Genomic DNA, 72,089 nt, shown 5'->3' on the forward strand with positions numbered 1-72,089 from the left:
TGTAAAATTAAGAAATTAAAACATTTTCTATTTGATATTAAAAAAAATATGTTATATTGTGAATTGTATAAAAAATAAAAAATTTTAAAACGCTAATAACCCATGTATCTTCGATACTTATATAATACTATACTGTGTACACACATTACAATAACACATTTTTGTTTATTCTCAATTTGGAAGTTTCAAACTTTCAAAGATACTTTTCTCAACTTGTCATATTTAATTTACACAAAAGTGTAAAAAACTTTTGCTTCTATTCTAACAGTACCTATTGTATATTCTATGACTTATGTATTTTTAAAACTATGAGTAAGTTCTATATCTAGGTAATTAACTATGACTAAAGGACGAGGTGGTTATATTTTGAGTACAGTGTCATCCCCACTCTTTCTATTTTTAGATATTTATTATTTACTATAGTTAATTAAAAATAGTTGTTTAGTTTGTTATAGGTTCGTTAATGTTACAATAATGTTCAGTAATCTTCGATAAGAACAGAACTGATTCGAATTCACAGGCAATATTATGTTAATAAAAGATATTAGGCATGACGTCACTGTCGCTGACATTTAGTGAAGCGGACTAAGAAACGTCTTACTAAAACGTAGTAGGTATTAATAATTATAGTTTATTGCCAATATGTGTTATGTCTATAAATCATTGCTTAATTGGTTTTATTTTCGTTTTTCCTCTCGAGTCTCGGTACTCGGCAGTTACACCGTTATCGCAACGGCTGCGCAAGTGCCATATTGCCATGATGCCATGTGCAATGTATGACGGCGACTACGACGACAACGAACGACCGGTTTCTGCCGTCTGTCCGTCGGTGAGAAGGAAACGAGGAAAAAATAGAAACCATCGCCTGTGACCGTAATGTGATATAATGCCTCCTGGGCGGCAGTGGCGGTGGTTATTGCCCGATTAAAAGCGTAACAACTAACAATAATATTGTAACCGACGACCGTATTATACTGTTTTACATTTAAAACCAACGCACTATGTGATATTGTACGAGTTACGACAATTTCGGGTCTTCACTCGTCTCCAGTGTATAGTCAATACCGCCGCCGCCGAATGAATGCACAACGCTCTTACTAGTTTACAACACAGTATTAATATTATTTTAATTTACATGATAATATTTTATATTATTATTGAACTCGCGCCCGTCAGTGCGAAAAACCGCGAATGAAATAATATTATTTTTAAACCGCCGCCGTCGGTCTTTATTATTTTTTTTCTTATTTTCTTCGTCGTCTCGTCCGCCCGATGTCTGTCGTTTACCGTGCAATCTGCACGAAGATTGTTGAACATTTAAAAACATAATATAATATTATAATAATACGTCTACGCGTACACACCGTCTTATTACATTCGGTTCCGTTTCGTTTTTGATTTTCGATTCTCGGTCACGGTTATACACACGCACTACTATTTGTTTTACGCGTCAACTTTCAACTTTACTGCCAACTACGTGACGGCGCTCGTCTGTAATATTTTTGTCACTGAACCACAATCCGTAACATCATTTGACATACACGCTTGCGGCTCTGCTGCGAAATCGGTAAGGTTTTTGCCAGTGGTCGGCATTGTTTTTTATTTTTATTTTTTCAACTCCCGACAATACAATAATATAATTACACTCTGTAACATTATAAAACTCATTTTACATTACCGGATAATCGACACGTGTATATATTATATAATAATATTTAAAGATTATATATAGGTCAATGACGTAATTAGGGTCCCGAGTTTGAAATTTTGGAGTGAATGGACTATGGAAACCTTCACTTGAGGTTAAATTTAGTACATATTCACTATTCACATCAAGTGATATTATAAGGATGCTTTTATTCGGTATCTATTAATAAAAATTGTAAAAATACTAATAATATTATTTGTGTACAAAAAAAATAAAAATAATATATGTTACGAGGATCCACCCCTACCCATAGGGAAAATTTCTGGTCGAACTCGTCCTATCGATACGTATAGTCCGTAGTATACAATATGTTATTCTAAATTATAATCTACATCATCAGTTATCAAATTTATATAAAATATTCTTATAATACGTAGGTACAAGTATATTATACCTAAACACACACAGAATAAGTATAAATATAGGTGACACGCGTTCATATTTATGCGCATCTGTTGCTTTATGTCTTATCTAATCTCGTGTTAATGTATTCCGATTAAAAGGTTTGGTAAGTTAGTAGGTAAAATAGCCGTATAGATATTACTGTAAAAGTGTAAAAGCAGTATCAGCTCGTGTATCGACATTCATAAGTATAGTGTTTTCAGTGGTCGAGCACGCGCTTTCAATATTCGTTTAGATATATAAGTTTTTTTTCTCTCAACAAAAATGCGTTCAATTAAGAACACTTTTATATCTTAAAACTATAATTTGGTACCCAACAGTTGTATGAATTTGTATTTCACTTTTTTTCAAGAATATTTACAAACTTATATTTGTATATCTCAGCATTTTTTTTAGAAAATTGGTAAGTGTTTTTTCTCTAAAACAAAATATAATTCCTATTTAGTAATATAATGTATTATATTACTCATTGTCTATATTATTAAACCTTTAATAGATAATATACCATATGTATACTGATATGCATAATGCATTAATGTATTATTGATTTTGTGAATCAAAATTAAAATTAAAACAAATAGCAACCTGGTAAAGCAAAATTAAAAAAAAAAAAAAAATGTTTTTTGTTAATAATTGACATACTGTATGGTACTAATCAGTAGTGACTATTAACTATTAGTAATTATTATGTCTTCTGTGATTGTTTATAATATTAATAACACGTAAGCTGCCATGAATAGTATTGGTGATCCTTTAACTCATGAGCCAATTAATTTTAATGATATTATTTAAATTCTATCTTTCACGAAGTTGTTTACATGTTATTTTTAGATTGAATGAATAGAATTAATTTTTTTCTTGGTTTTCCAGCTATACAAAGCTATTTTGATATAATTTCCATTCAATATTAAATTTTAAACACAAAAAAGCTATGCAAGTGGGTACAGCACTGTTGTACATTAGGTATCGAGTGGGTCACTATTAAGGGAGTATTTAACTCGAATTCAATGATATAAGTAAACTATATTAAAAAGAATTCTAGCATTTATTGATATAAAATTTTTATTACCTAATATCTTTCACGAAAAACAATTTTCTCGAATTTACATGAAATAATATGCGCTAATAACCAAAAAAAAATTAACAATAGGCCAAATATGCCCCAACACCCAAAATATATAAAAACATGCTCTATCAAACTTTATATTCTTATTACAATTGTTATGAAACGGATTTGTTATTCACTTGGCATGTTTTTTAATGTAGCAGAAAACATTTGTGAATGCATGAACTTACGGCCTTGTATATCATTACATATATACGAAAAACAATTTTGAGCTGAAATAGTAAATATCAGTCTATATTTTTATAAGTACAATTCGTGATATTTTTTTTGTTATTATTAAATTAAAGTAATTTATTTTACTTTTAATACTTTAGTAGGCTGATATAATTTTTTCCGAAAATATTGCATTTATTATATCATTAGTAGAGGTCGGAATAATAATCTTTTAAAACAGTCAAAATATGATGCTAATATTCCCTTAAAAAATTGATAATATTCTTCTAAAATTCTTTAAAAACTGTAGTTAAATATGCAAACATATGCTTTTACAGTAATATATTCTTCTAAATTCAAAATATTATATTTTTATATTAAAAAAAAAAAAATACAATCTAAATGATACATAAAGGTCATTAATTATGATACAATTCTATATGTTTACTGAAATATTTATTTAAATAAACAATTATAGGTCGATACCTTATAATTTACCTTTAAAAAAATGTTAACTTAATATTTTATTAACTCATTCCATATTGTTATTCCATTTATAGTTATCTCAATAATAACGGACTAAAAACATTTAATATTATTAATAATTTTTGTCCTTATAACATAAAATATCCAAATTCTATAAAATTAATCGATATATTTTCTAATACTCTTTTTTATATGAAATATTCTCTTATTTAAAAAATATTCTCAAATATGCAAAACAAACTTTTGCCATTGAATTATATGATTCATAATTTTTATCGATTTCAAACCGACATTTGACTGCATAGATTCAAAAAAAATAAAAATATATGCAAAAGGATATTATTCAGACCTACAAGTATTTAATTATTATAAGAATTTATATTTATACCATATTAATTCAACTAATATAATTTATTTTAAATGAAATCAGTCATAACATATCTTTGTAAATGCTGTAAAACAGTGAAAAAAAAATTGATAGCATAAATAAAACAAAAATATCATTGCGTATAGTAAAATTCATTACAATATAATGTACGTAAAAGTTTTGAGTTTCCACGAATATTGTTTTTAAATTTTAACAAAATTATTATCTTATTTATCGTTTATATAAGTTATTTCGTCTAAATTTGATTTTACTATGTCTATAAAAAATAATTGCTATTATATATTTATTATGTTATGATTTTAGTATGAATTTGGTTTACCAGTTGAATATTTTTATGTATAAGTTTAAGAACTTAGAAGTAACCTTGTGTTAAATTTTTTAACTTTAGATATAAAAACAAATATTTGTATCAATTTCCAATTACAAAATAATTTGTTAGTTTTTGAGGTTTTTATAAATATTGTTAAATTTTTAAATTTAAATGCTTATAAAAAAATATTGTGATTATTTTTGATATTTTTTTGTTAAGAAATTAAAAACTTATGACAAACATAATACATTTTCAAGTATTTCTACTAGCAAATAATTTTTAAACAACATTTATAAAAAAATTGAAAAATTCTCATACCTATAAATAGCTTAAAAATAGTCGAAAAATTTATCGTAAATATTAAACAATTATGATAAAATATACATTTTATGAACATTTTAAGTATCTATATACGGTTATTCAATTTTGAGCTACACTATAAAAACAAAATTATTTTTTTGAAAATAAGATTTGTGTAAAAATTTCCGATTTTTCTTAATTTTTTTTTCGTTTTTTCCAATTTTAATTAATCCCCTGAAGTACTATATAGATCAATTTGCTACCAGGAACCACCTTCATATTTAAAAATCAAAGCATTTTTAGTTTCCCATAAGGTGATGATCGACAGAAAAAAAAACATTTTGTGAAAACATACATTCATTGATAATCTTAAAATCTAAAATTATTAATATTAATTGATTTATCATGAAGTACATTTATCAGTGATATAGGTTAACAAAACGTCTCCGATCAGAATAGTTTTTGTATACAATGATATAGGTATCATTGAATTTCAATCTAACACATCTATTAGTCTATAACAGTGACCCACTTGATACCTATTTTATACAGCGGAACGTTATACCCACTATATGCCTACTTTCTCCAAAATATCAATTATTGTGAATCAATGAATATTGATTAAAATATTTTAGTTAGTTCAAATGGATTGACAATTTAATATTAACTTCCTTATACATTTTTTGTATCGTTGTTTAAAAATATTAAATATACATAAATTCGATTTTTATTTATAAACATTTGAAGTAAAAATGTTTACACAATTCTCCGAAATCACGAAAATTTTCAAATAATTTTATTGTTAAAAATTTGTAAAATGTTGAATTTTTATAACTAAGGATTGAAAATGTAATACAAAGTTTCTCTTAAAAAAATTATACTCTAAGCAAAAATTTTTTAAAAATATATTTACTCAATTATTTTTTATAGACGATGAATATCAAATACTCGTAAATATAATAGGGAGTTCATTGAAGTGTTTTAATAAAATTATATTCCCAAAAACGTTTATTACATGAAAATAAAAATACACATACATCACAAATGTAATCATAATATACGTTAATCCAATTTGTATGGTGTATATTATAAGAAATCAGAATACTTAATTACGTGTTCAATATAAACAGGACATAGGTTTAATTAAAAAATAATTTATACTTAAATTTTTATTGGTAATAAATAATTATCGTTTAATGTTTTATGTTAACTATAGAAAAGCTATTTTTGTTAAAATAATTGTCTTCTTAAATTCAGCTATCATTTTTTTCTGATGCATCTCAGGGATATTATTAGCATATTTTTAACCTATATTTCACAATATTAATTAGGTATAGCAATAAACTAATTATATCTTATACGAGTAGGTTAAGGTCTATCTATATATTATATTTATGAATTTAAAGATAAATTTATATTATAAAACACATTATTATAATGTAAATTATATATTTTATGAATGTTAATTCTAAATAATTACATAGACGGATATCTTATTCCTGTATTATATAGTTAAATTAAAAAAGTGAGATAAAAAATAAACTTATATATTTTTTTTTTTTGGATGTTACACGCCGACATTCGCATAGGTTGTCTCCGTCTTACAAATTAATGAATGTATGTACAAAGTACAATGTAATTAATTTAGGTTCCACAGAAGCAATATTTTGATTAAACTTAAGATAAAAATCTATGTTTGTACGTCGAATTTTTATTTTTTTCGTCATTCCTATTTAAAAAGGGATATGCGTATTGCAAATATTACAATTTAAAAATACATTAAAATGTTGCGGTCAAATAAATAATAATAAACCAGACATCTATTTTTAAAAATTATTAATATAACATATAAGTTAAAATAACCGTATTAAACTCTAACAAATAACTTTTTAATTGATTTAAAGTACCTATGATTATTTATCTATTTGATATTATTATTATTTTATGAATCTTTTTTTTTATGTAAATCAAATGTAAAAAAAAAAATTAATGTGTTTATCGGTTTATATTTTTATCGTTTGAACTTTAGTCTAGTTTACTTAGTTATTACCTACGTCATAATTTTGTGGTTTTGCACCTTACACACCTAACATTAAATCACGTTTATTCAGTTCGAATATTTGTGTATTTAAATAATTCGTAGTTTTTAACTAAAAATCGTATTTTTATTTTAATTAAATATATTATAGGTATTCACATTTTCAGCTTATATATTGGTAAATACAAATGAATTTAGTTCACGAGTGTTTATAAACATACTATTATTATATTACTTAGTATTATTAATTTGTTGTAAACTTGTAACCATTCTATTAGAATTTCTAAATTAAAATTATAATTGATATAAAATTAAATAAGTTTTTAAAGTCAACAGTACACGTATATTATTGCTTAAATAAGTAAATCTTGCGAATTTAATAAATATTTATAGCTCTTTTTTGGATAAATTTGTCAAATTATTTTTAATATAATTATTAATTTTACATTTGACATAAAATATTAGCACATGAGATAGGTAAAAACTATAAATTGTTTTAATACTTAATTAATGAATAAAATGTTAATACTTAATATATACTTACCCAGAAATGTTTAAATACTTACATATAATAATAATTTCAATGCATTTTTTAAAAAATTTTCTTTATAGAAAAATAATATTTACACATCAGTGTTTGCATATATTCCAAAATTCAAATATTTCTGTTAAATAACTTATTAAAATCAGGTAACAAATTAATTAATACATTATTTTAGGTACTATTGATATTTGTTTATTATGTACATAATATACCTACATTTATATACCATAACTTATCCATGAGTAGAGATCTTAGAGGTTAGAAATAATCCTGGTTTCCTATTAACCAATCGTTATTCTTAATTCTTGAACAGTGGTATAAACGGGTGGTAGTCGTTTGAGCAAGTATAATAATTTATAATTTTGACAAAAAATTGATAGTGTATTTGAGTGACTATCATATTTTATACCTGCATGTTTGATACATTATTTAGACATTAATTTAAACGACATTATTATTTTACAAAATCACCATATCAATATATTTTTAAAGTTATAGTTCATTATCATGTATATTGTACCTATGTGATACTTATTTTATTATTTATATTTTTTCAACTAACAAGTACAACAGCGATTCTCAACCCGGGGTACTACGTGTTTCTTATGTCTAAGCGCCAATGGTTTTATCAACAATAGTGGACGTATGGCCTCTACAAATATATGTAGTAATATCGACAAAATAATTTTAGTAAATTATTACAAATGTTTTTTAAATTGTGTATTGCTAAACCCTATGTTTTACTTAAAATTTCCACGAAACATGAGCGCTTTTCTTATGAACATTCAAGAAAATTTCTTCTAAAATGAAGCTAAAAATCAGTGGTGGCTAGTAAAAAAAAGTGGTGTTAGTTGTAGGTACACATTTATAAAATTATTTTAATTTAAATAGTACAGAGTTTTTTCATTGTGCATCTTGATCAAAATTAAATATGGAAATAAACTAATATCTAAAAATAACTCCGGATTTAAGATTATAACTTACATCATTTAAATCTAATAAAAAATTAACACGGACTTCGCTTAATAAGTAAAATTATTTATTTATTTTTTTATTTTTTTTTTTTGTACAAAGTTATTATTATTTTTTATTATTACACTATTGTTATTTTGTTTGATGTATACTGTATGTTTAAAATTTTAAAGCAGTTATGTGAAAAAAGTTTAAAAGTTATATGAGGGTAAATCTAGACAATATTTATCTCAGAGGTATGAAAGTAAAAAAAAGCTTGGGAACCGCTATTTACATTATACAATATATAAATTAATTTACCTGTTTATTGTACATTAAATATGTTCATAGTTATTCTTTTATACAATATAATATTTTGATGGAATAAATTCTTGCACAGTCTATGCCAATGTAAACACAAGTGGGAGAAGTTTTAAACGATCTTCTTTCCTGGTTATTTTTGAGATGAAAACTGAAAAATGTTTGTATAAAACATATACTCGTATATTTTAATTATAAATTTGTAAAATAAATAATTCAAGTAGGTATCATATAGCAATTTATACTGAAAATTGTATTTAATACAAATCTACTAAATGGCAATATAGAACATTATATAGATCCATTTAAGTATATCTGTGTGACGTGTACGTGTTTAACTATACAAAGTTCAAAACAATATCTTTATTTAAAATTTTCTTTCATAAATATACATATATAGTACTTACAAATGTAATATTTACGCTGTTAAACGTTAATAGCGTCTATAATAATAATAGTTCACGTTTTTAGTGGTCAATTGGTTATTACATTTTATCAGCATATTGTATAGGCCTGGTTTGTTTCTGGTTCTCAGCTGTAGATCGCATTTTACTTATTTTATGTTCGTAATTATTGATTACTAATCAGTATACAGCATTCGTGTTTCCTTGTGCAGTTGTAGATTACCACAGTTTCGTCTTGTCGTATTTTTCTTTAACACGAACGTAAAAAAATATCTTGAAAATCGTTGTATCTAATACATTTTTAATTATTTTTTGATGAAAACACATTAGTAAGTACCTATACAATATACTTTTATTATCAACAATAAAATACATAGCTGAGGATATTACAAATTAATGTATATAGTTGTTGAAACATAAATTTGAATTTTTGATCAATAAAATCATTGTCAAGATCCACAGTGCGGTTAGTGCATATTTAAGTACAATTAGAATTAACGGTAGATATCTATAGGTACTTATACAATTATTTTTTGCTGATTTAATTATTGGTCATAACGTCAGAAGGATTAGCGCGATTTTTCTAATACATTAGTTTAGAATTTAATTCGATTTATTTTTACTACAATTTTGAACTTAAAAGAAACGCCCATATTTGTTGTATTTGTCTTACAAGTGCGTAACACAGAAAATATTTATGTTCAGCAGTTTACGTTTAACTTGATTTGATTTAATATGAATATGAATTGACCTATTATTAAATGTAAAGTTAAAAATAATATATTTGTTTGTAAATAAATTCTTACAATATTTTAAAACTTTATTAAAAATTGAAATAATTGATGGTAAATAATAAATATTACCATATAATGAGTCAATTAATCTTATTATTAAAACTGAACGTGAATAACTTAAAGTGAATTTTCCCTTAAGTAAAGTATGTACCTACTAAGAAGCTTATGTAATGAGTTAATTTATATTTTAATATAATATTAAACAATTGTTTTTCAACATGACAATTTTTGAAAAAATGATTACATCATATTATAGAAATATTATTTTTTATTTTTTTTTTTTTTATAGAAATTGAAAAAATTTTCTCGTGTCTATGATAAATTGTTGAAGACACATTTATTGTTATAGTGATCTATAATTATTATTTATTAATGTATTTACGCTCATTATTTCAAAAAGTTGTAGCTTTTTTGAAAATATTACTTAATTATTTCATAATTTTATGTCATGTCAAAACAATTATATTTTATACAAATAAAAATTTGTATAAAAATATGAATTATTTTTACAAACTTTTTTACAACATTTTTAATTTGATTTTCGTAAGCAAACTATTTTCTGTGTACTATACTACTTAATAAACTCACATAAACATTTAGCACTTTTAACTCATTATTATCTTGTTCAATACGATGTACTTATAATTTTGCGTAGATATTGAAATAATCTGAAAAATCTGAACATAAAATTAATAATCAATGGTATCATTCAAAAAAGTTAAAACTTACAATTAAAAATTGTAAAAATAAATCCAAAAAATAATATTAATTTAAAAAAAGTTATAGTTGTTAAAAATATGAGTATCGCACTTCTACATAAATAGATTACCTTGTGTAAAAAAAAAAAAAATTAAATATGTTAATATTCATGTAATTATGTAATTGGTCTAGTTTTAATTCAATTTTGATGACTTAAAACAATTATTCATTTTTATCTTATAACCACTACAGTGAATTAAATGGTTCTTCATCATTTTATAATTGTAAACTTATTACTATTGAGATTGATTTAATGTGAGTTATATTATAAATATTTTATGTATAGAATTTAAAAAATGTTTTTATGTTTCTATAGCATATTATTTTTTATACATTCTAGGAATTATTGTATATCCTTATTATGTACAATAAACTATTATGGTCACTTTTGTATAATATTATGTATTGTTTCAAATAAGTTTTTTTTTTTTAATATTAATTAATTTTATAGAATTTTTTCAAATCGTACAATTTATGTTATTTGCAATGTGATTTTATTCAAACATTAAAGATATTGTCGTAATATAATCAAATAAATAAAATAATAAAAATTAAAATCATTTTTATTGAAAAAATAGATACTTGTTATTGATCTATTATGAATTGATTAAATAGTAAAATTAAATAATGCATCATGCAGTATGCACTTTTTATGATATTTATTTAATGATTGTTTGATAAAAATGTTAAAATTTACTATAGTTGAAATATTATTTTTCAATTATTTGATTGCATTGAATAATTTTTCACTTAATACAACAATTAATAAAACAATGTTTGTTGCCCGTTGAATTATAAAACAGTTAGGAAATTAGTTTTTTTACCTGGCTTGTTTATTTTTATTGCGCTGTTCACGACAATTGCCTTTTGACGTCATGTTTCATCGTTTCATCATGAAAATTTAAAATTAGTATTTTCTGACCCATGTGCAACATAACACATTTATTTAATCTTGAGTTACTTGTTAACTTTAATATTAGATTGCATTGATTTATTATCAAACTTAAAAGTAAAAACATTATCTAGTGCACCACGGAGACTTATTTATATTTTAATTTTAAATTTAGGTACCTATATGAGAATTTTAAAATTGTACTATTTTACATTGTATTTAAACTTAGACTCACTTTAAAACAAAAATACGAGACCGCGAGGTTTAATAAATAGGCTAAATTTTATTATTACCTTTAAGTTTAATAATTGGTCAATTTGCTCTTATATTAAATCTAACAACACGAGATTAATTTTCTTGAACACATGATGTCTAGTCGTTCGTGGCTTGTAGATCATATAAGGAGAAAAATAATACCTATGCTTGACATTATTTTAAAATAGGTCGCCATGTCGGCAAGTTTTACCTGTGTTTTAAACGTATGACATTTCGAACTTGAGTTTAGCAATAAATTTCATGTTCTCAACTTAAAATATAGAATACATTTTTCTATTTTTAATTTGGAAGCAATACAATTTTCCGTTTTTGTATATCGGGTTTTAACGTTTTTTAATTTCTGAGTGAGATTACTTATGATGCATTATTCTATATCATCATGTCGAATAATATTATGTATTCAGATTTTAGGTAGGTAGATATATAATTTTAATACAATTGTTAAAAGGCTTTCAAATATATATTCTATTTATTATAGTTCAATTTATTGGTTTACATTAATTTTTTATTAGTTGTTTTAATAAAATTTAAATAATTTTAAATGTTTTATGGTTCACTATGTCATTTAATTATGAAATTTAAATTATACATACTCGCTGTGTAATTAAAAAAAATTAATTTTAATAGTATTCGAAATTTCTTGTCCCCGGACTTTAGACTTTTTTAACCTGATTTTTAACCTGTGGATTGATATGAGTATATTTATATACCAATGAATATTCTTAATTATTATACATTTTGTTATTTATAATAATATTACATGGTATTATTTAATAGTTATCAATCGTGTATCTGAATATTGAGATTAAATGTATAGGTTGTTAATTTTGTAACAATAACTTCTTATCAAATATTAAATCAATTGGGTATGCATTAAATTAAATCATTTTTATTTACTTGTAAAATTCAATAGATATTTATTATTACTCTCCAAACACATTTTATTTTGTTTTAAAATTTTACAAATAATATATTATTTACTTGTGTAAGATATTATATTAAATACATATTTTCATGTTTGTTGTTTTTAAGAAAAAAATAATGATATTAAATTGCATGTTATACTTAGTGTTAAGGGCGTTAAGGCTAGGCAAATGATGCACTAAAAACCTACTGTAATTGCATTAAAAAGGTATTACAAATAATGCTACAAAAAAAAAATGAATTTTAACCATGAAAAAGTTACCAAAAAATTACTTGAGAATGTAAAAGTTAAGCTGAAAAGAATTTATAATATCGAAAAATATTTTACACGTTTTTATATGTTCAAATAAATAATCCTTAGAAGATCTAAATACAGTTTATTGTTTAATATCTATGTAAAGCATTAAATTAAAAATGGTCTTTTTAAATGTTAGGCACCTGTTTATTATATAAATTAATATAAATACTCAATAACATATTTATATATATATAATTTGCTTTATGTTATATTATTTTACTTGTCGGAAATATTTACTGATAAAATGATACCTAACAATTCACTAGGTACAAAAACACGAAATGTATACATAAATGTTCCAAACATTTTAAATATGGATATAACTATTGATTTTAGAATATTCTAAAATATCATAAGTATCATAAGAAAATGCAAAACAATAAAATTGTGTATTTGAACTTTGTGATTTTGTTTTTAATAATCCTTGTCCTGGAGTATTATAAAAAAATGCAAATGCTTTAAATTTCTAACCTTACTTATTATCACATTATATTATTTCATTAGTTTGGATAATTTTAATTTGGTTTTTTTTTTTACTTAAAATTGGAAATTTTTAATTTTTGGAAGTCCTGGTTTACTGGCAACATAAATGTTTATGTATGGTTGTTTGCCAAAATCAGTATGTTGCCAAACGCTTGACCTCGAACTAGGTTTTACTGATAGTACTTACTCATAATAGTCATAATAAACGATATTGAAAATCATTTTCATCATTACAAACATTTAAATTTATTTCTTGCGTTCAACATAATTTTTTCCCAGGATCCATGACTAAAGACCAAGCAAGTAAACGTTTTTATCGCGTGGACAGTAATTATGATTTTACTGCATTTATGGATCGCGGCCAAACAGCTGCTAACGAAAACCGATGGGTTTTTGAAACAGCTTGGGAAGTCTGCAATAAAGGTTTGTAAAATATATCAGTAACATATTACAACTATGTATATATTTTTTAAATAATTATATATACCTAAATAATTTATAATAACCTAACCTATTTCATTTACTTGTAATAATTTAAAACTTATAATATATAATAATAATAATATTAATTAAAATAATGTATTATTTGTATTACCTATTGTATTCAAATATTTATATCGTTTTACTATTAATCATATTATTTTTTTAATTTTATGATTATTTACAAAATAATTAGTAGGACTACAAGAGGGTAATAATCGTAACATAAAGTAACAAAAACATAATTTATACATAATCAATAACATTATTTATTAAATTATGTCAATTAACTTCTAATAGCTTGGGCCACATTGATTACAATATCTAATAAATATAACTAAAATAAAGTTTTAGCTGTCATATTATAGTTTATCGTTTATCAGTGACTTGACAATTATTTTAAATAAATTTCCTAAAATATACTTAAAATATGCTTCATACCAGTTACATTTTTATTTATAGTATTGATAGGTAATTCGATTTTTACGCAGTGTTTCATAATATAATAAAGGTATTTCATAGATATATTTATTTTAAACTTAGCTTAACTGATTATTAATTATAAAGATTGGCATTTTATTAAACTATTTCGACACTATTTGTTTTTAATTTACCTATGTAGTTATAAAAAATAAATAATAATATTTTTGTATTTCATAATATACATTGTTTACCACCTACCTATACATTAAAAAAAAAATTTTACTTATACGCAATTAATTGTTTGAATTTTGAATATTTGAATTTTTCCCTTTGATATTATATTACGTTTCTTAAAACACTTAAAGAAATGGGTACCAGCCGGTAGCCACCAGGTATAATATAATTAGAGATATGCTTACTTAAGAATTAAACAGATAATAAACAATAGTTTACTTGTAATAACTATGAAAGCGGATTTTTATAAATAAAATTAAAATTATTGTAGAGCTTTTGATTAAATAGGCAATTTTTATACGACTTAATAAAACTCTTTTCATTAAGCTCTTAATTAATTAAAAATAATTTCAACCAATAATGTTTTAAATCATACGTATTATATTGTATTATGATACAATGTACTCAGTGTCTCAGTATTAATTTAGGTATTGTTAATGTCCTCTCGTTAAAAAAAAGTACTTAATATTATTAGTATTATTAATTTAATAATCATGTTTATTGCTGTTCCAGTCGGTGGTATTTATACAGTTATTAGATCCAAAGCATTTGTCTCAACTGAAGAAATGGGAGAACAGTATTGTTTATTAGGTCCTTATAAAGAAAACTATGCTCGGACAGCTGTTGAAGAATTAGAATATGAAGCAGGATCTCCTTATCACACAGCAGTAACAAAAATGAGAGATCAAGGATTTAAGGTAAAATTTACCTGAAGTGATAAATGATTTTAATTTTTACTTTTTATTTGATATTTTTATTCCATCGATATCATTCTTTATAGATTTTGAGCTGAGTGAATAATGTATTGATTTAACATGTGTGTAATGACACTGTTTGAAGCAGAATTTTCAGTATTGAGAATTGAGAGCTGTTTTTGGTTGTAATTTAATTTATTTTGTATTTTAAGAGGTCAAAAGTAAAAAAAATTCTTTATTCTTTACAACAAATGTGGAATATAAATGAAAAACGGTAATATCAACGCAACACCAGTTTTTGACAAAATCGATTTTTTTTTTTTTTGTCGTAATTCAAAATTGTAATAATAAAGATACTGGAAATTTCCATAAAATATATATGTTTGCATTTTCTAATCAAGACATTATTTTTAAAATATTTTGGATATTCTCGAATTATTTAATATTTATAAACATTTTGAATTTCCCACTTAGTTTTTAATTTATACTGATAATATTTTTGTTTTTAAGTTAACATAATTAAAATTTTAATACAAAGGGGAGAGGTTCCTCGTAGTTTTTTATTATTGAAATCAAAAATAAAATTTTAAGTTAAAGCTGCATTATTTTTTTAAAGCATTGAAATGTAGGTAATTTGATATTTATAGAAAAATAACGATTTTTTATGAGTTATTCTAGTTATTTTGTTATAATTAATATTTATTAATTGAATTTTATTCTCTTGTGTATATAATTATTTTCTATACAGTATGCACTATTTAGACTAATTTTTATCTATTAATTAAACGTTAATAAATTTAAATTTTAATAATTAGTAATAAAATATATGCAATGAGTTTTTAAAAATTGATTTAAGTTACCTATCGTATTACTAATAGACAACTTAATAAATTATAAAATATCTTTAGAAATAGAATCAGACACAGTCTTCGCTCAGCATGGTTTAATCATTAAATTTTAATTTTTACCTCCTCAGTAAATGTCGATGTTGCTATACAAGTATACTCGAAGCGAAGCATTGGATGACGTAAACAAATATATATAATATATATATATATATATTAAGTATTCTAAATTATAATTTAATAAAAAGTTATAAATAATACCATTAGGAATTAATTACGATTTTTAACTATTTTAAGGAATATAACATGTAATAACAATTATTTTAGAACTTTTGAATGTAGTTTTTATTTATGGTTTAATTATTATTTATTAATATAAAAATATCAATTTACGAATTAAGCTTCTATGTTCTAAAAATATTATAATGTATAAATTAAGTAAGTTGTCTTATAGACAGTACCTAGCTCCATACACAAAATGAAGAAAAATAAATTGAGATTGGCATGTTAAATATTTTCGAAATAAATGAAGTTGAAAAAATGGGGAGAGGAGACTGAACTGAAGAAGAAATGAATAGATAGAATGATAAAAAATTAGCTGGTGTGAGTAAAGGATAGGCAGATGACAGATACCTGTAGAGGTGAGCTGTGTAGGATTAAGATGGTTGACCCCATAAAGTTGGAAGGAAGAGCAAAGCAGAAAAATATGCGTAGCCTTACAATACGATTGGTATATAGGATATTTATTTTTAATTTTTTAGTTAAAATTAAATTATTTTCTTGCAGATTAAAATTATTCAATTTTATTAAATTAGTTCAATTAGCTAGTGAGTGTAGGAATTGATTACAATTACTTAGTTTCTTTTGAAAAGCTGAATTAAATATTGTTATCTTAATAAAACAAATAAAAACAGTTGTTGACAGGTCGATGGTTAGTCGATGGTAGTCCACAAGTTATATTGTTTGATATTGGTTCAGCTGCTTGGAAATTAGATGAATACAAGCAAACTTTATGGGATGCATGTAACATAGGAATTCCGCATTTAGATATAGAAGCTAATGATGCAGTAATTTTGGGATATTTAATAAGTGAATTTCTTTCAGAAGTAAGTATATATTAAACTAATTTGTATATTGAGTATATAGAAGCCTCTAGTTATTAGTATTTATCTATAAATGTAGATTTATGTGTTTTTAAAATTTTAAAATTACTTAGAGTTCCCTCAAATATATAATAGATCAATACTAGTATAAAAAAAAATTATCCATTTACAATTTGGTACTTATTATATTTAATTTATATTTCTAAGTATTCAGTCACTACACAGCCTCCCTTCTCATACCATTTTATCATGTTAACTATTCTCTATCATATCATACTTGCTTATTAAACACATTATGCTACAAATTGCAAATTTTCTATTTAAAAATAAAAATAAAAAAATATGTTTTATTTTGTTTGAATATATTTTAACAATTTATTATTAATTATTGTTAATGAATTTAATTATTTTTTTAATACACAATTTATTGATGATAGACTACTTTATGAACATAAGTAAATTTCTTACAAAAATGAAATAGTTACACAATATAATAATAATATATTAGTTAGGTAATGAATATGATCAAAATAGTATAGTATATAGGCTTTTAATGTGAAATATATGTAAACCATCTTATACAAAAATGTTAGAGATAGTATACCTGTATTGGATAAAAAAGATTGCAAATTTGAGAGTGTAGCTCAAAAAAATAATTTTAGAACTGTTATAGTGACCTATTTGTCTTTTATCTATACAAACATATTTACCTCTATGCATTTATTTTCTAAACCTAAAAAAGGGAGACATTTTCAAAGCTATTTTAAGTGTACATATAACTTAGGGTTTGAAAATATTTGAATAAATAATTGTATTTTCAGTTTCGAATGGCAGCAGCAGCATACATTGATTCAACACCACTGGTGGTTGCTCATTTCCACGAATGGCAAGCTGGCATAGGATTGATTGCATTACGTACAAAAAAAGAACCAATTGCTACAGTGTTTACAACTCATGCCACATTATTAGGCCGATATCTCTGTGCAGGAAATACTGATTTCTATAATAATTTAGACAAAGTATGATATTTCATTTGCTTGTATTATGTTTAAGGCTTAGAATTTGCTCTGAAAAAATACTATGCATTTATAAGTGCAATTTAGTACTTATAATTAATATGCTCTTATTTTTTTTTTCATCCAAATCTCTTTTAAGTAAAACTCAAAGTTAATATTCTTTATTTAGTTTAATATGATATGCCATTTACTCGTTAAAATTACAAAAATAATACAATTTATACCTATATATTATATGTATTAGTAAATTTAAATTTTTAAAACATAATTTTTAAAATAACTAATATAAATAAATAGCTTTAAAAATTTTTGTTAAATTAATTTTTTTTGTCAACTAAGTATTAATAAACACTATTTATTATAATGTTTTATTTTTAGTTCAATCTCGATGAAGAAGCTGGTAAAAGACAAATTTATCACCGTTATTGTATGGAACGAGCAGCAGCACATATTGCACACGTTTTTACAACCGTATCTGATATCACTGGAAAAGAATCTGAGTATTTGCTCTCTCGAAAGCCTGATATTATTACTCCCAACGGATTGAACGTTGTCAAATTTTCGGCTTTACATGAATTTCAAAATCTTCATTCACTATCCAAAGAGAAGATTCATGATTTTGTCCGCGGTCATTTTTATGGGTAACTATTATGAATAATATATTTACCATTAATAAAAACTATAAATAGTAGTGTATATCTATTGTTTATGTTCAACTTTGGATGTTCAAAAGAAAATAATAATTAATTATTTTACATAAATACTAATACATAAACAGCTGGTCTTTAATGGGGGAGGGTTGTTTTATATATCTCTGTGGCTTTATTTAATTTTAAAATAACAACATTAATGTTTATATCCTTTTCAAAAAAATACTTGAAAAATCAAAAAATACTTCAATAAAATTATAAATTATATTCGTTTATATAAACTATAAATATTAAATGAAATATGACTACTTGAAACTTTTGGAGCACTTCACCGATCCATAATGATTTATGATGTTTATTTACAGATAAATATGTTTTTTCCTAAACAATATCAATAAATTCCTATTAATTTTTTACCACTCCTTTCATTTTTTTAATGTAATTTACACATTGTTACAACTTTAAAGTATCTATTTACAATTTATTAAAAATATTTTTAAGTAAGTACAGTATACTTGACATTTGTAGTAAAATGTCAAATGATTAACTTGTTACTTATATACTTTGTATTAATAATTAAAATAGTGAGTAATAACTAATAACTATGTCTATGACTATAATGCAATAAAAAGCCTTAAAAACTGCACTAAAAATCTAATAAATTAATTTAAATCTAAAAAAATATATCAATACCTACTAAAAAGTATAAAAATCTATACATGTAGTGTAAAATATTTTAAATTAAAGATATTATTAAGTATCGTATACGTATAAAATGTAAAAAATATTTATGAGACTAAAAGTTAAAAAATAATTCATAAAATGTGTATAAAAAGTTTTAACTAATGTCATTATTCAAAATATTGAAGAAAGTATTAAAAATAAAAAATGATTTAAAAAGGCAAAAAAAACCTATAACTGGAAAATAAAAGTTTCAAAATTGAATTAATTATTGTATTTAATTTAAACTTTATGTGGAATTAAAACAATATATTTTTCTATAAATTCATTGCTCTACTAATAACTACTAATGAATAATATATTTAGATTATTTAGGGCTTATAAATTTGCGTATAACCATTACTGATCAGTGATCATTTATTTTATAAAAATATTTATCTATCTATATATTATCTGCATTCGTATTTATTTCATGAACTAATTACATCGACTTATCTTAATAACAGACATTATAATTTCGAACTGGAGAAGACATTGTATTTTTTTACGGCTGGAAGGTATGAATTTTCTAACAAAGGAGCAGACATATTTATTGAAGCATTATCTCGTTTAAACCATTATTTGAAAGTAAGTTTATACTCCATATTATGTAGTAAGTCCATACTCCATATGTATATCACTGAATAGTGATCTTATTTAAACAATGAGGAACAAAATATGATTTTCAATTGTAGAATGCCAATTCAGATATGACTGTCGTAGCCTTCCTAATATTTCCTGCGCGGACAGACAACTTCAACGTAGAAAGTCTTCGTGGCCATGCCGTTACCAAAAGCTTACGAGACACTATACTAGAATTACAAACAAAAATCGGCCGGAGGATTTACGAAATATGTTTAAGGTTTTTTAACAAAATAATTTATGCGCAAAATACGGTATTGACGTATACAATTTTGTTTTATAGGGGTCGAATGCCTGTCGAAGAAGAATTGTTAAACAAAGAAGACACCGTGAGATTGAAACGGTGTCTGTACGCTTTACAGAGAGACGACCTGCCGCCTGTGACCACGCATAACGTAGTAAATGATTGGTGCGATCCTGTATTGAATACGATACGAAGATGTAAACTGTTCAACACCACGTCCGATAAAGTTAAAGTAAGATAATATTTTACTGTGATCTGAAGTGTGCACATATATACATGTATTTATATCTAGTCGCATAACCCACTTCTATTCTGCACGTACTGTACACCAAAATAAACCAAAAGCTCACGTTATATTCGTCTCGCACGGGTTTTTTTTTATAGATTGTGTTCCACCCAGAATTCTTGTCCTCGACTAACCCGCTGTTCGGATTGGACTATGAGGAATTTGTGCGGGGTTGTCACTTGGGAGTATTTCCAAGTTACTACGAACCATGGGGATACACCCCCGCCGAATGCACAGTCATGGGAATCCCGTCAATAACTACAAACTTATCGGGTAATTATACTAAATTATTATAATTATTATTAATTATACGACATTAAATTATTGTGAATTTTACCGATTCTAATATTTTTGATAAAAATTAATTTTTATACTATATATTTAAGTTAAATAATATATCTGTAACCTAAAAATGTAATACATGGTAGGTAATCGGTGGTATTTACTTGCGCCTTCATTATAATATTATACTGTATCGTTTGTGTGAACTTACACTTCCTACGCAGAAAATCAGATGCAGTTTTGTAATTTTGTGGTTCCATATTTTTAGGTTTCGGTTGTTTCATGGCCCAGCACATCGCCGATCCATTGAGTTATGGAATTTACATCGTAGACCGTCAAAACATCAGCGTTGAAGAATCTGTCAGACAACTGGCGCAATATATGTACGATTTTGCGAGAATGAGTCGTAGACAACGGGTGATCCAGCGAAACCGTACCGAACGGCTAAGCGATTTGCTCGATTGGCGTAATTTGGGAATTGTAAGTGAACATTTCAAAACATTTACAATTATTTGGTAATAGAAAATTAAATATCAATTAAGGTTTAGCCTATGATGGCATTTGATGTTTATAATTATATTGGTTTTCAGTACTATCGTCAAGCTAGGTTGAAAGCATTGTGTCAAGTGTTCCCGGATATGTTTGATGAAGAAACAGAAATGTTATGCATTACTGAAGCATCAAGACGTCGATATAACTATCCTCGTCCTTATTCTGAACCACCTTCACCATCGAGTAGCCGACCAACCACACCAGGCGCTTCACTACACGGATCAGACGACGAAGATATTGATGATGAGCGTGAGGTAACGAACAATTTTTATCAAGATGAATGGTGTTTCCTTTTTTTATGAAACCTTTATTTAATGGAAAACCCAAAAACGTGATTAAAAACGTTTTAAACGTTCTGAAATCAAATTACATGATGTATTATATTTATGGTGGAAATCATAAATAATCCATTATTATAAATAGGGCTAAGATCTATATGCAACAGAATGTGTTTTTTGCAATTTCTGATTATTGCTTTTGTTAATAATACCCAAGAACCACCTCATGGCTCACGATGAGATAAACTGTGGTGTTTTTATTTTGCATATTTTGGAAAAAATGTATATTATTGCATATTTTGACTATAAAAAATTCGAAAAATGCATGTTTTTATGATATATTTTACTATAAGAACGCTATTTAAAAATACCTATATAAGAACATATTAAGATCTAACAAAAGATCGTTCTGATTGGAAAATGTTAAACTCTAAGTAGTTGTTTAGTATAATACATTTGAATAGCGTAAATAGTTAAGAATATTATTTTATTAATTTTCAAACCACGATTTTTTTGATTTTTCAGTGTATATAATTCATATTTTTGACATATATGATATTAATATCATGATATTTTATTGCATTTAAATCCTAGCCCTTATGATTAATTATAAGGTGGTGATTATTGGTGGACGATTTAAACTGTATTTTAATCTATACATTTAATTTTTTTTTTCAGCTTGCGGAGCTTTCAAATCATACAAGTTATTAACTATACATATATAGTTTGTTGCTGTAATAAATATTAAATAATATATATTTAACACATAATATAATACTTCTGAAAAATGTAAAATAAATATGTTGTTTTTACTAAAAATACATTTATTTTAATGAGAATTTATGTCACAATAATTTTTTTTTTTTTTTTATGAAAAAACATATAAAAAATATAGTTGATTCAACAGACAATATATATAAATATATATATAAAAAAAGTAGTAAAATAGTGTTCGATAGAACTAATGTATAAGTACATAAATACCATAAGTCTTCAATAATCTATCTTAAATAACTATTATTAGTTGTTATGGCAATGCTCAGGTCACAAAATATAAATACACATGTACAAATAAACTTAATTATTTAAAAACGCTTATAATAATATTTTAAAAACTTAACCTAAGTAGGATATCAATTTTATTTATCATACCATGTATGATAAATAGAACAAAAATATTGTATTCTAAAAATTGTTACAAACAATGAATAAAACAACGATATACACAATCATAATAAAATTCAATTATTAAACATAAATATTCAACAAAGCCTTTTACAGCTATTAGGTGATGGCGGTGGTGCGTTTGGGCTAAAATAAGTGCTTGATGATGGCGAATGTGAGCGAGGAGTAGGGGGTGGGGGACAAGGTTCAAGGGGCATTGCAAAATCAGAATCATCATAAATATCAGTGGGCAAATCAGTTTGTGAACACAATGTGGGGCAAGGAGGTTCATAACGATCATCATATCGCAGATATTGATTTGTTCTGATGTAATCATTTGTTTGCATTGTTAGCGTAGTTGTAGGACTCGGTGGTGGATTCAGGGGGCTACAATTTGATGGCGAGATCAAATCAATATGTGTTCCATTTTGCATTGCTGTATAAGCAGATGTTGAAGAATATTGTCTGGGAATTGGTATAGCAGTGTACGTAACTATATTATTGCTAGTCAGACTTGGACTATGGTCTAGATCACTGAAAACAAAAAAAAGAAATGGGAAATTTATAAATCAATATTTTTACACAGTAAAGAAATATTATTTAACATACCTTTTAGCACAGCGATATATAATGACCAACAACAAACTGAATACTGTTACAAAGAAAATTATTGTGAAGAACAAAGTGTCCTTGAATGATTTATCACTTGTGGGGCTTGTGGTGTGTCCCGCATTTCTAATCAACGAGCAAGCCAAATAAGTTTCATCAGATCCATCGATGCAATGTTTCCAACCATCACAAACTTCTTTAACCGGTATACATGCACCATTAGAAATACATTGGAACCTATCATTTGAAAGCAATCCAGCTTCACAACACCGAGATTCATCTGAACCATCGGAACATTGTTTAGTACCATCACACACCCAGTTTTTGTCTGAAACAATTAAAAATATTAAAATGTTTACACAAATTTTTGCTTTGCGGTGAATTGATATTTTTGAATATGTACACACCTATACAATGGCCGTCTAAACATTTGAAATGATGTTTATTGCATTCTAAACAATTGACTTCGTCTGAACCATCATGGCAGTCTGTTTGGCCATCACAGCGCCATATCAGAGGCATACATTCAGGATTCACGGAATTGCATATGAATTGCTCGGGGCCACAAACCGGTACATTAACACATTGGCGGTCATTCATTATCAGGCCTAGAGGACAAGAGCATTGATGGTTGTTGGATGTACTCTCATTGTTCCCAGTAACAATGCACAAGTGTGAACACATACCATGCTTGTTCATTGCACTACATGGATGCGATGCTAAAATCTAAAAATATAAATAGACATAATTTAACAAAATGAGTAAGAGGACAGATAAATAGATCAGAAGAATAAACATATTGATTAAAATTACTTTCATAAAATTAATAATTTAATAGACAGTTTTTAAAGGAAATTTATGAGCATATGGAGTAATAACTTAAGATTATAAAATGTAGAGTTTAAATGTTAGTTCAGCATAAACTTTACTTTATTTTTTAGTGAAATACGGATGAATACTTATATTATAGAAAAGATAAAAATAAAAATATTACCTCAGGAGTAGGGATGTATATCGAAATTATATCTACTAAATGTGGATTTTGATTCATGACAGTGCTTCCTTCACTAACAACACCAGTGGATTTATTAACTCTTTCAATAGCTTGTTTTTCTTTATCAATCCAATACAAATATGGTCCAAGAACAGCTATATTAGTGATTAGAGCACCATCAAATGAAATCAACGTTTTTCTAAAATAATAAATTAAAATTGAACATTATTTTGATCACTTAAATGCTCTATAATAATGTATACACAAGTTAGGAAAAATAAATAGAATATATTTAAAATTAATCAAAAAAATAATTGTAAATTAATAACAAATAATTATGTATTAAGTATTAACAATGTTGTATTAAAACAAAATTAACTTTATAATTAAAAAAAACATGTACTGAGATTATATAAACATAAATAAACTAAAATTTAGGAATTCCTTGTTTGAACAAAACATTAAATTTGTAAAATCAATTTAATTATTATGTAGACAAAAGTTAAGTAGAAATAATATAAGACTAGACAAGATATTACTATTTCTTTAGTGTCAGCTTTAAGATTTTTGAGGCCCTGATCAAAATATGCTACACCCTTTCCTTCACCGCATTGCACTCTTCTAACTTGTTATAACACTAGTTACAAGTTATTGTTTATTGAAATATATATTACAAAATAAATTGTATATTTAATAATGTTCAAGAAAATAACAAACCTACATTTCATATTTATTTATTTCAAAAACTTAAAATTTATAATTTTGTGTAAAATGCATATTATGCATACTTAAATTTTTATAACCTAATCAAATAAATTTATATATCATAATACATAAACAAATATTTATTGTTTGTTTACCTTTGATAACCATGAAGATCACAAACATCTACTTTACTCGAATAGGAAAAATAAACCATATTTTGTACCCTGTCAACAGTAAGTGCTTCAAGAGATAACAAATCAGAAGCGATGATGACTCTATTATGGCCATCAATACGAGATCTTATTACTCGGTGTTGACTTCCCAAATCAGTCCAATAAATATAACTAGAATTTTAAAACAATTTATCCAATTAGAAAACCAATAACCTAGAAAATATAAATAATTACCCTTTTTCGGGATGTATTGCCAAATTTCTTGGTTTTTCTCCATCAAAGCTTTTAAATATAGATCCTTGGAAACTGCTATTTGTTAAACGAGTAACGTTTATAGTATCTGTTACCGTACAAGTCCAAAACAACAATCTGTTATATGGATCCAAAGCAAGATCATACAAATTGTATTTATAATCATTGTTTCCAATAAACATACTCGGATTTGAACCATTCTCGTGGCAACGTTTGATCATTTGTGTTCTACCATCAATCTAAAAAACATATAATTATTAATATTATAAGTTGAGAAGTTGAGGTTTTTAGGTAATAAATAATAATAAATAATTTTACCCAATAAATCATGTGCGATATTGGATCATATTCAACAGCTTTTACATGTTTCAATCCTATGACGGGGAGTGAAGAATCAGAAGAATCATCTATATCCATCACCACTCTATAGAATGTTGTTTTCTGTGCCACAATCAAGAAACTATTTGGTGCTAAATAATGAATAACAGTAATTAGTTTTTAAATAGTGTTAAGAGTAAGATTTTAGTTGATATTTTAAACTTTATTTGATTACAATATCTGAGCAACATTTTTCTTTTATTTGTAAATTAATAATAGTTTGTTTGAAAAAAATAAACTAAAATTATAAATACAATTTTAGCAGTGAAAAGTAAATATTTATTCAATAAATTATATTTACCGGAGCAAGTGTTATTTTTAAATAATGTGAAATGTGTTTCACATGAACAGTGATATGATAATGGTTCATGATCTTTTGTTGATCCTTTTACGAGACACAACTGTTGGCATCCTCCATTATTTATAGCACATGGATTTGTTCCGGTTTGACTTGCTTTATCAAATGTTATCAAATCCGTAACATGATCTAAATTTATTTTAGTCTGCTTTAAAATTACGCCACTTTGAATATCGACTTGGAAATAAGTTCCATTTAACCAATCCAACCAATATAAAGAACCCTAAATTGTTTTCAATAATTAGTACCATAATTTAGACTAAAATAATTATTATTTTACAGAAGTTATGTAACTATTTATTACCCTGAAATACGTTATGGCAGAAAGATAACCACCAAAAGGAATAGACACAATTTTACTTTGACGTTTTCCATTAAAATCAATACTTTCAATGGATCCACTATTTGGTGTTAATGTTGTCCAATAAATCAAACCACTGTCATAATCTGAAGTAATACTTATGACTCTACCAATCTTATTTATCAAACAATGTTTCCCTTCACCATTCATGGATGCTTTATGAATTGAGCCAGTAATGCCATCTAATTCACTCCAATACATAAATCTAATAAATATAAAAAAACACATGAATTAAATAAAATGTAACAGGTAAATATATTAACTATGTTATAAAACTAACCCTTTTTTAGGATCAAGTAATAAATTTTTTGGATTTTTAATATCATTCCAAAGTAAAACTTTACGCATTGTTCCATCTAATCTAGACACTTCAATTCGCTTAGTGCCAGAATCACACCAATATAAGTTACCACCAATCCAATCAACAGCTAATCCTATAAAACATAAACAATTTTTTTTTTGCATAATCTTTCAATCATAATACTTATATTTAAATTTTTTTTATGTTTAAAAATATTTATAATATTAATAAATATTAAAGTAAACAAAATATTACCTTCTGGGGATTGTAAGCCAAACGTAATAATTCTTTCTGCCATCGAACCATTTAAGTAAACTCTATTAATTGTTTTTAATTTAAGATCAGTCCAATAAACTCGTTTATTCTTAATGTCAACATCAACAGCACTGTAAGTTCAAAAAATAATTTAACAATAAATTTCATTTAATTAATTAACATTTACCAATATCAACATTTATAATTTTAATACTCAATGGTCCAAAAATAAACAAAAATTGTTTTCTAAATTTAAAAACAAAATTTATGTTGCACTTAAAATGTAATGTCATTTTCTAGCTAATTAAATAAATCAATTTTATAATATAATCTGCCTTTTAATATGACTTAAATTAATAAAATATAAAATATTGGCTTATAATAGTATAATAAGCTAGTGAATTTATCCAAAGAGTAAATACTTTTTAAAGAGTTTTCATGAATAGCTAATGCAGAAAATTTATACTTTACATTATTTATTATATTTTAATGAGTCCATTAGTTATGTCTGTGTATGAAGACATTTTATGAATTTATTAACTAACTAAATACTCATACTAATAATTTATACCACATAATGTTTTAGTTTTTGTATAAATATTATTAAAAAAAAATTACCTAGCTTCTTTTATTCCAGCTATAGGAATAATATCTGAATAATGACTATTTTCAGTACTTAATATTCCAATATGTTCAGATCGAGTAAATATTAGAAATGATTCAGACAATATACATGTTTTTCCATCCATAGCTAATTCATAATCTAGTTAACAAAGTAAAATAAATTAATGGTTATTATAAAATAGTAATTATAATTTTTTTCATGAATAATACAATGTAATTCAATAAATATATAATTAGACAGTAATTACCTATTTCACATGCACAAATGTAATAACCTTTAGGTTTATAAAAACAAAATTGACTACAATTTCCATTATTATCACTGCATGGATTTTCATTAAGAGGCTCTTTTAAATTTACAGCTTTTACACCCATTAAATTTGGTAATTGATCTATAATGATTTTACGGTCAGATCCAGTATTTTTATTCACTCTGTCAATTGTACGACGCTGCCAATCTGTCCAATAAAGGTAATCGCCCAATTGAGTTAAACCAAACACATGTGGTAAATTTTCGCTCACAAGCTCTTTACGGTTTTCCCCATTCATACCAACAACCTATAAGATAAAATATAATTTTAATAATTATATCAATAAAATACAAGACGATAAAAGTTAGTTTTAGTATTGGGGTAAATTAATTTTTAAAAGTAACCAAGTTATAAAATAAAAATATTATTAAATTACAACTTAAATTATGTTACATATAGAATTATAATAAATAACAACAATAAACTTTAGTAAATATTATGATAACCAACCATAAATAACACTAAACTTTTAAATTTGTTAACAAAAATTTATTTTAAGTAGTGAAACTATAATGCCACTCATTACTTTGCAGTTACTTACTTTAAAATAATTAACATAAAACACAAAATAAAAATTATGTTGCAGTTATGAGTAAAATATAAGTTAAGACTTTTCAGTAAAAAATGTATTAACTTACTTCTATTCTATCAGTTTTTGCATCACAAAAATAAAGAGTTCTTGCTTTAATATCTAAAGTTATTCCATTTGGCCATCCTAAATCTTCTCTAAGTAAAACAATTCTATCGTTTCCATCTAAATTGGAACGTTCAATTTTGGGTCTTTTGTCATACCAATCAGACCAAAATAGCCAACCCAATTCAGGTGCAACAGCTACACCTCTAGGTTCAACTAAATCATTAGCAACTATAACCTAAAAAAAAAATAAAACATATTTTGCTTTAGGATATGTTGTTTTTTTAGTTAAGTATTAAAAATAATTTACTCTTCTGTGTTTTCCATTTAATCTTGCAACTTCAATTCTATCTGTTCCAGTATCTGTCCAATATATGTTTCTTGCAACCCAGTCAATGGCTACTCCATCTGGATGGTATATTTCATTGGAAATGACAACTCCTTGATTACTTCCATTCATTTTTGCTCGTTGAATCATTTTTATCTATATTAAGAGATAGTTTTTAATTATTTGAATATTAAAACAAGCTTTAAATTTTAAATAATAAGTACTTCGTCATCAGTCCAATAAATATACCCATCAACAGGGTCATAATCTATGGCAATTGCATGAGCCAAACCAGTAAGAGGTATTGACATAATAGTATGATCTGGAGAATCTAACGATATTTGACAGATATCCGTTTTTTGTACAAGAAATAAAACTTCTTGAACACCTACAAAATTTAATGATTAAAAATAATATATAAAGAATTTTTATTCAATTAATATAGTTAAAACAAACCTTCTGCACAATTATGATAATCTATAAGCTTTATTCCTGTGGAACAAGCACATGAATATCCAGGAGAATTCGGAGAAAGAAGACACAAATCTGAACAACCTCCATTATTCTTATCACAGAGGGTAATTTTTTCTGGCTGTCGAGCAGGGTTCCACACACGAATATCCATTGGTACATTATTACTATGTATAATTTCACGGCTATTTCCACCTCCACTACGGTTTACTACATGAATTGACCTATCAAAAAAGAAAAATGATTAGTACAATTATCATACATGAAACCAATTTTATAAAAGTTACAAGCTTTCAACAAAAATAAACCATAAGGTAAAAAAAATAAACAGTAATGTTTAAAATTAATTAATTTTTTTTTCTATATACAATAACGATAAAAAATAAATAATAACATACATGAACAATGTTCTAAAAGGAGTTTAATGATATAATTAAGTATTATGTTGATATGTTTTAAATTTAAATAAACAATTTAGTTATTAAAAAAATATCTTAAACAAACCACGTCTTCCAATCAGTCCAATATAATCTATCTTGATATAGAGCAATACCATATGGATATGGTATTCCTTTTTCAAGAATAGTTCTTCTATTTCTTCCATCATAATCCATAATCTAAATAGAACAATTAAGACAAACAAATGTTGGTATATTAAAGTACTTAAAATAAAATGAAAATACTTACATCAATGAAACCTAGTTTTCCATCAACCCAGTAAATGTGTTTGGTATAAAAATCTATGGTCAAGCCATTTGGCCAAAATATATTATCACTAACTATGACTTTTCGTGTAGATAAATCTCCATTCATTCCTGCACGTTCAATTTTTGGAACTTCACCCCAATCGGTCCAAAACATTATACTGAAATAAAAAGAAATAATAATACAATAAACATAGAAACGTACATGTTAAGATAAAACATACCCATCCATAGGAACTAAAGCTATAGCACGTGGTTGATCAATATCTTCCCAATAAAGTACTTTTCTGTATTTACCATCCAATGATGCAACTTCAATTCTATTGGTATCTCCGTCAGTCCAATATATTTTTTTAGTAAGCCAGTCACAAGCTAAACCATCTGGTGTAATAATACCAGTGTTTAATATTGCCACCTATTTTATAAAAAAATAATTAAATGCAATATTAAAACTATGATATAATAAAGTCAATAAATATCTTTTCAAATAAATTATCATAATATAATATAAATAATAATTTCTTAAATTATAAGAGTGATCTCAAGTAGCAATACTTGGTATAACAAACATACATCAAGGTTAATACACTTGAAGTGTCACTTAATTATTTCAATAACTATCTGGGCAACAATTTTGCTTAGATAACACAATTAAATTAACTTTAGACTGCAGCCAATTTTCAGAAAAGAAAACTGATTTAATGAGAAAAGTGATCTGATCGTATCGCATGAAAATCAATCGTTGTTGCCTAGGATACTTTTATATGATACAGACTACATGTTTTTTTTCGATATATATTAAATGTTATTAATTTTAATGAAATAAAATAAGCAAATAATCCATAATTAATGTTATTTAAAATTATAAATTAATTAAAATAAAAAAAAACGTTTACTTTGTTACTAGCGTGAGTTCCATTGTAAGAAACGCATTGAATAGATTCTTGACCATGATCAGCCCAGCATATCAAAGATCCTTTATAATAGAAATCAAGTGCACTTCCTTCAACGAGATCCTGAATAAATAAGAAAGAATTAACATGATAGCTATACATTTTAATAAAATGGTATTTGATTATTAAGGTTAGACTGGCAAAACTGATAATAATTCAAAATAACTCAATTAAATAAATATTGTAAATATAACAAGGAACTTACTTTAACAATAACATTAATTCTGGTCATTTTTGACATATTAGCCATTCGGATATCTTTAGATGTCGTGTATATCAAATTTGGATAACCTAAAATAAAAATTAATTTTATAAATATTTTTTTTAAATATAATGATTGAACTACAACAGTACAAATCAAGTGTTCTGATATAGTTAATAAGTATGCATACATTATTTTTTAAGTTTTTTTGAGGTAATTATATTTTTGCAAATGTAGAATCAAAATATAAAATTAATAAATTTAATATGAGCAAAATATTTGAATTGATTCATATTAATACTAAATATTATTTTATATAAATTACATCATAGGTATTACATTACATTTCTTAAAAAATTACCATATCTTCATACATGCAAAAAATATTGCATCACGATAAAAATATTAATTGTATTTTATTATTTATGTCTATTCTTATTCTTTGATTAAAAATTGTATAAAGATTTAAATTAACGTAAAACTCGATGTAACAAATTTTGTTACAACAGGTGGGTGTATTTCAGTACATCACATAAGATTCCACAAAACCTAACTTAGGGTCTGTATGTCGCTTAATAATTTTAAAATAACATACATCAAAACAACAAAAATATCAAATAAGTAAAATACAAATTATTAACATTGAAAATCTAACTTAAAATGTTTATTAATTGACAAATTGGTTAAAAGAATGTGATTGCACAAGTATCTCCATCATAACTCATTGAATATAATGTGTAACAATATTGTACAACATCAGGCAAAGTACGATTGAATGTTGCAGAATTACTCAGCTGCTATGAAAACACACGTGAACCACCTGCGGAATCTGTAGTCAACACGGTATTCAAGTGCCTATTTGTGCATATAACGATCGGAGTACTGTTTGATTGAATGCGATGAGTGCACAACGACAGGTATCATCATGTGCACTAGGGATTCGAAAAAAAAAAAGAAGTACCAGAACGAGGGGGACTGAAGAAATAAACGAAATTTGTCGGTGGACGGCGAACGCGTTCGGTAAAGCAATGTGACAAGAATAAAAGGTCGCGACAATGACACGGTAATAATATTAACAACAACGACGACGGTCGTGTGTCATGGCGATGTAAACGACGAGATAATTTCACAAAAAGCCCAGTCCTCCGACACTAGGACTTACCGTTCACGAGCGACATCATCGCGGTACAGCACAGCGTCATAAAAATCCATGACGACGTCATCCTGGCGCATTTCCCGGTGACTGGTGTCCTGGACGTCTCGGGTAAAACAGTGTCGATCGCGGTTCGAGCGTCAGTGCTGGTGTTGTGATCGGCAATGACAACGGCGGCGGTGGCGGCGGCGGCAGAAGCAGCAGCAGCAGCAGCAGCAGCAGCAGCAACAGCACAAGGTTCACGACGGGCGGTCGTCCGACGGGACAATGGTCGTGTTGCGCATCGCCTTCGCTGTGGTGGAGGCGACTGATCAGCAACTCGGCCGACGGATCGCCGTTGCGCGTCCGGCGTCGTCGTCGGCATCGGCGTGTCGGTGCGATATTATTGTCGTTGTCGTCGTCGTCGTCGTCGTCACTACTATCATATTTTCGGCGAACGCAGCGTTAGAAAAGCGGCGGGTAAAAACGCGCGCCTCGTGTGTGCGCTCTTGCGCGTGCGCGCGATCGCGTTCCTGTGCGTGCGAACGGGCGGGCACTACGGGGAGTAAAGAAAATATTTGCACCCAAAGGGACCGGCGGGGGTGGCGGGCCGTCCGGCGGGGGTGGCGAGAATAAAAATATTCGAATCTCCGTCCGGACCAAAACCGAACTGACCGCTCGAAACGACTCGACTGGCACGGCCGATCGCGACGTGCCGGCGTACTATATTATGATATATTATTTTATTATTGTTGGATATTATTCGTTTTGTTACGGATGCACTTGTAATGGATGTTGACTTGTTGCAATAGCATTATCAGGACGTACGCACGCGTTATCACCGCTGTAAACAAACGAGCATGTTGTGGCCCGTGGGTGATGGCCGGCGACGATAACGCGGCGCGCACCGTCACGAGGAACGCGAGAAATTTTTCGCTCACGGCGCGTCGGTTCGCAGCGGGGCGCCTGGCCGATGCGCTGCGTTGCGCGTCGCGTCCGCCGGTCCACCTGTCGATTGTCTCTTCCCCTTCACCCCCTCCCATCACCCGTCATACAATGCACTCGGACAAAGCCGGTGGTGGCGCCGTCGCCACCACTCCCTAGAACGCAGGTGATTTTTATTTTCCTCTGCACTATAATACAATATTATATTACGTTTGTTGTATAAATATTTTACCAGCGAGACCTTTGTTAACGATTCCGCACTGGGTTACCGGCCCTACCGCAGATTTACACGTCGCACCTCTGACCGGGTGTACGACGGCAAACTACGCAACAAGACGTATACCGGGTATAGCCGTTAGTAGGTTCTACTGGTTACCTCCAAACTGACCGATGCCCGTCAAATAAAATACTATTGTTGCAGTACCTACTACTACATTATAATATGTAGTATTATAAAATGGTTAATCGTACTGTGAAAACCACTTGTAAGATACAGAGATCAATTTGTGCCGTGTTACAATTACAGGGAAATCACATAGTCTCTAAAACAAAAATTTGTATACTTGCCTGCGTAAAAACTTTCAAGAGACGTGTGACAGTCTGGAATACTAAAATAATCGTGATTCATTACACTTTTTGATATTCTCGGGAGTAGGTACCGTTTCTATTATTCTAATTTATTATCTGATTAAATTATCAATTTGCTTTTTCTCATAGCATACTTAAGAAATTATAGTCTCAACTTCTCAAGTATTAAACACTTTAATTATTAATAATACAGAATATTTAAGTTTGGATAATTTAAATAGACACAAATGCGAAGAGTATTATTTTTGTCACTTGGCTTCTAAGCTTTAAAGCGTAAGTAATAATAAGATACCTACTGTAAAATTGATATTAATTTATAGTAGGTACATTTGAATGTTCATAAAAATATTCCATTTAAAATTTCATTACCTAAATATATATATATTATATATATTATAAAAGATCAATAATTATTTTTGATACCATATAATTTGAATTTATTGAGGTTGTCAGTTGTCATTATTTAAAGGAAATTTATCATTAATGTTGGTTTATTAACGTCATTGATGGTTATAAAAACTTTTACTTATAGGATAAATCTTTATTAGGTATACAACGTTTTTTATATCCAATGTCGTTAAAAATAGAACTGTAACTTTTTTGTTAAAAAAAAAAAAGCTGTGTAGTTATAATAATACAAATATCATGTATAATAAATTACAATAATAACATATTAGATATTAGTGGGTACTAGGAACACTAATACTTATCTATCAAAAAAAGAACAGTCTATATTAAGAAGATTATTTAGACCTTTGATACACACATATAGTTAGACGCTAGATTCACAACTCATTGATTATCTTTAGGAATATTATTATATTTTTTATTTTTTTTTATGTATATAAGATAACCTCTTGGCTCAATTTGCTGCTTTGACCTTTATTCATATCATAAACAAAAAAATGTTTATCATAATGTATATTTTACAATATATATTAGCTATAGCTTTTAGTACCGTAAATCTGGGAAATAAATCCATTATCATAATATTCATAACTATTATTATAAAATTGTACTTCGTAAAATATAATAAGAATAAATATATTTATAAATAATTTTGTGTAAAGCTGTCTCTATTAAATTGATTTAAAGTATTCTAAGCTAAACTTATTCAAAAAAATGAATAATAATAATAAAATATTGTTTTATTAGTCACTTTTAGGAACTTTAATTTTAATTGAATAGTTATTTAATAGGTACTAGTTACGAAAATGATAATAAAATTAATTCATACGAGTATGATAATATAGAAAATGATTGAAATTTTTTTTCTTAAAAGTTTTCCTCACATTTTTTTAACTATTTAATAATTTAATGAATTTAGAACATTTGTAATATTTTTTGAATAAAGTGTTTTAATTTATATTGGATAAGGAAAATACATAATATGTACAATAGTATAATTTTTTAGACGTTACGTTAACATTTTATACTTATAAAAAACGTGTTATCTCTTGTTATGTATTACGGTGTGATTTAAACAAAATTAATTCAGATAAAAAGGGCTTTATTTTTTTAGCGTTCCAAGTTACATTCAAGATCATAAAAAACATATAAAGAAATAAACTGATCAGAGATCATAAAAAAATAGAAATCTGGTGGCAAACATTATTAGAAAATGATAGCATACAATTATATAATCCATATTATATTATCTATTGACTATCAATAGCGAGAGAGAGAAAAAGTTAAACAACTAGGACATTTTTTAAAGAAAAGATTTAAGATCCACAATAGGGTTCATCTATCAGGTTAAATACTTAAATGTAATTTGTATTTTTAATATCGCAAAACGAATGTACCATGTTCATACCTATTATGCAACATTTTATTTTTATAAGCGTTTGATGTGGAAATTTGCAAATTATTTCGTAGATAGATAATTAAAAATTAATACAACTTTCAATTTTAATAGCTAAGTCTTGAAAATTAATTATAAGGTTTTTCATAAGCTGTTCGTATAAGAACCTCAAGAATGCACATGCAAAGTATTTTTTTTCCAAGGCATTTCAAGTTAAAATTTTGATTGTCATTAGTTATAGATTATATTATTATTATAACTATTAGAAATTTGACGATTATGGTCAATATGGACAAATTTTTAAGTATGCATATAAAATTAAAACAAATCTTACAATTAAATACTTATGAACACAACTAAAGATTGCAATACAATTATTATTTTTAATTTTGGGAATAGTTTTAATTTACGTACATAAATACGAATATCAATTAGGTAATTATGTATTAATCTTAACAAATAACGATATAAGATTTACGTAGATTTAAATATTCGTTAAATTTGTCTTGAGTTTTTTATATTAACATAAAAATATGTCCATAATTTTATTAATAAGCGAAAAATCATAAAAATTAATTATTGTAATGATTGTTTGTATTACTATTATCTAAAAATTTCAACCAATCAAAACAGAAAACGATAAAAAGATAGATTCAATTGTGAATTGAACTCAGTTCAAATTGTCAAATCAGTCTCAATTGAACTGTGAACTCAGTGAAGTCGAGTAATACAGCTAGTTTTGTATAAATATACAATATGTAAATATCTGCTTATCAGCTATTTATTCAGTTATATAGTTTGTACTTGATTTAGGAAGATATAATATATATAAGATTATTTAAGAATACAAATAACTTAGTTTAATAAGCTTTTATTTCTTAAAATTTTATATCATAGTCCATTTGTTAGTAGCTATTAACAGTTTTGTTTATCTAGGTAGGTATTAATTTTTTTCCCACGATTATTAAAAAAAAAAGAAATACCTACATATTTATGAAATATAATATAGCTATTAAAACATTTTGGTGAACACGATAAAAGCTTGTCTCTATTTAAAGTTATTCAGTTAGTTTGCTTTAAATTGTTTATTCTGTATTATTTACAATATATGTATTATGATTGATAAGATTGGAATTTTTATATTTTAATTTTAAAATAAGACATAGGAATTTTTAAATCGTAACATTTTACATAAGTACCGATTAATAACTCGTATAAAAATTCAATTATCGTAAAAAGCCAACAAAAGAACGTAAACAATGTTCTTTACGTATTTACTTTGAGTTTGATAATAGGTCATAATACTAAAATTAAAAACACAAGGTTAGTTCTGTAGAATCCTAATTTTCTACGAGTTAGAGAAACAAAACAAATAAGTAGTGCGTTGATTTCCTTTTAAAGTTGTTTTAATAGATTATAAAATACAGAAGTACATGAAAAAACAGGCCCTTGTTCAAGAGCTAATCGAACCATAACAAAGCGTCAAATTGATATATAATAATGTCACCAAAAAGTCTTTAAAATACCTTTATAATACAAACCTTAGTTGGTAATTTAATTTGTGAAGAATACGCTGATCATAAGTATCAATTGAAGTCTGAAAGGTATCGCTAACGGTAATATAATAATCCTGATAGAGTAAAAAACATCATCAGTTTAAACGAAAATTAAAAATTTTCGAGTAAACAAAAATGTGTATTTAAATCATAAATACCTATTAAAAGTAAAAAAAAAAAAAATCCAGGTTGTAATTCACGGATTGCTCCTAAAAACTGAAATACATGATATTAAAAGAAACTTAGTTAATAAAAGTAATTTTGCATGCAATATTTCGGACATTCAAATTACAAGAAACTGAATCCAAAACATAAATTAACAAATGGATGCTAATAAAATTATCTTCAATACTTTAAACTTTTCATCATTACATAGTTGTAGTATTACTATTTATAGACTATGAATTATTTTCGAAATATTTAGACTAATTTCAAACAATTGACTATTTATAACTTGAATTTATTCACACCGTTCCATAGTACACACTATATAGGTTTAAGGTTATATGCATTATGCATTGAGACTGATAAAAATTAATTTAACTCAACACATTAAGACGACTAAAATAACATTTTGCTGTTTATAGCAATAATAATTTATTGTAAATATGTATAAGAACTTAGAAAATTATAAATGAGAATACGTTTATAATTATTCTCAATAATTTTTGTTTTATTGTCAAATAAAATGATTGAAAAAAAAAAAAAAAACAATATTTTTATAACTCTAAATAATATCGGTTTGTAATTAATTAACAATTTCATATTGATCATATGTTGTCCAACAATAAATCAATACCAACATATTTATTAATTAGCTAGTGATATTTAGATCCTATCGTTTGAATATATTTTTATGAGGTATAATGTTTACCAAAAACTAAATCGTTACCTATTTATTACAATTATTAAAACAACTAAATTTTATACAATAGTAACAGTTAAAAAATGTAAAAAAAAAATAGTTTTTAAAACAAAAATCACAATATCTATTACATTAAATATGAATGTTAAAATTAAAAAATATATATTATACTTAAAAAATAATTAATTTAATTAACATATATATAATTGGTTGAAAAAATAAAAAATAAAATCAGTTGTAAAATATTGAAAACGCAGTTGACAGCATTATCTATAAAACATATTTAAGCAAATTAAACCTTATTAAAATTAATTAGTGGGTTTACATCATTTACAATGAATAAATTGATATTAAAATAAATTGTAGGAAATAAATACTAAATGATCAGAAATTTTATTATAATTTAAAGTGGCCAGTACCTATTTAATTATAAAAAAAATATTATTTATTAACATATTGATGTTATTATAATCAATGGTTACAAATTTATGATAAAACGGTTTGGTTAAAATTTATAAAAAATGATATCATTGTTTATAGTTTTTAAACAATTTAATGCGTTTTTAAAATGTGTTTCTAACACTTAAAGCCTAAAGAATAATAATTAATAATATTACCTATAATCCCTAAATGGAATTTTAGTTGTACCTACGTAATGAAATATACTAAGTATGGCCATATGAGCTATGTCAATATTACAATCATTTTTATGATTATTAATTCTACTAAAAGAAATAATTAGGTACTTATAGTAAAATATGTTAAAATACTGTCTTACATTATTGAGGCAAACTAACTTGATCATTAGTAACGTAAATTACGGACAACACCTTCCCGAAACAAGCTTTTGTTTTGACGTTTGTGTGTCTCAATAACTCCAAACGACCGTGTGGTTTTTTCGGACTTTGGTTGAGTTTTACTAAAAACTGGAGTTCGGACAGTAGATGTAACATTATGTACTTGTTTTTCAAATTCCAGTTCTAATGATTTAATTTCCTTTAAACAATGAAATGAAATTTTTAAATTTAAATATATTTTATATTTTATAATGGGTAAAAGTAGTATTGTCCATATTACTTAGGATTTATCAAACAAAATACTGCAAGAAAAATTATCTATTTAAAGACTACCACTAATGTTTTTATCAAATTTTGAACATTTTGAACTAAACTTAAAAATACGTGAAATTAATATTGATTTAGTAACATTAAAAATAAAATAATCTAAATAAAAAATAGAGCAATAGAATAATAGAGTAAATATTCAAGTAAAAAATTATTTTAAATTAAGGAAGGAAAGAATTCTTATACACGCATAAAATGTTTAAAAAGTATATTTCTTTATTCATGAATAGATTTCCATTTAGTACTTAATCGTGAATTATGTTTGAGAGGACGTTTTAGTTTTTTTTTTTAAATAAGATAAAAATATATTAAGAACACCAATTCTATATATTTCACAGCCTTATAAGTATTAAGTGTCTTATGTCTACCATTGTTAGTTTTTGCATAATAATTGTAAAATTATAGAGAATAATTAATTCTAACATACAGATGAGCTATCTCACCAATCAACTTTTAATTATAACATCAAAAGATGATATATTTTTGGAAGATTATAATATATGTATTTCTCATCTATTTAAAATATATAATAATTAGTATTAATTTTACCTTTTTAAATAAAATACCTATATAAATTTTTTATTATACCTATATTATTTAAAAGACTAGTATGTCATAATTCATAATCGTCAAAATATTATAAACTTTAAGTATTCAATTGCAATTTTTATTTTAAATCCGTTATAGAATAAATAATTACTATTCTCTATAAGTAAACTTTAAACACAAAATTTGGGGGATGGCATCTTTTTAATTTTGTATTTGCTTATATTTTAGAATTAACATGATAATAATCACCTGTGTTATGGAATCTATGTTTTTAATAAGCCTCCCTGTGTATTTTATCTTTTGTTTTTCATTGTAATGTCCCCAAGCTTTGGCATATGCTTCTAAAATTTCACTTTTTTCAATTTCAATTTGTTTGTTCTCAATTTCCAATTGCTTACATTTGAGCTGATATTCAGTCAATTCATTTTCTAGATGACACAAATCTGTTTTAAACTGTTTATTATCTTTGTCGTGGCTAAAGGTACAAAAATCAAAACATTATAGCATAAAAAATTAACACAGAAAATTAAAACTATAAATAACTTTTTTAAAAAAAAAGAAGAGTAAAAATCTTAGGTAAACCTAATTCAAATCTCCAATATATTTAAATATATCTTAACCAATTTCATACATATCACATTATTTTAAACTACAACTTGTTATTATATTATTTATAATCTACTAAATTGTGTTGTTTGTATACACTTCTTATATGGTACTTACAATTATTAAGATTAACTAAATTATGAAAATGCACAATAAAAAAAACAATTTACCTGTGGTATTCTATTTGAAGATCTTCTAATTCTTGATCAATGTCTTGAGCTCTTTGAGTTTGTATTACTATTTCTTGACTAATATCCATTTCATCCCAATGTTGTTGAATCATTGATTCATTTTGATTTAATAATTCTTCTTTTTTCTCTACTACTTCAATTTCTGTCATAGCTTTTAGTTCAAGCTCTTTCCTATTATTTTCCATTTCATCAAGTTGTAACTGCAAACCAATTTTTTGCATATTGAGTGAAATGATTTTATTTGTCAGATACTGATGTCTTTGAAACAAATCCTTTACTAATTCCCATAAGCCGATCATATCTTCTAAATTATGTTCACTGTCCTGAGAGATTTTCAACAAACCAATATTTTCAATGGCATAATTACAGTCAAGTGGTACATTGAATTGGAAATGTTTTAGATTGTAAATAGTGTGTTTTATTGTGTTATTAAAGTCATTTTCGTTCATCAATGCATAAGACAGTTCTTTGATAGTAGCTTTCTCAATGATACTAATACATTTATCACAATCAGATTTCAGCAGTTTGACTTCTTTAATTAATGGACAATTTTCTTCCAAATTGGTCAAACATGAATGCAGTTTATCCTGGTTAGATTTAAAAATAGATATTTTATCTAAAATACAATTGACAAGCAACATACTTTTGTAAAGAATGTTGGGCGCATGTTCTTCGCAAAACTGTTGCAACGTGTCACGTTTCCATTTGGTTTCGTTTAGTGCCGTAGTAAGTGAGTTAATAATTTTCAATTTTTCCGAGTTGTACAGTTGCAAGTTTTCAATCTTGATTGTTTTTAAGTCAATATTTTCTTCCAGCTGTACCACTTGATTTAGTAAACTATCAACAATATCTTGGAAATGTTTTCTTTCTACAATAATATTTTCACTAATGAGATCCATGTTTTCTTCTAACGTTATCTCTTTGTTTTTTAAATATCGTAAGTTATTTAAACGAATAAATCTAGAATCACTAAAAAACAATAATTATAAGTAGTTAAAATTATTTGTTTTCAAAATCATTTAATGACTTTTAAAAATATTATTATTTAAACTTAACAAACCTGTAAGAACATTGTGTCTTTACGAAATCAAATGATAGTTTTCTTAGTTCTGGTGTTAAGGTTAATTTTTTTCTTCCAGAAGACTTAACAAATTGAAAAGTTGTAAATTATTATAAATGTATAATATATTTTAATATTTATGATCATATAATTTTTTTAATGTCTATATTGTATAATATTCAATAATTTGGACTTCAAAGTTTTCTAAAAAATTAATTTGATTTTTGGGTAAAATTTTTTTTTAATATAGGATAAAAAAAACTTACAAAGAACATTATATTACATTTTTAAATCTTAAAAAAGAAAATAAAATTTACTATGAATTTCTAAGACTACAAAATATTTTGATGATTTCCGTTATTTTACGAATCTTGTCGAAATTCTAAATTTAAATGCTTCATTGACAGTATAAATTTTCGATATAATGTAATTAATAAGTCTATAATTCATGAGGAACCTTGTATTCAATTTTCAAACATATTTACGATAATTTTTTATCTACATTTATATAAAAATAATAATATAAATTATATAAATAGCTCAAAAAAAAAAAAAAAATCTAAGTATTTAATAAATGTTATTTTGTATAGAAAAAGACTTTACAAATAATTTATGAAAGTTTCATATACCTACTGTTATTTGTTTTCAGCATATTCCAAAAACAATATTTTGTAAAATTCTGGATTTGCGACGTAAAAATTTCCATTTTACCGATTTTTTTGTTTCTCTCAGTTATTTTGAAAAATATTAACAATTTTTAATTTTGACCTTATTAAAGTATAGACTAGACCCAATTTTCTATCCAAAACTTCCTTCAAAGCGAAAATGTATATATTTTCCAATTACTTATCATGTATATAAACAAAAAAAAAAAAAAAAACGCCCATCATTATGAAATTAATATTATATACATTGCTCCGCATATAATCTAAAAGAAATAAATACTTTATTTTATCAAACTTTATATTTTATTTTGCATGAGACGCTATATTTCAGCGATCCCCACTACGTGGCCCACATTAAAATTAATTTGTTCATTCTAAAGCTGGGGCTTAGCTAGTAAAATTTACGTTCTACGTCGAATGTAGAATTTGCCACTAATATGGACGGCGAAAAATATTATTCGATAAAATAGAATCATTTAATTAATAAATAAATATTTTCGTCGTGCGCCGTGTGTGCGCGAACAACACGTGCCGTGATTAGTCGCGATTTTCTGTTGCGGTGCAAAAAACCCATGGTCGACGGATGGTGTATGTAGAATGCGCCGAAAATATTTGCGTGCCGCGTGCGCTATTGTGCGCTATTAAGCAGTGAATAAAATGAACGTCACTTATTATCTTATTATTTTTATTTATTTTATCTTTCTATTTTAAACTTGTAGAATTACCAGTTGGACAGATAAGTAGGCACCTATGATTATGAGTTTATTAATTTCCACCATGTAGTATCATAAAAAATGTATGCGGCCCGCTAATAATTTTCAAAAATTACATTTGGCCCATTCTATAATCCTAGTGAGGACCGCTGCTATATTTAATACTATTACTTACTCAAGGTCTATTTTTGTAGTGTATACCTAATATTACGTAAAATGCACAATTTTTAAATGTAATGTAAAATTTGTGATAGCACACACACATTATTTAGGTGCTAACTTAAAAGTGTATAATATATGGTATTGAGGTAACCATTTACTATAATTATAATGCATTAATAGTATTTATTTTATGATAGTATATTAATAAAGAAAAATGAACTATGTTTGCCAATTATTTTGTAGGCATTTGTTCCAAAATTGATTTAATTTTTTTCTTGTGTATTTTTCTAGTTTACTGAACAAAGTGTATAAAAAGTTAATTAAAAAAAAAATATTGAGCTTTAGTACATACAAATTATTACAATTAGAACTATTCATGAATTTATTAAACTTTAAAGTATCGTAGAATAAACTAACGAACTGAAATTGATATTAATATTAAATTGCCCGTTAGATTTTTCAGGAAAAAAAGTTTACAGAATCTATTAAAAAATAAAGTTGATTGTGCTATCGATACAACTGTGTGTTTAAAAATTTTGAAATTAAGATAAAAATATTACCAGTTATAAACAATGAAACGTCTTTTTTCGTTTCTTATAAATTTTCATATCATCGATCTTTAAAAATTGAAAATCCAGGTATAACAAAACTATGTACTCCTTATATAAATATAAATACAAGACACTATACGTCTATACCTAGGTATTCAGTAAACACTTTTCAATCGAATTATTTTTAGATGTGTATAACTGTATAAATTAGTATATCAAAAATATTAACGGAAATGGATAAAAATTAATCTAATGTAAATAATTATTGACTGTAAGCTAATAAACCGTTATCAAAATTAACCATTAAACAACATAATTTGCTTAATAAATTCTTTCAAGCGAATCAAAATTACTCACATGCGTTAAACGTTAAACGCTTATAATTTTGTTAGGTTTTCAATCTTTTTAAATATCTATGTCTTATATCGAACTTTTAAATTTTGTAAATTAAAAATACATCTCCAATTATTATTTAAGAGGATTTCATTACATGTGATGTGTTATAACACTTATAACTTATTTGTTTTACAAGTTATAAACGTACCTATAAATAGCGATCATAAAATTGCGTATAAACTGCTTAACGCATTTTCTACTTGAATACACTTACTCGCTAGACATTAGCTTTAAAATTTGTATTTTTTTCAATAAATATTTTATATTCTTTATTGTAACTCACTGAAAAATTGTAATATCATAAAACGCCATTATATAAACATAAATCATGTTTTTACTTTTACATTTTGATTAAAGGTCGATTCGCTTTAATTTTAAAGTTAACAAAAACAAAACCACTACAGGTAAATATAAATTTTTTATGTTGTAGGTATACAATACTGAGACAAAAAGTACGTGGCACCCTCGTAATATTTATAAATGATAAATAAATAATATCATTGTATTTGGAGATATTATTCAAAACTCGGAATTACAGTGACGTAAAAAATATATTCTCTCAAAATATTTAAGATAATATAATAATAATTATGAATTGTTGATTATAATTAGGGCCTGGAATTATATGCACTAAAAATGTATTAAATATGAATGCATTTATGTACTCATTATTATTCAAATATACGAAAATATGCAAAAAATCGATTAAAAAAAATGTCTTTTATTTTCATTAAGTATAAATAAATAAAATCGAATGAAAGTTACACACACACGGATCACGATGAATGTATGATTCACTAAAATCTACTCAATAACAGATTACTACTTGTCCCGATAGGTGTCAGATAAGATAAGAAAACGATTTTGTCAAATTACATTGACTATAAATACGTTATTTTAATTAAAATAAGCAAAATATTACATGTTTGTAATAAAAACCGTATATATGCAATGAAAAAATCGTAAAATATAGAAATATTCTGTACATATCAAAAAATGACAAAATATGCAAAAATATGCAAAATAAAACTTTATATTTCGGATCTATTTCGAACCTAACTATTTTTTGGACTATCTAGAAAAACCACGCAAATGCATAAAAATCCGGGCTTTAATTATAATAATTAAGTTTTGGTTACGGGTTTTGAGCGATAAACAGATTTTGGGTACCTATAAGTAGGGTTGTTAGATTTTAAAATCATCAAACCAAAACATCATATTGGATAAGCTTTTCTTTTTTAGCTTTAAGTTTAAAATTTTTGAAGCTTTTTTTAAAAAAAAAAGATAATTAAACCTGACATGTCGATAACATAATAGTATAATACGATAATGATATAATGACAACATGTGTCTATGTAGTATGTACCTACAATATTATTCTTTATTTTATTATTAAAGTATTTTCTCTCGTCTTTCATTAACCGGGACAAAATTAATGACCGACCCGCCGGCCGGGACACCAGGACATGCTGTTAAAACCGGGACGAATGGCAAGCCTATACGGTAGATATAAGGCACTATATATACAACAAACTCTAAGTTTATAACATCAAATGATTGTTTTTTTTTTTTTTTTTAAAAAAAAGCACATGTAACTGATTTACGTAGTTTTCATTTTCAAGTACCTAACATGAATTTTATTAGTTTTGGAAATAGTGGAAACTCGAAAAGTCTTTACCTGATTGTTTCTGTAAGACGGCTGACACGAATAATCGTTCTTCACCGCTAATGCCGTGTTGCCGCAATCATCGTAAACCACTGCTGCCGCTGTGGAGTTAACCAGACTCGACATCGTATTAGTATTATCACAGAACAAACCTATTATATTAATATTTTAATTATATCGAGCACTTAACAGATGAATAGAAATCGAAAAACATAAAACAGATTTATCTGTACAACATTAGCAATAACGAACCGCGTATTACGATTATGCCGATCGATCGATTTTATTCCGTCAGAAACGTGTTATTTAAAATATTATAATACTGAGTAAACGTGGATTATATTTCAACAAATCGACTACAACGAGTAATAAATTATGACCAATATAATAACATATACAATATATTATATATGTATATAATATTGTTTTATAAATATTTATATTTATACATATACATATATAATATATGCACTTGTAAATAACTATTATTATATGTTTTTGATGAAATTCAAATATCTGATAGACATTCGCACAGCGATTTTCGGTAATTGACTGTTGTCGAAAAACGTTTCGTGGAGAAAGTAATAATATTTTATCGGTATTATTATAGTTGTTTCCGTTTCTGTTGGTGTGTAGAGGAGAGGTAACACAACGATATTCGATAATAATGATATTATGGAAACCCCGCACGATCACACGCAATCATCTAATATTAGATGGATTCGTGTGCAGAGACCAAAGGACAGATTATGAGATTACCAGCAACGGCAACAGCGATAGTATAATTATTATTATTAATCCATCACGAGTCGCGACATAACATCGTAAAAACGATTTAACGATATTAATCGTCTAATAAAATTATTAGTTTAAAGAATGCGAGCTGTGTCGTACAGGCGCAAATAGGCAACTAAATTTACAAAAGATCGAGCATTTGAGCCATAGTTGAAAATTGCAGGGGTGTTAAGTGTGCTTTGTACTACGAATTCTAAAACTAGTGTCTTTTGATAGAGGTTTCTTTTGTACCAAATTAGATCTATATGGTACCTACTTGTAGGAGGTCAAAATTGAATATTTTTAGTTAATCAGCTTATTAAATGTCAAGTATCTGATTATTTCATAGTTAAAACTTCTGAAAATTTTTAATTTTTCAATATATCTAAGAATTGAACTCATAACATATAGACTCAGGGCCTGATTTAAGCGCAGGCTATATAGGCTGCGACTTATAGGCTCTCACCACAACAGGGCCCTTACCATATATCACACATTCTAAGATAAATAAATTATGAAGATATTAAAATTTATCAGTAATTTCATCTATAAAAAGTTAAGACGTAAACCGATCAGAGTTTAAACCTTTAAACCTAGTTATTATTATATTAAGCTGTATTATATATTATGTTGTTAATTTAATCACTACCATTGCATTTTAAATAAATATTATTGAATATCTCAATTACTATGTGGTATTTAAAACTACACTTTAATATTATATTTTAAATGTTATTATTTTTTCTGGCAAAAAAACTAGAATTTAGAAAGTTGCACTACACTCGATTTTGGAAAGAAAATTATTTGAAAATGTTTTAAAGGTGGCTTAGTTTCTCTAATTGTGCTTGTGAATATGCCTTTTCTATTTCCTAAAAATCTTTTGTTGAGCCCATACCACAGTTGAGTCTAGGGGCCTGTTAATCCTAAATCTGGCCTTGCACATAGACCATAGTAATTATATAGTTCAAGATATTTATCATAAAATATATTCCTTTTATCAATATATTAGTGATTAAAGATAAATAGTTCAGAAGAAAAAATTAAAATAGATATGAAATTATAAGTTCAATTTTCATAAATGTATAGTACCTAGAGATAGTTAAAAATATATTTCATTATTTCAATGTTTTATTTAATATTTAATTTGCTTGAACTTAAAATTAAATTTTTTTTAAATTAATACTTAAAAACCCATATTTTCGAATAAAAGACGAGTTAACTGTCTAAATTTGATTATAACACAAAAATGAAAAATTAAATATCTTAAAAACAAACAAAAAAAAAATATTCAGAGCTTAAAAATACATAGCTAATTTTAGGTATATTTATTTTTATTAGTTACATAATTATAATATATTGCTGTAAACATACTTCAATTTTTTTGAAAAAATAATACATTTAGTCGAATAGTTGGTTTAAAATATGTTTAACATATGTATCTAGTTTTTTTTTTTAATTGATGATAAGGGAATTGTTTTACAGTGATTTTTTGTTATAAGGTAAATTTACTATTAGTTAAGATATTTATTATTTTACTATAATGTATAATTAGAAATGCGAGTTTGTATTATACAATGGTATAAAACAAATTAAGGTGTTATTTTCAGTTATTATTGTCATGAATAATATTTTTATTATTTATTATTATCATTTATAATTGTAATGTGTTTATTTAACATTCATGTGTTAGAAATAATTTAAATTAATTGAACTAGGTATTTTAATATTGTAAATATAGGTACAATGAGATAGTATTTAAGTATCAAATTTGGTATTCGATTTATTTCTATTTAAAAATTAAATATAAAAAACAGATTTTTAGTTAAAATTTTTTTTTACATAATTTCCAATATTAAATATAAGTTGTACTTACAAGAAATAAAAAATGTGGAATAAAAAAATTAGTAGATATATTTATATATTAATTGCAGATATTGAGGTAACTCAAATCTTAAATTATTTTGAAATTTATTTGATGTTTTAAAAATATAATTTACTACCTATAAAATACGAAGTGTAACTAAAATATTTTAAGTTTAAATCATTTCTAGTTACTAGGTATATGAATGTATGGCACATAATAATTGGTAACATGACTAAATATTAATTTGGTGAATTTGGTCTAATATAATTCTTGTATTATATATTATTTTTTTAAATGTTTTCTGACTTGACCATTTTTCAATTAATTAGTTTTAAATTGATTCATATTTCATGGTTAACAATGGTTTTTTAATTTGTTTTAAATATATATTATACTGGTGTCTGGTTATATATAAAAAAAAAAAAAAAAATAAATAAATAAATAAATAAAAAATACCGTATTTTAACATCTCTATGCATAATCATCTTTACCACTAAATGTAATAAAATACAACATTGATCAAACATAGCATCAAGCTTAATATATAATATCGTATTACACTTAATAGGATTTCAACTTCTTTTGTAAAAACATTTAATTTAAAAACACATACATTATGTAGTTAAAAAATAATATTATATTAAATCATATAAATATTGATGTATACCATACAAAGAATATGATCTATTATAAAAATAGATAAATAAAACATTTTAATTCAATATAGAAAGTACATTTTTAACTCCATTACTCTAAAATATTATTGCATATATAAATACATTTAAATAAGTAACAAACTTAAACATATAATGTATATAATTATTATATATATTATATATATTATTATTACATTGCACATCATAAAAAATTGAAATCGAAAATATTGCTATTAATAATAAAATTGTAGTTTCGACTTATCAGTATTGAAATGTGAATTTAACCAAATTAAAACGGTCAAATTCAATATTAAAATTTAAAGTCTAATTTAATTTTACAAAACATAGAATAAAATTAATTAATTACAAGTTAAATGTATTCAATCATTTTAAAATAAAATAAACAACAGATTATTTGAAATGATTGAAATAAATTTTTGTACTTGGGTGAGTTATTTTTATGTTAAAATTAATAATATTGTATTTATTGTGTGCATACTATTTAAAATTAAAACACTAATGCCAGGTCACATGAAAAATTGATAATTTAATGATTCAATACAATATATTAGAGTAATCTTGGGTCACAAAATCATGTTTAAAGGACCATTAGCTCAATATTGATTCATTAAATGTTAAATGATTGTTCAAGTGACCCGATAAACATTTTAAATAACTCAATAATTGTAATATTAATAAAACAGTATAAGATATTATAAGTACGAATGATAAATTATTTAGCTATTATAATCACACTTAAACACATTACAAACATTACATTTGGTAAAAATAATAGTATATTATTAAATATTTATTATTTCACATTATTACAAATGCTTAAATGCTTGGACAGGTTAGTCATATTATTATTATTATTTTAATCCTTTTAAAATATTAGTCATTGAGATTTTGCAGAAATTGATTTTCGGCGCCTGGCTCTAGCTCCTGCTTCATGACGAATATTTGTGTATTCAAACCATAAGACATTGGGAATTAATGTAGTATCTCTCAACAAAAATAGTTCTGATATTTTCCTAAAATGATAATAATACATTATTGTAAAAAATAATTAAATATTTAAATAACAACACACTAAAGCATAGTTTACCCATATTACCAGAAGAAAATAAATCAATCAATAAAATTAAAAAATGTTCATTCAATATTGCACACACATTGTTATATTGTGTATTAATAAGATAGAAAACTTTTAGTTTTCAATCTTTAAAGACCACTAGTACAAGCAATAGCAGAGCGCCAATTATCTAACCTAATTGTTTCAATAAAAATAAGAGTTTTTGTATTATAATTTATTCATAATACATTAAATAATTTTGAATATAATAACATTAAGTTAACTTTTTCAGATAATAGACGCTATATTATATATAATAAAAATAATAAGGCAAGTTAAGGATAAAAACAAGTAAATGATTTTTATTTATTTAATAAATGAAAAATAATTTAAGAAATAAAAAGAGCATCATTTTGTTTATAATTTATGATACAACAAATTAAATATGAGTAATATTGCACATTTATAGAAAATGTATTTAATTACAAACCAAAATAAATGATTGATACAGTTTAAATATGTTCAAATTTGTTTTAGATATTATAATACTGGTTATTTTCAATTTCAATAATAATATTTAGAAAATCATTTTTTAAATTTTTGATGTATAAATACATAATATATTAAACAATACTTTGATATTAAATTATAGGTTATTAAAAGTATTAAAAAATATTTGTATTCAAGAATAAACAAACATATATGCTCGATTCTTTTAAATAAACTTTGAATATTGTTAATAGTTTGACTTTCAGAGAATATGGCTAATCTATCAATATTCAAATGTTGAAAGTTGTATGATACTTGAGTGTTTTTTTGAAAGTATAATGAAAAATAGAATTTTATTGTATGGAGTACTTATATATATTTTTAATTTATCATTTTTATTTAGTTGTAAAAGTTTAAGGAAGGGAAAGATATAAATAACAAATGTATTGATTATTTGATGTACAACATTTAAATCACTCAAAAAATTTGAAATGTTATTTATTTTATGAATATCTCCCAGTACTTTTTTTGACCTTAAAATTGTTTTTAAACAAATAAATATGTTTGGGTTTATATGCATTAAAATTTTTTAAATATGAGTTTATAAAATCTAAACTAAACATACAATAAAATGTGCTCATAAAACATATTTTTCAAAATAAACTATAATTTTAATTTTAGATTAATGTCAAACAAGTCAAATCAAGGTTTATTCATTAAATATTTTATATCTTATTATAATTTTTAAAATAATAATACACAAATTTTAGTGATATTAAGAAAATAATACATGGTATAAATTAATAATAACTGAGTACGTAGACTTTGAATTAATAATTTTAGCTTCTACTGAATTGGCAGTATTAGTTAAAACTTTTTTTTCTCAAAACTGTGCGTAACGTTTTTACTTATTAAGTTACAAAATAGTGCAATATACCGTACAAAGATTGAAGATAATTTTAAAATTGTGAAATATACTCTAAGAACTCTACATTTTTTTCTATTTTTGATCATCATTATTTCATGAAACTAATTTTATGCTCATTTAGCATATAGAAGGGTAGACCGGTAAAAATATGAAAATGGTTATACATTATAATTCAATAATTAACCTAATATGATTACAAATTGTTGTTGTCGTTATTATTAATTCATAATAATTTTATTCTATATAATTCACTACAAAATTATTCAAGTAACATATCTTGATGTATTCCAAATATAATTTGGAATTTGAAATGTTTTTTTTCATTAATTACATTCATTAATCTAAGTATTTGATTTTAAATGTTAACTGTATGTATTTTATTATTCAGTTTTTTTGAAACTTATATTTTACTTTTTAGTTAATATAAATATTAAAAAATCATAATATTACTTGCAAATCATAATTTAATTGATTTACATTGTTTATTGGCAATGCTTCATTACTTTTATGTAATCAATAGAATTTATTAGTTATTTTTAAATTTAATTTTGTTAAGTCTATGAAAAAACTTCAAGTATGTATAATGTTTATATTATTTAATATTAAATTTTGACGACAAAACAATTAACCGACATTTAACACATTTTTGAATGATAGAATATTGTTTAATTTTTAAATATATCATTTAGAACTATTTAATATCATAATATGTGCTGATGAAGATGTAGATAGGTGAAATAATTTAAAGCAAAACAAACAAAAATTATTTTAGCACTTCATAGAACTCAAGTCTCAAGGCTGAAGCAAATTAATAATTATAATAAATTAAACTAATGTTGGACACAGTAGTAGAATCCATACTCCAGAATGAACATACTGAGGATATGTCTATAATTTTTACAAAAAAAATCACTAGTGTTATTTTGTATAAAACATTAAGTAAATAGATATAATTTTTAATTTAAAAAGTTATATAATATGAAAAATGTATTTTTAAACATACCATGATATCACTGTTGGAAAATAGGGAGTCAATACCACATTAATTATTGTAAACCAAACAGTACCTATAATAATACCAAACAGTGCTCCATAGATTACTTGCTTCCATGTATGATATTGTAGAAATATTCTAAAAAAGTAAAATCATAATTATATTAGTAATAGAAAAAAAAATGTTAAAATATTTAAGAATATTCATCATATTAAACATATTTTTTCATATTTCACTACATCAATCATGAAATGGATTATTATTTACAATTTATAATTGTTATTAACAATTATTAAAATAACTGAAAATTATGATAATAATATTAAACAAGCAATAACAATATGTAAAAGCATGTAAGAAGGTTTTCGTAATTAAGAAATAGGGAAGACGCGGCATACAAGTTACTTTATCAATATGAAAAAAAGTAGGAATTCATTGTTAAAAATAATGTTTTATATTACATTTTATATTCCTAAATTTATTAATTGTTATACTATTAAGATGTCGGTAAAAGTATAAGACAGTAATTTGTGCCTAATATTCAACTTCAAAAGCAATTGAAAGAAATGTTCTTGATATTCTATTTTTTTTAAATCTAAAGCTTCTTCTTTCTCATAAAATAAAAAAAAATATATTTATAAAGTTATAATATAATAGTTGTCTAAATACCTGCTATAAGAAACTATACAGGCAATAGCAATACATGATACAGCTCCAGCAACTTTCCAGAAAAACTCTTTAAATGCTTTGTTGTTAGCATACTGTAACCTAAACAATTAAAATTCATAGTATTTACATTATATATAACTTTTACTATTTATATTTCTTGAAAATATACCTTATAAATGTAAAGTATAACATGTATGATGCAAAAAACCACATAAATTGAGAATGAGATGAAGGCATGCCATATTCTGAATACAATAAATTTGTATTTCTAGCTAAGGGTCTAGGTTCACGCAATATATGTTTTAGGACTGTATTGCATATCTCATTGAGTAACACACCAATGAAAAAAGTTATCTAAAAATAAAAAATTTCTATAGACAAAAAATTAGTTATGATAGTTTTAATTTAAATGTATACTTACTGTGTGTAAATCTCGACGAAATAGAATCAATGAAATAAAACCAGATAGAATCACAAAAGGTGTCAAACTGAATAGTGCCAATAATTTTCCAAATACATCCCCTTAAACATAAAAATAAAATTATTAGATAGGTAGGTGCTACTCACAAAAAATTAATTTGTTAATCGATAAAAATAAAAGTAAAATATAAATATAAATGAGTATGGGTTATTATTAAACAGGATACAAATAATATTTTTGGAATGTGAGGAAATCACAAAATCTCAGAAATTAATAAAATACAAATTATGGTAATATACATTGCAAAATATTAGGTATAGTTGCAATTTGATTTTTTTTTTTACTTATTTTGTAGATTTTAATATTGTTGTTAAGTTTTTACTTTCTTTGGGTAGTATATTTTATCCATAAATGAATTCAAATATTAATTGTAAATAAGATAAAAATAATTTAATTTCAGTGTTTTATAAGTTAATTTTGTGTCTAACATGGAAAAATAAAAGATCTACTATATTAATTTATAATATAGATTTAAACTATATATATTTTAAAACAATAAATAATTATATTTAAATTTAAATTTGGTTAATTGTTATATTATACTGTAAATTTTTTGTAAAAAGTATTCTTATAGCTTTTGTAAAGAACTTCTAATTTATTTCTTATAATAACAGTATCTTATTATGTAAGATATGCTTGTCAGTCGCTTTAAAATAAATATCTGCTAATTTCACAAAGATATTATTTATTAAATATTTAAAATATAATGTTTATACTTGGTTTTAAAAATATTACTGAATACAATATATTTAAATGTTAAGAAGTTCAAGATAACTGTGTAGTTTTATTCATAATTTTGTGACTTGGCTATTATATCATAACGACTCGGAGTATAACAATAAAATTTTGAAAGGACTTAAACAAATTAAATAATTGAAGTTCATTAAAGTCGAACCAAACAGTAACAGAAGTATTGAATTTAATCTCTGTAACACTATTTGGACGTTTGAAACACTTGAGTGTAGCTTACGCAGTGTATAGTCACTATTTAATTTACTCACCTTTTGGATATTCAACAAACGTCAAAGACAATGGTACCCAGTCAACGGACTGATCATACCCGCTACTGTTAGAGTCGATTGATTCCATACTTGAAAAGAAAAGAGGACTACTGTAGTGTGGCGTTTTCTACATGATAACTACCAAGTACTGACAATATAATATTAAGTTCTCTGTGGAACGTGTACAAACTGTTTTAGACGAATTTGAATGTTTGGATGGTAAACAACAGACAAGACGTATTAAAATACTTTACTATTTATGTAAATAAAAATTAATCAATAACGACAATTTTAAGAATGCGCGGAAAAAAATTAATTAGTCAGGTATGAGCGACGAATGATCCGCGCGTCGTCCAAACAAACGCTCTTCTGTAATCACTTCGAACAGTATCCAGTCGTCCGCACACAGATTTTTACATCGCAGGTAGTATCATATAATTAAGTCATAACATCGCATTCACCGAAGACCTCTGGTAATTTTTTTATATTAAATTATTAAAATAAATTTAATAAGTTATTATTTATTTATCAAACAACCATGTCACATATTATTTTGAACGACCAAAGAGGTGATAAGAAAATAGTAGCTGTATGAATGATAACATTGATAACATACATTATACATACATACCTAGGTATAATAATTTCATATTAATAATAATATGTTTATGACGATTGACGAATAGATACCCAAGTACCTAACATAACTGATATAACATCTTAGAAGTTGTCCGAGTTATTTCGTCACAACTCACAAGAATGGAACACAAGAGACTGGGGAGGTCTTTCTTTGGAATCAAAAAACAAAAACTTGAGTTTCGAGACTAGACTACTAGATTTTAGACTTCAGTATCCAGGTAGGGGTATACAGATAGAATGGTGTAGACGTATATGCAGGATTTCTTGATCGGGGCAAAGCACAATCGGGGTCTGGTAATGTTTCTCATTTGAGTGTTCGCATATTATAATATCAAGTGATACAATTTATTACATTTTAACAGATATTGTGTAATAATAATTTTTATTTGGATTTTTATTTTTGCATTTATTCACTCTTGGTGATTTAATAATTAATTTTTATACATTATACTGCAGTTTGATAACCCTAACATTTTCCTAAATTCCTGTAAGTAATGTTGTCCTTCAAAAATATTAATTGATAACTCTTGAATTCTAGATTCTATTATAGCTTTATTACTGGTGCCTATGGACTTTCAAATTACGGGCATAAATACATTATTTCAATAGATTATTAAAAAATTAATTAATTAACAAAAATTGTAGGTTTTTATGTGTTTTGGTATAAATGTATTAAATGCAACTATTTTAGTCACATAATAATACAATAACGCTAACACATAATAATATTTACTCACTATTCGATAAATCGTGTTTCTTGTTATTTGACATCATCGAATTTTTCATCATAACGTCGAAAATAATTAGTCAATTTCTGTAAAACAAAAATAAATAAATAAAACAATGTACATAGGTAGGTACTTATGTTATATCATACACTATTTATTGGTTAATGCTAAATATAACAGGTTCCTGTAATCCTATGGATGAATGATTTATGGGGTTCTATCCACAATCTCGTAGACTGCTGTATTTACTTAATATGATTTTTTGTAAATTAACTGTGAATACAAAAATTTGATTTGATACCTTAAAATCCAATATGATTTAGACAAAATATACTCACCAATATAATAAAGTATACAGTAGGTATTTAAGTTAAATCACTTTCGCAGACGCTAAAATCCAAATACGTTTCTGAGACTTAACAAACGGTTAGCTACAATTTACTTTAAACAGTGACCGTTCCGTTGTGAAAAGCGAAATTTATTTTCTCATATAGTTTTGAATGATTGTGGGAAAGTAGTTAAAGGTATTGTGTTAATTTCCCGCGCGTTGTAAATTGATAGGTGCATAAAATAATTATAGAGAACTTACTTTAACATTGTATGACCGCATTATATATCTACCTAGTAAAATAAACATTGTTAAACGTCCTATATAATGATAATTATTGCTCAATAAGTTTTGATTTTGTAATTACAATTGTATTCATCACAACATATGCACTAAGTCGATAAATATTATTTTTTTACAACTTTATGATAGTTTAAAATATAATATATACTGCGTTTATAGAGATTACTTATAGGCCACAGTTAAGAAAATAATTTTAATAAAATACTGATAAACAAAATAAAGCGACGTCGAAATGTTATGTTACACCAGAGTATTGTATAGAATATATACTTATATTATTAGTTAACTAACTACGAGGTACCTAACTATTTTACAGTAAAAAGAATATCGTAAAAAAGATTTTAAAATAGAATTAGATGACGGTATAGAGTATACTCCATAAACCTATTATATTAAATCATATTAATCAAAAAATCTCACGATTGATAGTTAGATTTATGTAAAAATAAAGAACATACTTGGTAAAACGCATTAAAACATGGGAAAACGGGTAAAATGATAAATTATAAAATGTATATAGTTACACAACTTATAAGGTACCTACTTAAAAATACTATGTGGTTATTTGGATCAATTTTAAATATATTTAAAACATAGTTTAATGTATTTTTTTTTTTTTTGCTAATACAATGTGTAGTTAATACAAGTATTTTTATATTCATGCATTTTATTTCTACGGGTAATTTTTGAAATTAAAGCTATTATAATATAAAAATAAATCTAATAAATGTTATTTAATAAAATTATTAGATTTCAAATTTTAGATGTTCTTTACAAAGAAATGGTTAAAAATGAACAACTACTATTAATATATATTACATATATAAGTATATAACCAAGATGATAAGAGGTGTTTAAATATTATTTAAAAAGAAAGATGGGATATAATCTTAGAGTATATTATTACCATGTATACAAATTATAAATTATCATGCGTTTAAGGACTTATTGATATTTAATAGATTATCATTAGAAATTAAATTAGTAAACAAAAAGGAATTTTTTAAATCTAAATTTAAAAAATATTTATATTTAAAAGACGCAATTTATGACATTAATTGTTTTTGATTAAAATATATATTACTAAATATCATTTAATGACTTAATGTTATATTTTAAAATTATTTTTATCATTGCTGCTTCTTGTGTGAGTATAGTTTAGTTACTATTTTTAAGACTGTACCTAATTAATAGATTATTATAAATATAAAGTACGTTTTAACCTTAAAATTAAAGTCCTTCTCTCATAAACTTACTTCAAGAGATGGAAATCAATTAATAACTATATTATAATATGTATATTTATTATGTATTGAAATAATTTTTTTTGAGTTGAGTACAATAATTACTATTATTAATTATTATAATATAATTATATAAAAAGGTATTATTTAGTTTCATCATCGATTAATCGATGATCACTTAAAGAAAAATATAGATAAATGACATTGACTGAACTTATTAGTCAATTGCTGTTATATATGTTACGGTCAAAAACCGAAGTCGGGCATACCTCAGAAATGCCCGGGCAAAACGCGAATTGCCCACAATCCTTGGGAAAAATGTCATATCTCGGCTTTTGACCGGGCAAACTTAGTTATGACCAACATCATTTGGGCAAAACCGCCAAAACCGTATACTGACTTACATCGTAAGGACAAAACCGTAAAGTTTTAAATACGTTCGCTAATATTATAAACAAATTTAATAATTATAAAACAAGTATTATTGTACAAATATAATTAAATAGACTTAATTAATATATTTAAACCTCACTTGAGTCAAACTGTAGCGTTTTAAATAACCACTAATATTAAATACAAAAAAATAATAATCATAAAATATTGTACAGATATAATTAAATACATTTAAATAATAATAAAAATAATATAATGATATTAAGTACTCTTATAAAAATAAACATATAATAATATTAGGTCCTCTATAATGTTAAAATAAATAATTAATAAAAAATATTGTACAGATATAATTAAATATAATAATAAAAAAATAATATTTTTGTTTATTTGTTGCTACACATATTAGAACTACACAAAATTTAAAACGCTACAGTTTGACTCAAGTGAGGTTTAAATATATTAATTAAGTTTATTTAATTATATTTGTACAATAATACTTATTTTATAATTATTAAATTTGTTTATAATATTAGCGAACGTATTTAAAACTCTACGGTTTTGTCCTTACGATGAAAGTCAGTATACGGTTTTGGCGGTTTTGCCCAAATGATGTTGGTCATAATTAGGTTTGCCCGATTTCGGCTTTTACCCGTAACATATATACCGTTTATCAACAATGACTAGTGTTCTCCGGTATTATTGACATTGTCTAATCATTAAATATAATGCCAGGATTTTAGGTAACATACATTTATGTTATATAAAAAAAAAAAAAAAAGAAAAGAAAAACGGAATAAACTTAATAAAGGTATAATGAGGAAGAGAATATTGAGAATCTTTGGTGGGATGGGAGTGGGAGGTCACAGAATTAGGTAAGTATATGGTCCGATAGATAAAAGTGGATTGGTGGCTGGAGATAACTTTTTATTTTTAGAGAGGAGATAAATTGAATAAATGTCAACGGTAATGTTGGCCTATTCTGCGGATGAAAAATTTATTATAGAGGTTTAGCTTTATGTGATTTTACACTTTTAATTCTAAATTAAAAATCAATTAAAATTTGTTAAAGTAATTTTTTTATTTTTATTATTATTATTTTATTGAATTTATTATTTTACTAAATATATAGGTGTAAATTTTACTTTTTACTATAAATCAAGAATTTGATTTTCATTTTTACAGTGAAAAAATCGTTATATAATATGCCACACAGTGATAATTTTCAATGATAAGGTCTGTAACAAATCGTTGTAAATAGGAAGGAACTACACATATTACGTATCTATAGGTGTAATATGCCTATATATATTTTATGAATGAAAATCGTACATAGATTGTAGCCCTTGAACTATAACAAAAACTTTGAATAGAGTACGTTTTTGGAACAGTAGTTGTTTAATATTTGTATTAAACACATTTATGAAAAAGTCAAAATGTTTACCTACCTACCTATATTTATATACATACCTAATGCATAAAAACCATAGGTATTATATATAGGTAGGTATAGACTTATTTTTTGAAATGTGTTTTAACTTATATTACCTATATAGATCAACAATTAATTATTATATACTATTACAAGATAAAAATATTATTGTTTTATTGAATATTTAATTTCGAATAATTCACATACCGATTTATACAATAGTATAATACTGAAATTGTATCTACTGTTTTTGGTAAGTACTAACTCATATTAAAATATTGTCGAAACTCAATTAAATTTTATAATTTTAATAGTTATTAGTTAATACTTAAAGAAAAATATATTATGTTTAATCAAAGAAAATTTTTACCCCGCGCAACGGAATAGGTACTTATAATCCATGCGACCTACTGAAGGTTAATACCGATATAAAATTGTTGATTTCTTGTTTTCTTCACTGCTTTTTTTGTAAAAGTCATTTCCACATACGTACAATATTATTGATTTATCGTGTTAAATTTCTATAATCTACAGAATCGAAAAACTTGTTAACAAAAAAAATAAAAAACACATATTTTTGTAAACGTAGTATGTCTCACTCCATTCAAATTATAAAAATGGTATGTAAAATGACTTACCGCAGTGAAAAAAATATGAAGTTTAACATCTTGCAAATAATTTGAAGTATAATACCCGTTTCTGTACTCACTAGTAAATATGTAATAATTACAACAGTAAATAGAAGCAACTATATATATACAGGAATATACACCAACACCGATATATTACTTTAGTACTTACCTACTATGTATTACTTCTATAGAGTTACTTATGAATATAACAATGAAAAATAATAATACTAGAAATTATGGAAAAATATTTTTATTTTTTTTATTTTGCTTTTATATTTTAAGAACATTTAGTATTTTACCTATAGTGTAGTATTGCCATATTATTATACAATGAAGAATACAAGTAAAATATGTATTAATAGAATGTTGCGCACTTTTTATGATAATATCGAGATACACATCTACCTGTAAAAGCAGAAGATATAATAAAATATTATTTTTCGCTACTTCATTTTTAAATAATATATGACTGATGGAGAAGAGATACATTCACTGATCGAGAATTTTGTTATTATTCACTTTTTATGTCTATTTTTCGTTCTGTTTTCAAAGTTTCATGACGAAACCAATTTAGTATTTAACTTTGTGTCGTTTTTAATACTTCTATCATAATTAAAAAGTATTATAATTTAAGTTATTATAATGTTATGTTAACTTTCGCAAATTACATTTTTTTACTCATGTTTTTTTTGTTCATATACAAATGTGGCCACTTATATCTAGGTGAGTGCGTGTAAAATACAATTTCATAGTAGCTGTAATACCTACATTTAAAATTAATATGTGTAAATGTATAATTAAAACATAATAAAGTGCTTATAGAAGCTATTATGGATTGGTTTATTATTTTTGATATTTTCAGAATTACATCCCATTCTAAGGGATTATTGGAACTTAAAATTAACAAAAACAAATACATTTTTGAAAATTTTATTGATGAAATGGTAAATTAATATAATTACTAATAAATATTTATTTTATTATAATATAATTTAAGTTGTGACAATCATACATACAACTATGTACTAAAAATTTACAATAAATTCAAAAATTCTTACACATTTCTCTGCATTTTAAATAATAATAAAAAATAATTTGATTACATCTTAAGTTTTAATGTACTTATATATATTTGTTTTAACACTTAGAATAGGATTTTAAATGTTTTTAATTAGTTAATATTGATTCATAAATATGTATGTATCATGTATTATAAATTAGAATGCAATGTTTAGTTGCTAAAATAATAATAATAATAAATATTTTTTTAATAAAATTTTTTTAAATTTATTTAGGTAGGTACCTATAGTGAAATAATATTTGAGTTTCATTTATTAATGTGTGAAATGAAAAACCTATTAATTTTTAGTTATAAGTTTATGTTTTGCACAATGTACCGGAAGTTCCATATTAAGTTTAAATTCCATTTCATATAGTTCCTATAGGACATATATAAATATATATATATATATATACTAATACTCATATAATATAAATATATTAAATGTTTAAACATTTATTTATTTAAAATGTATTTTATGAGTATGCTACGTATTTATGTAGTATCAATTATAATAAATTAACAATTGTGTAATAGTTATTTTAAAAACTCAAATCATTATAATTAATTAAATTTAAAAAATTAAAATGAAAAAAATGGACGGAATAAATAATTAACATACTAACAGTATTAATCAATTATTGTATCTTCTAATAGTATTACTAGTTATGCCCTTATAGTCATGTAAGATAAGTTCAACAGCCTGATTAGCGGTTATACCCATCAACGCAATTTATATTTATAACATCATAATTTTTTATTTTCAGTACGTTTATAATAATACTTATATAGTACAATGTTAACGTATTATGCGTATGATTATTGGTTTAGTTTAAAAATGTCGAAATTGTAAGCAGTTTAAAAAGAATAAAAAATCGTTATAGTTTCTTTTCTTCATATTAGGTACATAAAATATCAAATTCATGTTTAGCAGTTATAATTTTGTGTTATGACCCTTAAGAATAGAGATAATTGACCTACAATCAAATATAAATAGGTAAGAATATTATTTATCGATGTTTTCTCATAAGTTTTTTTTACGGAATTTTAAATTTTTTAGCAAATTATTAGTATTTAAATTATTAAAATTTTAAAATTTTTATAACTCCCTAATTTAATGTTATAACATAAAATTTAAAATAATGAAAATAAATTTCATGTATTGTATGTTTGTTAGACGTCCACGACATAATATGCGGGCGGAGCGTTATTTTAAATACGTTAAATAAATAATAATTTTATTGCTTTATTGAAAAATAAAAATAAAAATGTTAGTTTATATTATATGCAGATATAGTTCAACAAAATTATTGAATATCATTATATTTTATTTTACAAAGTAATCTTCATCTTAAATGAATCACTAAAAATCCATGTTTAAAATATTTAATAAACAATATAAATCAAGATTTTAATTAAAACGAGTACCCGAGTCCAAATGAATTGTGGTATTATTATTACTGTATTCACGTTAAGATGGATATCACAAAAGTACTTATATTCAGAACATTAAAGTTTACTTAGAAAAAACTTAAGTTTAAGAATAGGTAAGTTGAGTTATTTATATTTTTATTTTGTTTTATTATTTGATCATGATTGATATACTAATGAAATGGATCTTGAAAAAATAATACATTAATTGTTTAGTTATAAATGTTATGATGAATTCGTTTATAAGAAAAACTTATGCTTTTATTTTATTGAATATCTTTTTTTATGAAAATATTTTTTTTAGTGCCGTTAAACGTTTTATTCTAATAGTGGTTTTGTTGTTGATCTTAAAAACTTTGGATGGATTAGCCATTGCCCATTAGTTATGAATTATGATACATTTACATTTTTATATGTTTCAATAGTTAGTAAAATAAATATAGATGGAATAGAAAAAATAATTTGGTGTAATGTTAATTTTTTTTTTAAATGTATCAAATAAATTGGTTATTGTTAGAAAGTATTTCCAGAAGCTTTAATGAAGGTTTTTTTTATATATTAATTGTTCTATATTTGTATGTTTGGATTGGTTATGGTTATTTAGTACATTGTCATATTTGTCTGCAACGGTGTGGCTGAGTATTCATTTTAGTTTTAATTTTGACCAAGATTACAATTAGGTGGTTATAAAAGGTACAGTTTTAAAAATTAAAAATTTAGGTAGTTATAATAATTATTATTGTATAATTTGTAATACAGTAGCTTTAGAGATGCAATATTTTTTTATGAAAAAAATATTATATTGGTACATATTATTGTCATTCAACCATAACTAATTTTGGTAGGCATTGTATTCAAACAAATCGAAATTAAGTCATATATATTTTACTGTCGAATATTTGTAAGTGTTAATTTAAGTATTCGGCCGTCATGCGTGTATATACCTATGTATACAGGTTAATCTATTTATGTTGCCAAACTAATTTACTAAGCAAATTTGTGTGTTTTTCATTTTATATTTTTGATGTCAACCCACATTTTTATTTTTAAGCTATAAGCAGAATAATTAAAAAATATGATTTTGTTATAATATTGAACATCGAATAGTCTTTTTCTATAAGTTCTTAAAATGTATGCGAGTGAAGTAGAATGGAAAAGAGTTGTCGTTTAACACTTTAAATCAGCGGTTCTTAATCTTTTTAGTACCGCGACCCAAATTTCCCCCGAAAAATCTTTATTGACCCACATGGTTTTACTTTTCAAAAAGTAGTTAAATAAAAAAAAAAAATTAATTTAAAATAATATAATATAATATATTTCAATTTTTTTTACAAAATTTGTTAATTAGGTTTAAATTACTATTTTTATTATTGTATAGGTTTATAATCAATATATTTTTACAAATGTACTTTAATTAATAATAATCTGTTTAACATTAATTTAACATACATTTCTTGGAATCTGTATAATTTAAAAAACTATTCGCGACCCACCAAAAATTGACTGACGACCTACCAGTGGGTCGCGACCCACAGTTTGAGAAACGCTGCTCTAAATCCTATTTGATCAGTATTTTATATATTTTACATTTTAATAATTTTAGAAAATTTTTTGATTTTAACTAAGAGATTAAAACTTTAAGTTGTTGTTACGAAATATAAAAATTTAACGAGAAAAAGGAAAATATAAATTTTTCTTTTTTTGAGAAGATGTATAGGTAATCTTATAACACTTATAACTTAAATACTTAAGACTATATATATAAAAAAAAAATACAATCGATTTATAAAAAAAAACTTGGTCAGTTGACTGGATCGCTCTGTAGATAAACTCATTAGCCATTTCTACCGAAGGTAAATATAATATAATAATTACAATTCTTATATTCTTATGTAATAAAGTAGTTTGCCAGCTCCGTTATATAATAACATATTATGTATAAAAACTCAGCATGTTTTTGATCTATACCTATACTATATCCAAATAGGTACTATTTACTCGCACACCGATTATGGTAATATTTCACGAACCGTGCGACAGCCGAATCCAATAGGTCGAGTCGTCGTTATTGTTGCCGAATTGGCGTTGAAATACTATAAAAAAAAAAGCCCGTCTCCGAATTACTCGCCAGTCGTTACCTTTAATGCTGTCGTCTCGATTCCGATGGTAGTGTAAGTCTGCGAAATTGTCGCGTATTCTCGTCTTCTCATCCTCCGTGACGTTGCTGTAGTTGTCTCAATACTATTTGTGTATGATACGATAAAATGGCTGGTGTGTACATCCGGAGACACGGAAGTGTCTTTGTCGAATCGCCGTCGTCGTCGTCGGCCGTACATTCACAAAATCAGAAGACTCTGGCGGCGGCGACATTGCGATGGCGGTCCGACTCGTACCAAGTGAACCGTCCCTGCAACAGCGACGATCCGTCCGCCAATAATCCGCGGCCGGCTGAGCCCGGGGCAGCCGTTGAGCTCACGAAGCTCAGTCACAACTGTACCGCACATGAAGACGACCTGCAGTCACCTCACCATTATCAGAAAGGTAGATTAATATTAATAGTGTATACTATAGTACATTGATGTGTAAAAAGCGTAGGTACAATATATTATAATTATAATCACGATGACTTTAACGTGATTTTAATTTTTATTGTCATTGATTTCCACGATAATTTTGCAGTGTCAGTGCAATACTGTTATCACTGGTAGGGAGCTGGTATCACTAATATTTTGGTTTGCCTCGCCTATACTCTACTTGTAATTCGTAACAATTCAAAATTAAATTAAAATTTTTATTTGTGTATATTTTTTATCATCTTGAGTCGTAGTACATAATCAAGGTGTTTAGAAGGTAATGGTAATAAGACAATTAATTTTTGATAATCAATTATGGTTTATACTCTTATAATTGTCTTGTATGAGAAAACATGTTTATTTTCTCAATACCACGGAACAACGTTTAGTACTGTCATTGACAATAATATAAAAAAAAAGATAATAAACTTCAACTTTTTTATTGATTTGAAACCGAATGTCATTCTAAGTATACAAATGTTTGCTAGGTTGAATTAAGTTTAAATCGTAATTTAAAAATATTTACCTAAAGAGGATGGAAAACGGTAATTTGCAGGCTTTTTTGTTCTATAATATTATCAAACACGTGATACAGGATTAATAATCCTGGATTCTACACACGTTCTTCCTAGTTTTGGCGTATCTAATTTAAAAACGAATAATTATATAATTATAGATATTTGTAATATTTAGCAAATATTAAAATTAAAACTTTCTAGACATGGTACAATTTAAAAAGTATTTTACTCTTTTTAAGCTATTAAAACATATGAAATTTTCACCTTTTCCAGTTAAAGTTTCTGAGCGGGTTTATGAATAAATTAATTTTACAATGATTTGTGTTTTTTATGTGATATCAATTTTGAGGCTAATTTCTGATAGAAAATTGGATTTAATTTGTAATTTTAAGAGATCAAATTTAAATATTTTTATTATTTGTTAAAATATTTGGAAAAAACAAATAAAAAGCTAAAGAAAAAATGAATTTTTTAGGATTTTGTAAAAATGAATAACTGTAAATATTTTGAATTTTCATCAAATATGTTGATATGATAATTTTATTGATTTATAAATACAATAATCGATGTATTTTTTGAATTATTGTTGATAAATTATTTTTGTTGAACTAAAATTTGAAAATTTAATTGAAGATTTCTCATAGCTGTCATCTACTAATTAAAAAATATTGAAATTTTATAGTCACAGTATTTTTTAATAAGTGTTTTAATTTTTGTGAAATTCGTGAAATTTCAAATATTTTTAAATTATTATAGTTGAAATATAGGTATACAATTTTGTTTTTAAATTTAAGATTTGAAAAGTGAATACAAGGTATCGGTAAGTAACATTTTTTATGAACGTTTGAAGTTTAAATGTTTGTAATATTTAATATTCAATTATAAAGTAAATAAAGCGGGTTGAGAAAGAATTTTCGAATATTATTCTCTGTTTTTGTAGAAACAATTAGGAGCTGACAAATGAATGGTACGCTGAAAAACTGGAATCATCACGGGATTTTCGAATAAACGCTTCAGTCTAAACGATCGGTACACGTTGCTAATAGTATAAATATACTTAAATACAATGCGTGTGATAATTAGAGACAACGTATTACTATACTTTCAAGCCCCTTAGAACCATACTATGGTGTATGCTTTTTTAAAAAAAGAAAATAACTTTATTTAAAATTTGCCTCTTATTTATAGCATGCATATTTAAATATAAGTATTTCCAATAAAGTTAAATTAATAAAATTAGGTATAAACTTGTAGAGTCAAATTTTAATGTAATACTTAGTTAAAAGTTAAAGGGTTGAGGAATTTGATTTAGAAATATAAAGTTTATTATATCATTATAATACAATATAATTAAGTGCTTTAAAAACTTTTTCTATGTCAATTTAAAAATGATTGGTAAAATCACAATTTTTAATTTTTTTTCTTGAAGTTTATATTTTCCTTATATTTTTTTAGTTTGACAAATTGGAAATTTTTTTTCTCAAAATTTTGAGTTACTAATTCAAACTGACGTAATCGATGTATATTTCTCTTAAATGAAAAAATGTCTAGTGGAATTAATTAAATTCCTTATGATCGTCGTAATGTAAAATGTAAAATGTAAAATTGCATGTAGAGACGTACTTAAGATTTCAGTGACTTAGGGATGTACAAATTTCTCCCTTCTCTAATTATTAATTTATACAACATTATACTAAGAAAATAACTATAGCTAAATTACATTATTTGTTTATAATAAATTATAAAAAATTGTTTCTGCTGTATAATAGACTTAATAGCAGGTTTTGTTTGAATGTATTTCTTCACTGAGTCTTAAATATTTAAATTTAAAGATATCATACTGTATTAAATTATAATTTATATACAAAAAAACGATTTTTAACAAAGATAATGGGTGGAACAGTCTTAATGGGAATCATAGTTTACATGATTCATTTATATGGTAAATTGCTTAATATTCGAGGTCCTCCACAAAACCAAGTTATATTAAGAAATCAAAATTATGTTTATGCACTACATATGAAAATGTATAAATAAAAATAATAAATATGTATATATATTATATAAATAATAATAGTGTAAAAACTAATGATAATAATAATAATGTAATAATTTAATGTTAATAGAACAATATGTTAAAAGCATTTTTGTGTTAATTTTTGGCCTATTTCGTCTTATTTTAGATTATTTTTGTAGAATTCGCTTATTTGCAACTGTTGCGTTATCCTATTCTGCCGACAATCAAAAGCTTACTGAAATATATTTATTTAATTAGTAATTTTCTAGTACAGTGGAATGAATTATTGTTAATTAAGAAGCATATAAACAAATTAACATACAACAGAGTGAACAGGTTCAGTCCGTTCAAGGTATAATGGTAACTAGTTTGAAAATATAATTGCATATAGAAAATGATAAACCTAACCTATATTACTTAAGTAATGGCTGAAACTCCGAAGTTTCTATGGTTAATATTTTTTAAACTGTAATAAGATAACTAACTAACAATTTTGTTTGGATAGTTAAAATTGTAATTGTTATTAAATATTAATATCAATCTGATTTCTGGACAAGTTCTCAGAAATGTTTTACTTTTATTTATAGACTGACAAATGCTATTTTTTTTATATAAAGTAGGTTATAGAACTAATGAAATATATAAAAATATATATAATACATTTATTAGGGTGAAAAAAGCAAAGGGGAGAGAGATTAAACACCCCCCTCTTCCGACTACGCTACTGTATATATTTAGTTGCGGTTAGGTTTAATTTAAATAACATTTTTATTTGTATAAATATTATTTTTAGACTGTGATTATTACATTTTATGATTTAAATGTTGCAGGATTTATTTCTGTGATCAGTGAAAATAAAAAATCAATTACATTTCAAAACAATAACGAGTCATCATCAAGTATAGAGTTGTAAGTATAGCACAAGATATATGTCAACCAGTCGGTTTAAGGTATTTTAAATTTAACTAGTGGATTTTTTTTAAACTCAAATAAGTGCAGAGAGTGCTATTAGGAGGTACCTATTATATTGGTATTAGTTATGCTGTTTATGAGTTATGACTACTAAAAATTTTACAACAAAATATAATTAAGTTATAATATATTTAAAAACTAGGTCAACCATTTAAAATGAAAATTACTTATGCCTAAATATGTATGAAATGTTTTAATTACGAAATACTGCATTGTATGTTATGTAGTAATAGTAACGTATACTCGGTCATATAATTGACTATAATAAATATTTATAGTTGTTTTAGATTCTAAGCACAACTATGCATGTATTGATTGTTCTTTATTTTTGTGTGTGTTTATTTTGTATATAAATATATATTAGGGCGTATATATATATATATATATATTGCCTTACTTTTAGAAGCAGTAAAATATTTATATTTTTAACTCTGAGGATAGTTTCTGATGGACAATTAAATCTAGAAGATATCTGGGAGTAAATTTTTTTTTTTTTTATAGATTATAAAATTATAAAGAATTTTGTATCAAGTTTTTTAATCGTGGTAAATAACATTTTTTATAAATTTTTTACAACAAAATAGTTTGGTAATTTTTGTAAATTTTAAAAATTTTGACAAAATTTTAACTTTAAATAATTATAAAAAATATTTATTATATTTTAGATATTTTTTCATAAAGAAATTGATCACTTATGAGAACTATCAAATTCAATTTTCAAGCATCTGTATCTAGCGAATAATTTTTAATCGACATTTATTTTGTTAAAAACAATTTAGAAAAAAAAAATCGAGAAATTCTGATGCCTATAAATAGCTTAAAAAACTGAAATATTTTGAAAATTTTAACGTAATTAGAAAATGATAATAAAAATATTTGATAAAAATTTTAAATATCTATGATTATTCGTTTTATATCTAAAAAACATAATTGATTTTATCAAAAATTGAATTTACGAAAAAATTCTTGTTTTTTCCAAGTTTGTTTTTTGTTTTCACAGCTATCAAACAAGTACTGGGAATTTTTATTTTCACCTTTTTAAAGTAGAAACTAAATCTAATTCGTCACCAGAAAATCAAAGAATTTTATTAATTATTTATCGTGTTACATATAAAAAAAACATATATGCACGATTGAAAATAAAAAATACAGAGGCACCATTTTTTTTTTTTTTTTTTGTAGAAATTTGATATTTTTATTTTCTATAAGCCATATATCGTTGAAAATGTTTTCCAAAAATGCATTTTAAATACGATTTCAAAATACTATTTCGATGATATATTTGCATGAAGAATAATTATCAATGAAATATTTTCCAAGTAAATACAGTTACATTAGAATAATTTCCGATAAAATATTTTTTTAAGTTTATATAGTTCTTGAAAAATACTTTCCGGTAAAAATATATTTCGAGAATAAATATTGCGACAAAATATTCTTCATAAAAAACTCTCTTAAATGTTAAGGTACTAAAATTTAAAATATATCGTTTAGATTTATTTTAACTTATGGTGACTTAAAAAAAAACAAAACAATAGATATTGTATATAATATTTTTAAGTATATTTTAAATTATAATATTTATAAGAGCCAATAAGTATTTCAGTATATGATACGAATATGCGTGCATAAAATATAATAATACGAGAGGGAGGGGATTATATTTAGTAGGTATATATCTTTAAAAATAATTTAATTAATTAAATATAGGTATAATAAGTATAATACCATGATAGATATATTATATAATTATAGATTATTATTATAGTATTCTACATTATATTATTTTAATTCGTATGATGGCAGACATATCATGTAAATAACGAAGCTTAATGTAAACATGCTAAAAAAACCACACTGACAATAATTTAACTAAATAATTTATGCAAAAAAAATACTAACTGTTACTAATATGTGTTCAAATAAAAACTAGAATGTACCTACTATGTGCTAGCTATCTATTGTTTAATATATATCTGTATATAATACTAGTATTCGGGAAAGTTATGTGAACAAATGATAATCGACTATAAAATTATATTGATAAAATAATGCGCTATTCATCTCGAAGATTGAAAAAGGCTACAACTAAGTCTGAGTAAGCACCTTAATCTTACGACTTACGTATTTATAATAATAATGAATTGTTTAACATTCAATAATGTTTAATAAATCTTAAATTATTATCTTTTGCTAAAATAACATTGGTATTAAAATTATATGGATAAAATAGTTTGTCTGGTTTGTCGTGTATGTTATATATTATATAAATAATAAGTATTTAATGTTTAGTGTAGTCTATGGCATATTTTATTTTATTCGGAAAATCAAATAAATTTGAGTCTTAACAGTTTTAAGGTTTTTTGAAGTTTTTAAAATTTTCATATACCTAATTACGTATAGTTTGACAATTTTTTATTTTATTATAAAATTTAATTTGTTTTTTGTTGGTACTATAGAGTTATGTATCATATTTAGTTTCTTACTAAATTTATAAGGATTTAGTTGTATATGATTATGTTATCTATATC

The 72,089-nt window shown here is 24.9% G+C and overlaps 5 protein-coding genes and 1 long non-coding RNA gene across 12 annotated transcripts in view; 2 read left to right on the forward strand and 4 right to left on the reverse strand.

The window, feature by feature from the left end:
* Window positions 1–774: 774 nt before the first annotated feature.
* LOC112595299 (glycogen [starch] synthase) lies at window positions 775–22,787 on the forward strand. 3 transcript variants are annotated; one of them, XM_025340444.1, is made up of 13 exons: window positions 775–1,567; window positions 13,837–13,980; window positions 15,208–15,392; window positions 17,149–17,340; window positions 18,159–18,356; window positions 18,732–18,994; window positions 20,191–20,311; window positions 20,419–20,585; window positions 20,649–20,841; window positions 20,994–21,168; window positions 21,446–21,657; window positions 21,768–21,983; window positions 22,686–22,787. In XM_025340444.1, exons 2-13 carry the CDS (start codon window positions 13,842–13,844, stop codon window positions 22,716–22,718), a joined length of 2,094 nt encoding a protein of 697 aa, XP_025196229.1. In that variant the 5' UTR covers window positions 775–1,567; window positions 13,837–13,841; the 3' UTR covers window positions 22,719–22,787. The 3 variants fall into 3 exon arrangements, with proteins under 3 accessions (XP_025196229.1, XP_025196230.1, XP_025196228.1); XM_025340445.1 differs by lacking the exon at window positions 775–1,567 and adding an exon at window positions 2,270–2,513; XM_025340443.1 differs by lacking the exon at window positions 775–1,567 and adding an exon at window positions 9,308–9,460.
* Window positions 22,788–23,200: 413 nt separating this feature from the next.
* LOC112595291 (low-density lipoprotein receptor-related protein 6) lies at window positions 23,201–33,301 on the reverse strand. The gene is made up of 23 exons (XM_025340432.1): window positions 32,947–33,301; window positions 31,788–31,873; window positions 31,526–31,645; window positions 30,854–31,044; window positions 30,613–30,790; window positions 30,430–30,542; window positions 29,911–30,149; window positions 29,679–29,842; window positions 29,437–29,610; window positions 29,131–29,364; window positions 28,430–28,739; window positions 28,176–28,320; window positions 27,558–27,688; window positions 27,282–27,435; window positions 26,945–27,206; window positions 26,584–26,863; window positions 26,223–26,374; window positions 25,887–26,143; window positions 25,635–25,823; window positions 24,775–24,973; window positions 24,188–24,506; window positions 23,781–24,108; window positions 23,201–23,705 (listed from the first exon to the last, which is right to left on the reverse strand). Exons 1-23 carry the CDS (start codon window positions 33,299–33,301, stop codon window positions 23,270–23,272), a joined length of 5,016 nt encoding a protein of 1,671 aa, XP_025196217.1. The 3' UTR covers window positions 23,201–23,269.
* A 5,601-nt stretch (window positions 33,302–38,902) lies between these two features.
* LOC112595323 lies at window positions 38,903–46,725 on the reverse strand. 3 transcript variants are annotated; one of them, XM_025340476.1, is made up of 7 exons: window positions 46,610–46,725; window positions 46,370–46,509; window positions 42,205–42,287; window positions 41,124–42,113; window positions 40,597–40,822; window positions 39,453–39,670; window positions 38,903–38,944 (listed from the first exon to the last, which is right to left on the reverse strand). In XM_025340476.1, the coding sequence occupies exons 2-6, from the start codon at window positions 46,481–46,483 to the stop codon at window positions 39,479–39,481; spliced, it is 1,605 nt and encodes a 534-aa protein (XP_025196261.1). In that variant the 5' UTR covers window positions 46,484–46,509; window positions 46,610–46,725; the 3' UTR covers window positions 38,903–38,944; window positions 39,453–39,478. The 3 variants fall into 3 exon arrangements, with proteins under 3 accessions (XP_025196261.1, XP_025196259.1, XP_025196260.1); XM_025340474.1 differs by having other exon boundaries at window positions 46,370–46,725; XM_025340475.1 differs by having other exon boundaries at window positions 38,905–38,944; window positions 39,472–39,670; window positions 46,370–46,725.
* A 3,422-nt stretch (window positions 46,726–50,147) lies between these two features.
* Window positions 50,148–55,827, reverse strand: LOC112595321 (dolichyldiphosphatase 1-like). Of its 2 annotated transcripts, none has more exons than XM_025340471.1 (6): window positions 55,289–55,827; window positions 54,228–54,328; window positions 53,976–54,160; window positions 53,807–53,905; window positions 53,147–53,275; window positions 50,148–50,685 (listed from the first exon to the last, which is right to left on the reverse strand). In XM_025340471.1, exons 1-6 carry the CDS (start codon window positions 55,374–55,376, stop codon window positions 50,550–50,552), a joined length of 738 nt encoding a protein of 245 aa, XP_025196256.1. In that variant the 5' UTR covers window positions 55,377–55,827; the 3' UTR covers window positions 50,148–50,549. The 2 variants fall into 2 exon arrangements, with proteins under 2 accessions (XP_025196256.1, XP_025196257.1); XM_025340472.1 differs by lacking the exon at window positions 50,148–50,685 and adding an exon at window positions 52,863–53,031.
* An 836-nt stretch (window positions 55,828–56,663) lies between these two features.
* On the reverse strand, window positions 56,664–57,244 carry LOC112595364. The gene is made up of 3 exons (XR_003114706.1): window positions 56,994–57,244; window positions 56,805–56,928; window positions 56,664–56,741 (listed from the first exon to the last, which is right to left on the reverse strand). It is a non-coding gene; the product is annotated as an uncharacterized LOC112595364 (long non-coding RNA).
* Window positions 57,245–65,727: 8,483 nt separating this feature from the next.
* Window positions 65,728–72,089, forward strand: part of LOC112595354 (sodium/hydrogen exchanger 9B1) — a 23,317-nt gene continuing 16,955 nt past the window's right edge. Inside the window, exons 1-2 of one of the 2 annotated variants that reach the window (XM_025340512.1) lie at window positions 65,728–66,019; window positions 69,417–69,495. In XM_025340512.1, the coding sequence (XP_025196297.1) occupies window positions 65,743–66,019; window positions 69,417–69,495 (356 nt within the window). In that variant the 5' untranslated portion in view covers window positions 65,728–65,742. Of the gene's footprint in view, window positions 66,020–69,416; window positions 69,496–71,547; window positions 71,657–72,089 lie in introns of those variants that run through there. The other variant, XM_025340514.1, reaches the window with a different exon arrangement.

The sequence above is a fragment of the Melanaphis sacchari genome, unplaced genomic scaffold (genome assembly GCF_002803265.2).
Source record: "Melanaphis sacchari strain LSU unplaced genomic scaffold, SCAv2.0 Contig26_pilon_pilon, whole genome shotgun sequence".
Classification (NCBI taxonomy): Eukaryota; Metazoa; Arthropoda; class Insecta; order Hemiptera; family Aphididae; genus Melanaphis; species Melanaphis sacchari.

Excerpts from the sequence above, each read along its gene's own strand:
- LOC112595299 (XM_025340444.1), top strand. The coding sequence starts at position 13,842 with ATGACTAAAGACCAAGCAAGTAAACGTTTTTATCGCGTGGACAGTAAT. Across the intron at positions 15,393-17,148 it reads TGAGAGATCAAGGATTTAAG|TTGTTGACAGGTCGATGGTT; the intron begins GTAAAATTTACC and ends AAATAAAAACAG. Across the intron at positions 20,586-20,648 it reads ATTTACGAAATATGTTTAAG|GGGTCGAATGCCTGTCGAAG; the intron begins GTTTTTTAACAA and ends TTTGTTTTATAG.
- LOC112595291 (XM_025340432.1), bottom strand. The coding sequence starts at position 33,301 with ATGCCGACGACGACGCCGGACGCGCAACGGCGATCCGTCGGCCGAGTT. Across the intron at positions 31,874-32,946 it reads GATGATGTCGCTCGTGAACG|GTTATCCAAATTTGATATAC; the intron begins GTAAGTCCTAGT and ends TTTTTATTTTAG. Across the intron at positions 24,109-24,187 it reads TTTAGACGGCCATTGTATAG|ACAAAAACTGGGTGTGTGAT; the intron begins GTGTGTACATAT and ends TAATTGTTTCAG.
- LOC112595323 (XM_025340476.1), bottom strand. The coding sequence starts at position 46,483 with ATGTCGAGTCTGGTTAACTCCACAGCGGCAGCAGTGGTTTACGATGAT. Across the intron at positions 42,114-42,204 it reads AAGACACAATGTTCTTACAG|TGATTCTAGATTTATTCGTT; the intron begins GTTTGTTAAGTT and ends ATTGTTTTTTAG. Across the intron at positions 39,671-40,596 it reads ACATAGATTCCATAACACAG|GAAATTAAATCATTAGAACT; the intron begins GTGATTATTATC and ends CATTGTTTAAAG.
- LOC112595321 (XM_025340471.1), bottom strand. The coding sequence starts at position 55,376 with ATGGAATCAATCGACTCTAACAGTAGCGGGTATGATCAGTCCGTTGAC. Across the intron at positions 53,276-53,806 it reads TGTATAGTTTCTTATAGCAG|AATATTTCTACAATATCATA; the intron begins GTATTTAGACAA and ends TTACTTTTTTAG. Across the intron at positions 50,686-53,146 it reads TTTCCAACAGTGATATCATG|GAAAATATCAGAACTATTTT; the intron begins GTATGTTTAAAA and ends TTATCATTTTAG.